The 72089-nt window shown below is 23.3% G+C and overlaps 2 protein-coding genes across 3 annotated transcripts; both read left to right on the forward strand.

Annotated features, from left to right (window-relative positions):
- The first annotated feature begins 5942 nt into the window (after positions 1 to 5942).
- LOC145838045 (uncharacterized) lies at positions 5943 to 12309 on the forward strand. Its single transcript, XM_082945573.1, has 4 exons — positions 5943 to 6023; positions 10033 to 10151; positions 10992 to 11096; positions 11881 to 12309. Exons 1-4 carry the CDS (start codon positions 5943 to 5945, stop codon positions 12197 to 12199), a joined length of 624 nt encoding a protein of 207 aa, XP_082801699.1. The 3' UTR covers positions 12200 to 12309.
- A 10346-nt stretch (positions 12310 to 22655) lies between these two features.
- On the forward strand, positions 22656 to 47495 carry LOC145837894 (protein spinster homolog 3-like). Of its 2 annotated transcripts, XR_014370020.1 has the most exons (14): positions 22656 to 22731; positions 28216 to 28369; positions 29644 to 29762; positions 39213 to 39418; positions 40554 to 40705; positions 40862 to 40928; positions 41118 to 41284; positions 41523 to 41672; positions 42454 to 42578; positions 42973 to 43109; positions 43378 to 43476; positions 43767 to 43938; positions 45869 to 46413; positions 46807 to 47495. XR_014370020.1 is itself a non-coding variant. In XM_082945379.1 (13 exons), exons 1-13 carry the CDS (start codon positions 22665 to 22667, stop codon positions 46911 to 46913), a joined length of 1722 nt encoding a protein of 573 aa, XP_082801505.1. In that variant the 5' UTR covers positions 22656 to 22664; the 3' UTR covers positions 46914 to 47495. The 2 variants fall into 2 exon arrangements, 1 of the variants encoding a protein (XP_082801505.1); XM_082945379.1 differs by lacking the exon at positions 45869 to 46413.
- Positions 47496 to 72089: the final 24594 nt, after the last annotated feature.

Here is a 72089-nt window from a genome sequence, read left to right on the forward strand (position 1 = left end):
ATTGATAGATTAAAAAGCCACATACTACTTTAGAAGGTAAAGTAGATGAAAAATACATTATAGACAAAAACTAGTTATAGAGTTATCAATATAAATCAAGAAGTTAACCAAAATATATCACAGAAACAACAATACACCAAACTTAAAACAACCATACAATTTGCTTAATATTTATGTAGCATAATATAAAAACATTTTAATTCACAAACTTATTCATAGCACAATGTTTAACTCAGTTATTAATTAATTTGTTGATTTTCAGTTACAATCACATAATTTTTCATGTAGAATAATCCAGTGTAGCTATTAAAAGAAAAATTTAAATTTACCCTTTTACAGTTTTATATAACAATATATCTGTTTAACCATTATTCTGGATAAGACTAGATTTATATTTGTCAAATTATCAACATTATTAAAACCAAAATAAGTTTGTTTTAATGATTCACTAATCTTTTTCATATAAAGTCCACTTAGAATTGACAGCATACAGTTCAGTTACCAGTTGCATAGAAATAAAACAATGTTAGCAACACTCATAACAACCATTTTTAAATTTTGCTTAACAACGTTTTTGATTGGCTTATTCAAACTTAAAAGTGTTTACATAATTATTTTTATTATAAAAAAGTTTTTGAAGTAAGGTTTTTTTTAACTATTAATTAAAAATTTACATTTGCAAATTTATTGTATCAAAATTTATAATTATAACTTTCAAAGTAAAAGAAATAATCTAAAATGATCAATTTTGAAAGTACAATTTTTTTTTAGTATGATGAATTGGATCTTTGTTTGGTTTTAAATTAATCTATTTTCATTAAGTAATTATAAAAATAAAGTACTAAAAACAACCACAAAGTAAATAGTTACTTTTTAGTTAAATATTTTTTATATGACAAATAAAGTACTAAAAACAAGCATACAAAGTTAAAAATTACTCTTTAGTGAAAAAGTTTTTATATGACCTCTTCGATCAAAGATTTAAAATACATTCTCTTAAAAAGGTTGCCACAACTTACATACATGTTTAAAAAAATACTTCTAACCGAAACAACTTTACCATCATAAATTAGTACAACATACATAATACCAAAACTTATTTTGTTAAAACAGTTTATTATTTTTTTTTTATATTCTTAATAACATTTAGTTGTTGATAAATACGCTTTACTTAAATAGCTATAATGTACGTTGTATATAAAAACTTGTATAGAAAGTTGCGTTATTTCTAATTGTTTACTTAAAAACTTAAGTTGTACCCTGTAATATATTTCAAGGTTATCTAAAACAACAAACTAAAATCGAAAACAAGCGTTTTAATTCTGACAAATTTGAAATATATTTGGATTTTTAGAGATACTTAAAGCTTACTAATTTATAGCTTATAAGTTTAGTATCTAAAAGCTAAAGTGTTTAGAATTAAAAGATTTTTGACCGCAATAGAAGAAAATATCATACTAGATAAGTTTTTGTGCTAAGCTTTTAGTTGTTGATAGTAATTTTAGCTTGAATAAAACTTCACTGTATATAAAACATATTTACTCTAAACTTAAACAAAAATGTTCGTTTTAAGTATTACATTCACTACTCATTGAGCTAAGTTGATTTTAAATACATTTTTTATAATTTTTCTATAGCACAAGCTTAAAGCAATAAATATGTTTTTTAAGTTGAGGAGGGTATTTCAAATAAGTCTTAATTTAAAAAAATTAAAAAACTTAGAGTTCAACTTCTTAGAGTTCATGTTGATTTTAATTTACATAAACAATTTTTAGAAGTAACACTGCTAAATATTTAGACTTTTTAAAAACCTTTTATTATTTTTAAGTTTATTTATAGTTTTACTGTAGGTAAAGTGCAAGAAATAATTTCAAACAAACTTTTTCGAACAGATTTGAGAAAATTTGAAGAATATACATTTAAACAAATAACAACAAGCATAAGATATTTCTATGTAAAATAAAATATTTGTCTTAGTAACAACGGTATATAGAGCAACATTTACTATATAGTTAAATAGTGTAAAAAAAACGATTTTAAATATAAGTAAAGAATGTATAAAATATGAAACTGTACTATAAACGTTTTTTTAGTATTGTTACAATAGTGTTCTAATTTGTTTTATCTATGGATATTTTATAAGTGTTCTAGTATAAGTTAGAAGGAAAACTTTTATAAACTTTTAATGTAGAAATTTTTAATAGTTTATAAATTTAGCAAACTTTTAAGAATGTTTGATACAAAATAAAGCTTTTGCGCACAATTTTTTTTATACCCACAAAAAATAGTGTGCAATAAATTTGAATACCACTAGACGTATAACATTTTAAGAAGTACAATAATTGACTTTTAGATTTAGTTAATTTTAATATCTTTTAAATAATTTAATAAAAGTTAGCTCGATTAAAAGGTTTGAATAAAAGTAATTAAAAAAAACTGTTAAAAATGTAGTTTGTATTTTTTCCATTAAGACTTAATTAGATATTACTTAAGCTTATCAACTTTTGGCAAGTTTTAGATAGATTTATACAAAATATGTTTTTATATAAATTTGATTAACGAAAAATTATATAAAAGTGTGTTTATATAATAAAGCAATACTAAAGTCGTAGAAAAATATTTTGTCAAAACTATAATAGTCAAGTCAATATAACCACAAATATATACCACAATCCGATTACAAAAAAAATCGGAAATTGAAAAGCAGTTAAATTTATTATTTTAAAGACGATTAAATTGATGTTTAATTAAAATTTACTGAAAAACATTGAGCCAGCAAAAAATTTCTTTTGTTGAAACTTGCTTTATAATTTTTGTGTTATTTTAAAGTTTTATTGCACAAAATAAAGCTAATTTTACAATATTTCAAACAACCAAAGTACAATTTACTTTTGTCACTTACAAAATTACTCCTTCAAGTCAAAACAGCCGTTGTTGCTTGTAGAGATAATTTAAAATGACCTTTTTATTTATTAATGATCTTTGCGGCATTTAGGTTCAACTTTTTTCTAATAAAAAAGAATTTTTGGTTTGTGGTTTTCAAAAACAAAAAAGAAAAAAATTAAAACTTTTGTGAGTTTTTTTTTCTGAAAGTATTTACAGATATACATCAAAGTCAAGTTAAAAGCAAAACAGATAAAATTGATTTATTTAAATTAGTTTTTAAACAAACTTTGAGTAGATTTTGTTTTTAAGTTAGTTTTCTCTATGGAAAAAGAAGTGAAGTTAATTTGGTAAAATCTTTATTTAGACTATACTTGACTAATTTAAGTAAAACAAAGTTATTTTTGAAAAAAGGTATATTTTATTGAATAGAACTGTTTAAAAATTAGTTTTCTTTTACCTTCTTTTCAATTCTTTACCAGTGATTCATGTAGAAAACATCATTTTAGTATATTACTATGTTGAAAAACTGCTTTAAATTAATTTTTTTTTTAACATCAGAAAATTAGTTAAATAAACTTCTTAACTAAATATGTTTTAAAACGCAATAAAATACAAAAATTTTGGATTGATGAAGAGTGTTTTTATAACTTATCGAGCTGTTTTTAAGCAATTAAAAAATCAATGCATAACAAAAATCAAATAGTACATTAAAAAATAAACAATTAAAAAACTTGTTAATAAAAAAAAACTACAGAATAAAATGATTGAAAGCACGCAATTTTTTTCTTGTATTTTCATTTAGAATTATGTAACTGGTAAGCTTTTAAACCAGAGGTGAGCAAACTATGACCTGCCAAGCAGAAATGTCTGGTCTGCGAAGTATACTTTGGCTTGAAAACAGCTCATTAAAAACTATTGAATTTCAGCTTTTTTTAATAAACTATTACTAGTTTGATCTTAATTAAGTTGTAAGTGAATATTAGTGTTGATTAATATTCTTTTCATTCAAAATTCGCAATTAAAAATAATTTTGTAGTACTTTTTTAATTAGTACAGTCTTTCAAAGTTTCTTTGGTTACCCACAACAATTTTCTACAAATTCGGCTCGCGATAGACTTTTCATACTAAATCTTGCCCGCTACCTATAAAAAATTGTCGTCTATGTTTTAAGAACTAAAAAAATGAAAAAAAACGAATTTCACAAAAGAACTTTGGAGTTATTTGTGAAAACATTGTATTTAAAATTTCTATGATAAACACGTATACTTTATAAACAACGTTTAATTTTTATACGCTTTAAAAAAAAAATTGCATAACATTGGGTGTTAAATTTTTTAGATTCAGTCAAAAATAATAAGTTGTTTAAATAAATTTCAAACTTCAAAAGATTTGACACATATTAAAGCTGATAAACATCTTTCCATTCTGCTGAATTATTCAACAGCTTATTTAAACATAATTTACTTTTCTCTCACAGCCTTTACAATATAAACAAAATAATTCCAAACAAAAACGTTGAAGTTTTGCTATTTGAAGCCATCTTTACATTATTTTGATCGAAAAGTAAAATTTAATACAAAAGCTTTTTTGTTAGTACTAAATAGGTGTTAAAACATATAAGATATTAAATACAAACATATACGATAAATACTATTATACTATACAAACATACTTACAAGTTAAAAAATAAAATGTTTGTGTTTAAACTTAGCTAAAATAAGGATTTAATCGATTTGAGCTTGAAGAAGTGTATTACTGCGATTATAAATACTGTTAGTTGTATAATTATTTTTTTTTTGTTATACAAGTAAGTTTTGTTTTTTTGGCAAATATTTTAGTTTTATAAACATAAATAGTACAGGTAAATTACAAAAGACCACATGTATATACTAAACAAGATATTATTTAAATAAAAGCTTATATAAAAGAAAGTAGTTAAGTAATTATTAAAGAAATTCTAAACATAAAATACAGGGACGTTGCAATAAAAAGTTTTAGCTACTAGTTTAGTTTTATTAAAGATTTTCTTAGCTTTTTGTTATAAAGAAGTAGTGCATTTATTGATGTTATAGGTTTAGATAAGTTTTAACTAGTAAAAGCTATTCAAATGATTTTAGCAATTTGTATTTTACTTAAAAAGAAACATTTTAAAGAATATAAGACAAAGTAACTGTTTTTTAATATAAATTTGAAAAACTACTCATATCAAATTAGATACAACTTACAGTAAACAGTAGTATCTTATGTGTTTTGCAAACAAAATAAACCTTGTAATTTGTTTTATGTTTCGACAGTTTTAATTTTAACACATAAAAAAATTTACTTACGAAATTTAAGAAGAAAAACTTAACGTCGTGTGAAAAATAAAAGTGGAAACAATTTTCACGGTTAGATTAAAACGTTGATTAAATTTATATTAACCAAAAGCCTTTTACCTACTTATAAAAGTGACCAGTATTTGACATTTTAGTTTTATTGAGATCTAAATTTATAACAGTTTTAGAAATAAAATATTTATAAGCTTTTTTTATAATGAAGTTCATTTTTTCTGTTTTTTATTCAAAAGTTTGTTTTTAAATTTGTTTTTTTCCTGTACAACTACATCTTAACTTTTACTAGTTTTTATAAAATTCTAGTGAAGTATTATAAATAATAAAACATTTTAAAGAAGAAATTGAATTGTTTTTTAATAAAAATTTTCAGTTTTACAGCAGAGAAGATTTTCTATTTTGGTTTAAGCTAATGGATATGTTTAAATTGAGACTCCTTTATTACTATTAAATATTTATTTTAACTGCTCTTAATAGTTTAAAACTGTTTTTTAATAGTTTTTAATATTACGCGATAGTTTTAAAATTAAAAAAAGATAAGACAAAAGTCAACAAAAAAGTTTATTTTTTATTTTTTTTACAAATATTCACAGAAGTTGTTTAAGTTTTCATTGAAATAAAACCAAACAAACTACCAGACAACCAAAACTGTCAATTATGACGTCATATAAGTTATTGGCGTCATTGTTGATCATGTATAGTTTGTTTCATCTCTCTACTGCCCTAATGTGTTGGGAATGCAACCACCAGAGCAGTTTTGAAGACTGCAACCAATACGGCAATGCTAAGAAATGCGCTAAAAACCAGGTACGTTGCTAGGGAATTTTTTTAAATATTATTCAAAGAAGCTTTACCAAATTTATACAGTTACATCTATACTAGGGGTGGGCAACGTACGGCCCGCGGGCCGGATCGGCCCCGGAGTCAAAATGACCGGCCCCCAAACCTTTTTTAAATTTAAATGGAATCCGGCCCGCGGACAAAATTTACTCAGCCCGCGAGTGGATGATCCGGTCCGCTAGGCATTTTTGAAATTTATATGAAATCCTACAAGCCAATGTAAATATTACAAAACTTGTACAAAACCGTTTTTAAATTATTTTCACACAAAAAAACTGTAAGACTTTAACCTGAAAACGTTTTTAAAAACAGCATTTAATTTTTTAGTAATAAAAACTGTCTTTTGTTATAGTACCTTGTTCTGTTTAAAGTCAGCTGAATTAATTCTTTCTCAATTTATCCAAAAAAACTGTGTGCTGAACTAACTTTGATGATCTTACCTACCATAATCATTTTCATAAAAAATGACATGTAAAAAATTTATTTCTTTTCCAGAATTGTAGTGAGTTGTTCTTATTAATGTTAATAAAAGTAGTTTTAATAACATTGACACTTACTTTAAGTAAAACTGCTCAACTTTACATTTTAGTAGAATATTCCAAGTTGAGACTACAGTTTGCACTCTTTTCTGCTATTGATGTTTTAATTAGGGAATTTTTATTTAATTAAATGGTTAAGACCAACTGATGACAGTTTTTCAAAACAATATCTCATTAACTTTAAATATGATTTGTTTAGGAAATTTATTTGTGCATGTTTGTGATAACAGTTTACAATGTAACAAAATTTTGAATGAATCTTTAGAAGTTTTTTTTCTAATTAAAAGATAGTAGTTTAATATTGTAATGTTAGTTAATTTCTGAATAATATTATTTATGTAGCCTCGAGCCAAGGATTACCAAAATTATATAATTATGAATAGTTAAAAAAAATTAATGTTTTAGTTTGAAATCTTAGGCTCGAGTAACTTTTAGTAAGTAGTTATTTTGTTTTTATAAAACTAACTAGTATCAATTCGGTCCAGACTTGTAATAAATATAGAATTATGAATACTTAATAAAAATTAACTTAGAATTTTATACTTGAGAACCTTAGTATCGATTTAAACTATACCAGTTAAACATTTACTAGTTAAACTTTTATTATAAAGCAGAACATTAGAAGAAAGTATTTTCTAATAAATTATTTTGTTTTTAAACTAAAAAAAAATTCAATGCGTCTAAAATGAAAAACATTTAATCATATGATGCTGTAGTATTAGCCAATAGTTTAAGTGTACAATAAATTAACTTATGTTATTTTGTAAAAAGCAATTACCACCTTAATAGGCAATTGCAACTTATTTTAATTTCTAAAAAACGTCATAGTTTTTGGATTTCTGTTTATATCCAAACTTATTTAGTATTTTACTAACGTAGCTTGAAGTTAACGGAAAGTTTAGCTTATACCTGTTTTAAAAAAAAAAGTTTTAATTAAATTTTTTTGTTCGTTTTTTATCTTTCAAATTTGATTTAAGAAATACTTTAAAGTTCGCAATAATTATTATAAAAGTTTATATTTTGATGCTAAATCAGGTTGTAAAGGCAGAAAATATACAGTGTAGCACAGATTATACTGAATAGCAGGGGCGTCGCGTGGGGTGTTGCACTGCCGCAACTGCACCACCTTGAAATTTTGTAAGAAAAAAATAAGTATCTATAACGTTTTCGTTATTTTTTTGAACGAAATCTCTTTTAAAACTTCAGTTTTGAAAACGACCATTTTGCCCACTTCACTGCCGCAAACTCTTAGCTGACTGCCGCAAATGAACTCAAAAAAGCAAAATTTCTTCAAGAATTACCGCAAAATCAATATCTTGCGGTAAGTAAGCTAAGTTGAAAATTCCCTAAAACAGGACTGCTTAAGTATCATCTACAAGCTATTGTAAACATAAAATAAAAATAAAGCTAAGCTACTGCAAAGGATTAAACTTGAGTTTATGTACCCACATGTTTTTTTAAATTTGACAGATCACTTCTATTAAAAGATTTGTCATAAATTGCATATTTTGAAAAAAAGATAAAAACCCTAAATCACCAAAGTCTTAAAAATTTGATTTTTTATTTTAATCTGCATACATAAACTTAACTATAACTGATTATTGTTATCATAAAGTTAATAAAATAAATAATAAAGTTTAAGTTCTGAAAAAAAGAATCAAGAAGTTTATTATAAACTTCTAGTTCACTCTTACAGAGAAATATTTTAGGTTTATATTAAATAAAAAATAGTATTATTTAAACAATCACATATTTAAATAAAGTAAATAGCCTTAACTTAGAAACTTTGATTACTTAGAGTAGTTTAACATTTTAGAAAAATTTAGTCTACCTCTACTTTATATGACTTTTGGTTTAATTTTTTCATAAACAAAGCAAAAAATTTAGATAAAATTGTTGAAACATGGTTGCCTTGCCTCATAATCAGGATAACTTAGAAATGTTAAAAACTCAAGATGACCCAAGATAAATTAAAACAGACCAAATTAGAAAAATATTCAGGCTGACTAAAGCAGTTTTAGTTTTTACTCTGAAAATAACAAGCTTATTTAAAATTATAAATAAGTTTTTTACTCCTATGGCCACATGAAAACTAACTAACCAAATTTTTACTTCTATAATGGTTACATATTTATAAGTTATCTTTAAAATTCATGAAAAGTTCAACAGCCTCACAACTAAACTTAAAAAAGTTGAGCTCCTGACAAAAATACTGTCATCAAAATGAAAAACAAAATAAAATTATGTAAAGAAAAGATACCCTTAAAAAACTATTGAATTTTAAAACTCCAACAAAAAACATTAAAATTAGAAAAAAAGTTTATAAAAATTTTAATGCTTGTAAAAAAAATGTGCAAATTAGTGAGGGGTAAGGGGGGAGGGTGTATAGGCACTTTTTTACATGTTGTTCTTATTTTAACTTTTTCAGAAAGCTAATAGTTACTCTTTAATAAACTTGAAATTTCCAATTAAACTTTTAGTTACAACCAGTCAAAGCCAGAGAGTACAATGATTTATTATACAAGGAGCAAACCAAAACAGCAAAAAATACAATTTTACTGAAAACCTATATTCTCCATCATTTTTAAAACATTTTTAATTAAACTTTTTCATCCTAATTTTTATAAAATTTTATACTTTTGTTGAAGAGAAGTTTTAAATTTTTAAGTATCAATATATATTTTTATATATACAAAAAAAAAAACTTTTGTTATAACTTTTTTTTTTGGTGTTTTAAATATCTAATTTAGCAATCTTTTTTTGTTTTATAAAAGAAACATCTAAAGATTTTGAGGCTAACTTATAAAAAAAAGATATGATTTTAGTGATTTGATTTATTTGTTGTTTGAGTTTATATTATAAAAATAAGGATTCATTTGTACCTCTGACTGTGAATTACCATATCTCAAAAATTTTAATGAATTTTTAATATTGATAAAAAATGACTTGTAGTTAAATTAAAACAGTATAAAGTAATTTCAGTAAAATAATTCTAAAGTAGATGTTAAGGGCATAAAGGGGAGGAGGGGGGGGGGGGTTAAAACATTTTTTTAAACACTGTTTTAGTTTGTGCCTCCCATTATGTACCTTTTGTTGTCTTTGACTTTGACCGGCTATATCTTAAAACATGTACTGAATTTTTAAAATCTGTAAAAAGCATCTTGTAGCTTAGTAAAAACTACATAAAATAAGATCAAATTGTGAAAAAAGTGTTTTATCCCCCCTATGCCCTTAAAAGCAAAGCTTATCTTCAGGTGTAGCAAAAGTTCAGTTGTTTTCAAACTTGACAGTAAAAGTATATTTTTATTAAAATAATTGATTTTTTTTTAAATTCTGCACCACCTAAAAAAAATACCACGCGACGCCACTGCTGAATAGTATCAAAATATTTGTTATAATTTTATACAAAATTTAAATAAAAATAAAATTAAAAACAGGTATGTATGGCGGAAGAGAGAATGGAAAATGGGTTGACAATAATTTCACAGCAATGCAAACAGGATCAGGCTTGCAGGAAACAACAAAAAGATGCGGAACCTAACTGCAGACTCAATAAGTAAACTACTGTTAAATTTGTATTTATTTTATCATTCTAGTTATTTATATCGAACTTAATAATAGACTATTTAAATTTGATTCTTATATTATTTTTACTGTTCAAATGATTTAAGTGATAATCCTTCAAACTTTAGTTATTGTAAGCTTTAATTTTAAACTATTAACAGTAAATGTTTTCATTATAGTATTATAAATATCATAAATAAATAATTAACATTTTAGCTGCTTACCCAAGTAAATATTTTTATTATTGTTAGAATAACTAAATAATTTAAATAATCAACAGTCTAGCAGCGTACCCAAGTAAATGTTTTTATTGTTGTTAGAATAACTAAATAATTTAAATAATTAACAGTCTAGCAGCTTACCCAAGTAAATGTTTTTATTGTTGTTAGAATAACTAAATAATTTAAATAATCAACAGTCTAGGAGCTTACCCAAGTAAATGTTTTTATTGTTGTTGGAATAACTAAATAATTTAAATAATCAACAGTCTAGCTGCTTACCCAAGTAAATGTTTTTATTGTTGTTAGAATAACTAAATAATTTAAATAATCAACAGCTTAGCAGCTTACCCAAGTAAATGTTTTTATTGTTGTTAGAATAACTAAACAATTTAAATAATCAACAGTCTAGCTGCTTACCCAAGTAAATGTTTTTATTGTTGTTGGAATAACTAAATAATTTAAATAACCAACAGCTTAGCATCCTACCCAAGTAAATGTTTTTATTGTTGTTTGAATGACTAAATAATTTAAATAATCAACAGTCTAGCAGCTTACCCAAGTAAATGTTTTTATTGTTGTTGGAATAACTAAATAATTTAAATAATCAACAGTCTAGCGGCTTACCCAAGCAAATGTTTTTATTGTTGCTGGAGCGAAGGATTTTGTAACGCATTCTCAACAACTACACGTCCTAACAGGAAAACTACCACTCAGAGGTTTATTAGTTTTGAAATATTAATTTAAAAAGATAATATTTAAAGCTTTGCTGATAAAAATACACAAACCATAAAATAACTCTAAAATTACAAAATTTATTTTTAAAAGTCTATGTTTTTAACAAAAAAATATTGAATAGGAAAAAAAAGTTATAATATTGTTAAATAATAAAATTCTACGAGACTTGCAAACCTTTATGTACAACATTAAAAAAAGAAACAAACAAAAGTATATAATTAAATTTTTACTCTAAAATAGTAAAATCTTTAATCTTTATATAACGAAAGATTTTGATTTATAGTTTGAAAACTGATAAAGTTAAGGTAAGATTATTTTTAAAGTATTAAGAAAAAGCAAACTATAAGAGCTATGCATAAGTTACAAACTATGGGTAGTTGTCAAAAACGCACGGAGGGTAAATTTTACAAAAAGACACTTTTTCACCTCGTCAGATTAGCACGATTTTTTTTTTTTCGTTTATTTGATTATTTTGATTTTTATCTTTTTACTGTTGCCCCTAACCCTTGCCCTTGTTCGGTGAGCGGTTCCTTCTGCAAGCTTGGTGAGCGATTGTAGCGTACACGTAGTGTTGACGATTGTAGCGGTGACTTAAATAAGTCAACTGTGCGAAATTGACCCTCCGCGCAAAAATGACTTTATGCGAAAGTAATTTATTGAAAAAGTGACTCTTCGAGCAAAAGTTTCTTCGTGCAAAACTGACCCGTCTCGATAAAGTATATAATAAATCATTAAATTTTTCAAATTTAATTTGTCATTTTACAGATACACAAGAAAATACACGGGTCTGATTGGGAGAACAACAAAAAAGACGAAAGCCATGACGTCAACATCTCAAAGAACAACTTCAAAGACGACCACTTCACCAACTACGTCACAAATGACAACTACATCACCTACTACGTCACAACAAGCAACAAACCCTGACAACACTGTAACCATGGAAACAACTAGTTACTACGAGGAAATCACCATGGCGCCGGATTACGATGACGTAACCACCGATTATGACCTCACAACTGATTATGATAAACACGATGAAGTAAATATCGGCTTGCTAGTAATTGGTGAAATACTTGTTTAATTTTTGTTGTGATCTTTCATGTATTGTAATTTTTTATAGAGTTTCGTGATTTATGATTGGTATTTTATATTTTTAGCTTATTTAAGAACATAATGTGAAAATAAGCTTAAAGCAGAAAACCGTTTATTGATAAAAATAATACTTTTTCTCCAATACTGTGTAATTTGCGTTGATTGGAACTTTTTTTCTGTAAAATATTTGTAATTAAAAACATACGTAATTTGAAAAGATAACGATAAAAAATTTTAAACTTTAAAAAAACTAGTTTGTACTTGCTTTTCGTTTATTTTGTTCGAATTAAAAACATTCTTAATAATGTTATTTGTTTACTTGTGTGTATCAACTTTGTTATGTTATCTACAGCTAAAAAGTATAAGTATTGTTTAATCTATTAAAAAAAAAGAACTGTGATAAATTGTTTGACTTAAGTAAACTGCTATATTGTTTAATTTAATCGGCTAATGTTAAATATTCTAGCTTATAAAGATTTTATAAACAGTGTGTCAGTTTTGAATAAAGTGTATTAAACAAACTTTTTTTTTAATGTCTATTTTTAAAACAAATTAGTTGTTACAAACTTAATTTACAGAATTTTTGTCTTAATTTTCAGAATTTAATTGTAACTGAGAATCCCATTATTCTTATTTATTAACTACGTGAATCATTGTCTTATGAGGAAAAAAAAGAATTAATGAGCTTATAAGCTTTGCTTTCAATAAATTCGAATTTTTTAAGCATATTAAAGTTTACTTCTTTGAAGTTTATAATTCTACAAAACTCTGTACAGAGAGCATTGCTTAGATCAAATATTTATGATTTCTAAGACAAATTTTGGACAGAAGTTTTATTTTTGAAGCAAAAGTAGGGTTTAATGAATAACTTATGTAGTCTGAAGAATAAAATAAACTACATGAAGATTAGTGTAAGAGTATAAAAATAACTGTTTTTTTCTTAATTCGAAAACACTAGTACATAGTTTTGTTAAAGTTTATCTTGTATCAAAACAATTAATTGTAGTTTATTCAAATAAAGCTGTTTGAAATTTTTGAAGCTTATTTAAACATAACTGTTATTATACTTATTTCTAAAAAAACTCATACTATCTTTAGAGTATTTAAAATATAAGAGTAAAATAAAATACCTAATTAATCAGCAAAAAAAAAAACTTATTGTGAGATCAGACTAAATTTCGTTTCTAAGCTTTTAATCTTTAACGTCAACAAAAAAATAAAACAAAAAAAAAACTTATCGTTTGATCAAACTAAATTTGGTTATTTACCTTAAAAACTTATAGTTTCTCACAACAACATTTTTAGACGAAATAAAATAATAGAATCTTTTATATGTTTCTATTAATTTTTATGTCAGTTTTGCTCGAACTATAACAAGAATTGAATTTATTTCAAACTAAAAACTTCAAAACGTTTTATTTGAATTAACTTTCAATTAATTGTTTTGATATAAGACAAATTTTAGCAAGACTTAGTAATGTTATTTGTCGAATTAAAATCTATATATAAAAAAGACAAAATTTTAATTTTAGATACAGTTGTTTTTCCTTTTTGTTTCAATACAAAAAAAAATTATTAAGATTTAAAACCTTGAAATATATAAGCTTACTTATAATAATACAAGACTTTATTATAATAAATATCCATGAAAGCTTTTGAAATTAATACTTTTTTATTCGCCTTTCGAAGCTTTGGTTTAACTTAAACTTTAATTTTAGTTTTATATTACCTCTATTATTCAATCCACTTTTATATAGATTTCCTTTATTACCTTTTTTTATGTCTTCTGAATCAATCAAAGTCTTTTTTAAATTCTAATTAAGGATGAAATGAAATATTTTAGAGCTTTTGTTTATTCAAAACAACAAAACTACTACAAGTATAAATTAGAAACATAAAATCTAGATACTTCCAAATCAATTTAAGTACTTTATACTTCATACTAAAGTAAACTTACTTAAAAATTTGAGTCTATAAATTTTGACTTGTGTTTTAATCTAATCTTTTGCAAATATATCAAATTTTTTTCATAAATTTTTTGGTTTTATAAATAGACGACTAATTCGTTTTAAACATGCATTTACTTTACTTACGGGTTTTTAAAACTTTATTTACATAATTAAGCTTAGTTTTCTTTCAAATCGATTGATAGGTAAAATTTACAAAATAAACAAGTTTTATATTTGTTTTAAATTTATTAACGATTAAATTGCCGGGAAACTACGGCCGACGTGCAATATTCAAAATTTTATTTCATTAGTCTCTCAATAGATTATTTTTATTTTTAAAGTAGTCTGTAACCACAAATAACTTTGTCTCAAAATACTACAACAAAAAAAAGCTAAATTAGATCGTTTATTAAAGCTGCCGAACCCTGATGTGTAATGTGCTTCGTTCTTAAAAAAATTTGGCAAACTCTATTACAGAAAATATGTGTATGTACCTTATTTTCTTTATAATTAGTTTCAAAAAAGCTACAATGATTAAAACTTGTTTATAAATTTTAGTTACAATTTATTTCGTAAGTCGTACTTTTTAAGAACTTACCTTATATAAAGTTTAAAATTAAAAGAACGGATGATGTTTCCTAAATTTAAGGAAAAGACGTTAAAAAGTATGCGTGTGCACGACTCGATAAGCAAAAGTTTCTTCGTTCACCAGGTCCTAGGACCAAATGTTTTGAGCTTTTTTCTATTTTGTCGTTCAATGTCATATCATTATATTGCTTTTTTTTTTCACACTTCAAACATAATATCTACAAGCATAGATATTTAAACAAATACCAATAAAATAAAATTCAAACTAAAATAAATAAATAAAAGGTAAAGAAAACAATAGTAAAACACCTAAACACGAAAAAACTTGTTATTGGTAAAAAATTTAATGTTGTTTTTAAACTATTTAACAAAACCATTTATAGACTTTTGATGTGAACAATCGTTTGACTTACAAAAGAAATTCTAAATGTTTTTACCAAAACAAGTAATTAGAAACAAAACTATTTAAATATGCTTAATCAGTACAAATATAAACTATTCTTAGATATAAGTATAAATTTTATAAATTAAACATATTTTATAGTTTGTTACTTACTACTCATGCTTTGTAATGATTAGTTGCTTTAAATTTAAAACACAAATAAAATGCTTAAAGTTGTGCTTATGTTTTTTATGAGTATTTTTTTTTTAATTTTGTATTATTTGAATTAAATTTGATTTATAATCATAAACCCTTGAATAAATAAAAAGATATAATCAACAGGTATTGTGAATTAGTATTTGGAAAATACTAATCTGTGTAAGTATATTTTTATTTTGAAACCTCGTTTGCAAACTGTTTCCAATAAAACATTTTTATTTTGAAAAAGTAAACAATTGTTAAAGTAAACAATCGAGAGGGAATTATTTTCTTGACTGAGATTATTTTGTTTAATTAACCGTTGTACAAAAGATACTTATACTGTGAGTCCATAAGTATTTTTCCAGAAAGTGTTTTATAATAGGTAAAAGATTTAAGTTTTATTTTATAAACAGTTTTCAATGCTTTAGCGTATAAAACTTTCTAATTATTTTATAATTAAAGTTACAAAATAACATTTTTTTTACATTTTTGGACTCTCAACAACTACTACTTTGTTTTTCAAGTACTAAAGTACCAAACTGTACCACAAAATACTTTTTATCAAAATACGACAGCACAGTTTTTATCAGCGATTTTAAAGTATGATATGCTAGCAGCTTCTAAAGCTAAAAAAACTTTATTGCAAAAAATTTTCGTAAGTTCTTGTAACAGGATATCAAACTGATTTTGATAACAGATTGAATTTAATGAAAAGCTTTGAGTTAAAGTTTCTGTTTATCCAAGCGTTTAAGAGAAAGCTCCGTGTTATACTGATGCAAGTTTTTATCCCAATATTATAGCCACATATAAACTCTCAACAGTTGGAGTAGGAGGTATTCTAACCACAGCTTGATGCAGTAAACATGTTTTTCCAGAATAGAAATTTATAGTATTTTCTTGTGTTATACTAAGTACTTTTTTAGTAGTGTTACTTTTTATAACTATTTTTTGTTTTCATTTCAGTTAGTTAAATGTTGTTTTATTTTATACATTTTTAAAGTATATTCCTGTTAGATTATTTCCTGTGTAAAAGTTTTGACCAAATCTAAAGTATTTTCAAAATCATGATGTTCTTTATATATTTGTTAGTGTTTGCAATTGTTCTTTAATATAAAATATCTTCATTCATTGTCATACCTAGTTTTATATAGAGTAGCCCTAAGTACTATTTAATATCAGCATTTAGTGTAAGTTAAGTATAAATTTAATTATGACTTTGGTGTGGCTGTACACTACATTAGAACCCTATATACTCACTTTTAATATAAATTACAAAAGTTAGTTTTGAAATAAGCTACTATGATTAAAACTTATAATCAATATTTGTGTAACATTTACTTTGTAATTATGTAGTACTTTTAAAAAACTTACTGTATATAAAGTTTAAAAGTAAAATTATAGTTTATATTTTCTTACTTTTAAATATTTTTTTACTATCTGTTTCCAAACTACAACAATATATTTTTAAACAAACGCATATTAAAAATATTAAAGCTAAACAAGAATCAAAATACTAATGAAAAACAAAAATTAAACTAATAAAGATGAAATTAATTTTTATTAGTAAAAAATCTTAATACTATCTTCTGAATCTTTGAAAAAACATAGAATAATCGTTGGATTTACAAAACTACTTTTAAATTGTTTTTACCAACAAAAGTAACTAATAACAAAACTATAAAAGTATGCTTAACTTGTACAAATATAAACTATTCTTACGTATAAGTACAATTTCTATTAACTAAAAATAATAATAAGTTTGTTAACTTCTAAATCAGGGTTTCCCAAACCTTTTTTCAAATGACCCCCTTCAACAAGTTTACTCAAAAAACGCTTAAGACCTTTTTTTTGCTATTCATCAACAACTACATAATAACACAAAGTGTAAGTTCCACATAATGACGTCATGGCATCCCTGGTGGCTTTACTGGTCACGGTCCACTAAGTACCTGTCATGCCCCCTAAGAGATGGTTAGTTGCTTTATATTTAAAATACAAATAAAGTACTAAAAGCTGTGCGTTTGTTTTACTTTTATGAGTAGTTTTTTTTTTATACTTTATTATTTGAATTAAAGTTGATATAAAATTTAAAACTCTTAAATAAATAAAAAGATGTAATTAACAAATATTATGAATAATTCTGTGTGAAAATTAAATCAATTTTATTCTGAAAAAATTAAGATAATTGTTAAACTAAATAATCAAGAGGGAATTACTTTCTTGACTGAGATTAACTTGTTTTAAAAGCTAACTTCACACTTGTCTTTTAATAATCGTTGTAAAAAAGATATCTATACTAATTGTCCATAAGTACTTTTCTAAAAAGTATTTTACAATATAAAAGTAACAGTAGTAATCATCATAAACAAATACTAATTACATACAATGTCAATTACACAAAATTAGCCAAAATACTTATTACTAAAGCTGATTAAATACAAACATATAAACACCAAAAAGAGCTTTAAATATTTAAAGCAAAACTTTAGTCAAGTTTTGTTTGCCGTTTTCTATCTAAACTACATACAGATAACATTTTGACCAAGTCAAACACGTTTCAACAAGTTTTAATAATTTTCTTAAATGTCTCTAAATTAAAATCTTCAGCACAACTTTTACTATTGACTAATTATTCCACCATACCAAATTTTTTTATTGCATTCATAATTTCATTAGACTTCTTTTCTTTTTCTTTTTAGCTAATTTCAGAAACTTACATATAAAAGCATAATAGCTCTAATAATAAATTTTTTGTAAACAATTAAAAGAGTTTATTAAAACGTTATTTTATCAACAGTTTTCAAAATTTTAGTGTATTAAACTTTTTATTTACTTTTTAAGTAAAATTATAAAACAACGCTTTTAAATCTTTACTACAGAAATTAATTTAACCGAAACAACATGCATTTTATAAAATTTCTAAGTTCAATACCGGCTCCTTCGCGGCCAAAAGAACACAGCAAAGAAACCGTTCCATGGGAACTACCGCTATGGGGACAACTGGGCCGAAATGGAGACCTGAGAAAGAACGTGACTCGCTTCTTCAAAGTTTTCGAACGTTTAAAAAACTCAGAAAAACCTGTAGATCCCAATGAGTGCCCTGAAGCGCCAGGCGGTCCGAAATTTTCACTAAATCCTAGTCGTTGTCTTACCAAGATGTATTTACGATTCTTCAAATATCCCTGGAACAAGATAAAGCATATCGGCAGGTGGAATTCATCCAAAGTGTTAGCAGTTTCACTATGTTTAAAGAAGAAACATAACCACTTTTCAGATAAGATTAGTAAAAAGAAATCTAAAGATGTAGATGCGTTTCTCGATTTAACTGGAGATTGCTGGTCATATGATTTAGAAAAACCATTCAATTTCTAAAAAGAGAACTAACAAATATAAAAGAGTGCAGCATATTATTAACATTTAGTTCGTGAACTTCTGTGCGACGTAATAAACTTAGAAACTTAAATCATTTATTAATAGGTAGTAATGTAGTATATTTACAAAGCTATTCAGTAAATTTGATTTGTAGAACTAATGAGTATTCTAGAAGTCATTAATTGTATAATTTTTTACTAACATCACCAAAAATTTAGCAAATTATTTTGTAGGTCTATTAATTCTTCTAGTCAGCTTATAGATGTTTTTTCTAATGATTTTAATTAAAACACACATGATTTTCTAGAAGTACTATAATAAAATAAATTTATGTTAAAGCTTATGAAAAATTTATATAAAAGTAATAGATACTAGAAAAATTTTTCAAGTAGTTGTTTAGTGATTGTTCATAAAATTAAGTATTTCCTTACTGAAACAAAACTGATATAAATAATAATTTCAGCACGGTTTAACAAATTCCTACAAAATGAGCTATCAAGTGTTTAATGTTAGGTATTTTCAATTGTAGTCATAGTTTTGTACGGTTTTTATTCTTAATTGAATTCTTTTTGAAGTTCTTGAGGCTCATTATGCTTATTGACCGACAAAACAAGCGCTCAAAAAATTAAAGGTGTACAAAAAAAAACGTCTCGATTATTGAGTCCATACACCATGTACATTTAATATCTTGTCCAGGACAACAATATACGGTTTAGCTAAAAACAAATCCAACTGTTCTAATAAGCACAATTTTACAAAACATGATAATTAAACTTGGAATGATACTTCTGATGAGATTCCTCTTCAAAACTTATAGAAAAACTTCTTTTGACACTTAAAGCGGATTATTTTGATTAAAAAACGATACTTAAAAAGGAATTAGTACTAATCAATATTTTTGAATACATATCAAAATTAAGTTTAGTTTAAAAAATTTTAAACGCTTTTATACAATTATTCATAATAATACAAAAACTTAGTCAGAAATTGAGCTCTATAACTAACTGACAACTTTAATGAACTTATGCTTTTTTTTACTTATATTTTCTAGTTGTTTATAAGAAACTTAAAGCAAATATTTATTTTCTAAGAAACAAAAAAGCAAATCAAGGTTGAATAGAAGCACTATCAGTCTTTTTAGTTATCTTTACAGTGACTGTTTTTTCACTTTAGGTATTTTTGATAGTTAAATTGTGTTCTAAGTTTACAATCAAAATGCTAAGCTTATTTTTGTTTTAGAATCGAACAGTATTATTATCTTCTAAAAGCCGCTGGTACATAAAACAAACAATTTCGTATATTAAATATAAGATATTTATAGTAATTTTATTTTACTCTTTATGTGTTTAACAAAGGTCTTTGTTACAAAATAAACAAAGGAACAATTTTAATGTATAAGTTTTGTTCTTTACTTAACTAAAAGTTAATTATTGAATATCTTTATTAATAATTTTTTTATGTGGTTTTACAAACAAAGAAGTTCAAATTAAAAAAAAAAGTCAAAAAGAGGTGCATTGTTATGATTTTAAAGTGTGAAATGTGCTGTGAATATGTCAATAAAAAGTAAAAACTACTTAACTACGACCTTTGTAAGTATATTTTAATCTATTTTTTTTAAGTTTTATAAAATAATAATCTTAATTCGCTTTAACATATTTTATATACAAAAGACTTATAAACTTATATATACTAGTATAGTCAAACTAAGTATATAACTCCGAAGTTGAACATTGCAAAATCCAAACCCAGTGGTCGTCATATATACAAAGAAAGTTTATAACGTAAGTATGTTTCAAGTCTTAAATGGTATTTATTTTTAGTATGATTAAAAAAAAAGTTTTTAGTATTTTTATTAAAATTATGTTACTTAAAGTTTTTGTAGTCAGTTTTTAAAAAGTAATTTATGTTAACTATTACAAAATGACTTTTTAAGTCTGTATTTTGAACAGTTTTAAACACTATTCACTTTAATAAAAATTTTGTCTTTAGTAAAAATATTTTTCTTTTATATAAAAAGATTAAGGTATTTTTATATGATATTAGAATTGCAGCTTTAGAGCTTTCCACACTTTGTACGAAACAAAAAGAATTTACTCAAAAAAATCCTTGCTTTTTTGGTAACTTTCAAGAAAGAGCATAAAAGTAGTTTGACAAATTGAATGAACTTTTGTAACCTCTCCATGTTACTATATGCCACATTGCTTTCAGCTGATTATAATTTCCTTTTTTTTCAATATTTTTTTCTATTTTATTTCAATTTTCATATTCTCCTTAAACTTTTGTTTTGATATAGTAGGTAGTGAAGTGAGAACAAATTTAAAAAATGCACAGTTTTGTTTATTAAACTATATCCAAAAGCAAGTGTTTTTGAAATGATGTTCATTACCATAAAAAAAAAAATTAACTTATATTATAATTTTTAATAAAAAATTGAAATGTTTGTGTTTTAAGAGTTGATAAAGTTCATTGAAGTTTATATAGTAAGTGCTTTAGTAAAATTTATAAGAAAAATGTTTACAAATTTTGTCAATTAGTCATCTTACTAGCTTGTCATGTTAATTCATAAAAAGTTTATTCATAAAATGTGTTATGTGTTGCTAATATTTTGCTACAAAGTTTTTTTTTAGCAGTTTGTTAGTCATCTTTCTCAAACTAAAACTTTTAAATTATAATTAAGTAAAGATATAGTTACAACAAGGTAATGTTTTACAAAAAAGAAAAAAAGTTTAAGTTATAAATTATCAGCAGTTCAAATAAAATATTATAAAAATCTGAAACTAAAAGAAATTATTGAAGGTTGGATTTTAGGCATTTTACTTTTTATTTTCCATTATGCAATTATAAATTTACATAAAAAGAAAAACTAATGTTAACTTTCATATAAATTTTAAAAGACAAATACAAAGAATTCAGTTAAGTCCTACAAATTCTGAAATACTTCACAACACTTTTAACTTTTAATATTATAAATTATATATTTTATTGTTGTTTATGTCTGCTTTTAAATTATCCCCATTAGATAAAAATATTAAAAATTGTGTTGTCTTTAAAACTTTAAAGTTTATTTAATTAGTTGGTAATGTTTTGCCACATATTTATAAAAAATCAGAAAAATAGTTTATTTTCTAAAAAATGGTCAGAAAAGAAACATTTCTTGAACAAATGGCAAACATTTTCAAAATACTAGGTATTTCATTACTTAAAATGTAACTTATAGTTGTTTTTTGTATAAATGTTATGTAAAAAATAAATTATATTTAATTATTTTTAGATAACATTTTAGTATAATTCCTTTTTTTAATTATAAAAGTTGAAAGTTGCAGATTAAAACCCAGTGGTTGACACATATTGTTTTTATTCCAAAGATTTGTGCAAATTATAGTTTATACTTTTGTTTTGTGCATAAAACAATAATACAAAACAAAAATGTTTTATTTATTGTTCATTGTATTTGTTTGTCTTATTCTTTAGTGAAATTTGTTGTTAAGTTATTAAGCTTTGTGTTCTATACTAATAGCATTAAATTTGGTTGTTTAAAAACTAATCCAAGTTAATCATAATACTTATCTATTTTGAATTTAATTAATATAGAAACATTTTTAAATAGTTTACAACATTGAGAATTTCACTTTAGTTTACAACAGCTCATTTTGGCATAATAGTTTACATTATTAAAAAATATTTTTCTTATTTTTGTTTTAAGAATAAAGTGCATTTAAAATAACATTGAGAATTTTACTTAGATACATATTTTAGAAATTTATGTACAATTTAATGTGAAATCTTAATTCTACTGTTATTACAAATCAAATTTTTTTAATTTTCAATTTTTTAAAACTTTTTTATGGAAAGAATCCTAATAAATAATTAAAAATAACTTGAAAAAAAAAACACACTACCACTCTAATTATTTGGTTATAATTTATACTATTTGTAATTTTTTTCACAGCATATTTAGTAAAATGGATTCACTTCTCAGGAATAGTTCTTCAGATGATACAGACCCTGGCTTGGCTGAAAGTTCTAGAGGTTTAAATTGATTATCATTTATCACTTCAATGGTGTTATTTAAGTAATTTTTATTAACATTTTATGTTTAAAAACAACTCTCATTGTTTGTTTAAAATTGATAAGATATTATTAAAGTCTCTAAAAATATGCATCTATTTTGATTGTTTAAGATTTTAAAAATGTGTTTTTAAAATATTTTTTTATGGTAGAATATTTGCATAGTGTAAAAACTTAGAGAAAGCTTAAATAAAACAATTGCTTTGTCAATATTTAAAGTTTTTAAAAGTATTTATCTTAAACTATTTTATATGGTAATCAACATTTTGATGGTTTGTAAAAATTAGAAAAACTTGTTATAAGTCTAAAAAAAGTATTAATTAGTATAACTTCATTCAAAGCTTAGTATTGCTTTTAAATAATGATAGCAGTAAAATCAATTTAGTAAAATATTTACATATAATATATTAATTAACTACTTTATATTTGTTGTACTTATAGAAACATTTAATGTAATTGTAATGTAAAGTACTTGTAACTTTATCCTGTTGGTTGACTTTTCAAATTTGATTGCATTTCAACATAGACTATTTGTGGTTTTTTCTTTTGTATTTGATTCAAAACAGAATATTAAAAGGCATATAAATACAAACTGTATTCTGAGGTTAGGCTTAAGTGTGTTAATGTCTTTTTATAAGTGTAACAAATGTCTTGTAATCTACCTTGCTTTATCGCACATTAAGTCAAGTTTTATTCAACCACAAATTATGTATCAACTGTCATTTTAATGTTTTCAATCAAAGCAAAACTTTGGTCTTTTGAATTGTAGTATTTTTACAAAAAGTAAACTTTGTCAAATTTAAGGCAACTTTGTCAAATTTTATACTTGTAAAGCTAGGTGACAATTTAGGTTGTTTTAAGTTTAGTTGAAATGTTTACAAGTTTTAAAAAGCTTAAAAAAGGTTTAAACAACTATTTATTTTCGTTTGGTTCTTTTTGATAATATTAAAGTTGTATATTGTCATAATATTATTATCTAAAAAACTATCTTTTATATAATTTTTTTCTGTTGAAGCAAGGTGACTGATAAATATTCAGTTTGATTGTTTTTATTTGTCATCATAAAGAGTACACTTGCAAACAGCAATTTAACTTGGTGTGAAATTTATCACCAAGCATAAAATTACCTGACGCGCCACTAATAAAGCTGGCAGTTCACAAAGTCAATAAAGCTGATCTCCTTATCTACTTATCTGCCTGCCTTGCGTACTTTTTTATTACCTGACGTTCACAGGTTAATTTTATCTTCATTGCAATCAGCACCATGTATGTAAACGTGTTATTTTTCAGTAAATTTCAGCAATAAAAATAAAATTTTAAGTGTTAACATTTTGACCCATAAAATTCCTAAGATAGACATGTCAATTTTACTAGCTTTAACACTTTAAAAAACTTATAAATATTTATTGCAATTTTTATTGGATTTTTGTGTTTTTATCACCTTTCAAGCATCTTATCCTTAAAATGTACAATTAAAACATTTTAAAAAACATAACACAACTTGAAAAGTCTTATGACTAATAAAAATTATTAGCCATGACATTTAAAATTTTAAACTACGAAGGCTAACATTTAAGCAACTTATTTTTTATTAAGTCTTTTATTTGTTTGCTTTTAGCACCTCATAAAATCCTTATCTTCAAACATTTCCCAAAATTTTCCACACAAAAGTAAACTTTTGTCGTCGTAAAATCCAACCAATAGGATTCAAGAAGCTTTTTCGAAATTAATGGCGCACAAATGTTGTTTGCTTACGTTACTGGAAACTTTCCCTTGACATTTAAAAATCATTAATTATTCACAATTACCTGGCTATTTTCAGATTTCACATGCTAATGCCTTCAATTTGTTAACTTTATGGGAATTGTGCTTCTTAATATATACTTTTTGTTTAGTGTAAACATGAAATTAGTCATAAAAAGTCTCCATACCATTTAAAAGAAAATTTTTCACACAAAAATAACTCAATTTTTTTAAAATTGCTTGATACCAAAATAATATAAAGTTTTTAGAGTTTCATTCTTAATATACTTCTTTATTTTGTGTAACATAAAGTTTACTCATGTTAGTTGAAACTATAATTGAAAATAAGAGTTTTCTTGTCAAAAAAAAATATTTAATAACTTTTTTTTTATAACAAACATAAAGTTATAGGTTTTTTTTTGAATATATTTTTGTATTTTGTGTAAACTCTAAATTAGTCATGCAAATTCTATTTAATATAAATTCATTATCACATAAAAATATTATTACTTTTCTTTCAAAAGAGTTGCTTAACTTTCTCAAAGGCCAAAGATTTACGGATATTTACAAAAGTAACCTTGAAAAGCAGAGAAATTCATTTATGTAACCTTAAAAATTCTTTTTGAATATTTTCCTTACAAATTCAAAATACAAGCTGTTATTTAAACAAGTTTCTCAAATGTTACTTCATGTACTCACCAGGAAATGACTTAATTTAAAAGATAATTAAGCTTTCTGTTAGTAAGTGTTTTGCAAATAAATGTAAACAACTACTTGATAAAACTTTATTGTTGTTATTTTCGTGTTGATTAGTAAAACATGCATAAAAGTGTGTTTTATGTTATGAATAATTACAAACAATGTTTTGGTGTATGTTGTTTTGTTTTTTATTAAATAAACAAAATTGATTTAGTTTTATGTGTTTTAAAAACATTTTATTAAGATGTGATTGAACAATATTTTTAAGGCTTGTACAAAGTTTTACAACAAAAATAAAAACAATAATATTTTAATTTCCGTGAACAGTAAGCATAACTTGTACTAAATAATAAAATGTCTTTTGATACTTTATTGTTGAGAAGTCAACAATTTCTTTCAATGTTTATTTTATTTTTTTCAATGTTTATTTTATTCAACCATAAGCTCCAAGCGAAATATTTTCCATCAATTAGACAACTGTTTATGCTCTCAAAGTAGCCGAAAGTTTTCCACACAAAATGGCCTGATAAACGCCCACTTGACCAACAGTAAACTTTCGCTCGCTTACATACTTTATTAACCTCTCACGCCACTATCGAACAAACGCTTCTGATTGGCTTATCAAGCCACGCGCTCAAAACACAAAGCCGGTTTTTGAAAGTTTGAAATACACGCACTAGTTTCCGCTTTGACAATTTTTCAATTTTCGAGCTTTTTTTTCTTTTGTGCTACCTTTTTGACTTGTTAGATTAACCAGATTTCATGCAGTTTAGCCCACGGCTTCTGATTAAATCTAGTTTTAAAAAGTTTGTTTTATGAAATTGTCAAATTTAAAAACGTCTTGTCAAAACATTTATGTTTTTTCTCTCACTAGCCTTTGTTGCTGCTTATTGCCTTTTGTTACTCATGTTTTTGTAAAAACTTTACTAAAGTTGTTTGCCTTTTGTACATTCAAATTTTACAGATAATCTTTTTATGAGTTTTACAATAACAACGTTTTGAGTTATAAAAATAAACTTACGGATTAAACAGTTAAAAGTTTTTATTTACATTTCCATGTCAATTTATATTAACTGTTATAGAGTATATATTATGAAGTTAAACTTATCTAAAGTTTAAGTAGTTTTTTCTTTACAAATATTTTTTAGCTATTTCGATTATGTCTAATTTAAAAGCATAAAAAACTACTTTAAACCAGTATTTTTATCCATAACACCTTAAAAAAGTTTAACATGAGTTTAGTTAATCAAACTAATAAACAAAGCTATTTAGAATTGTAACCGAAGGATTTTTTACAAAACTTGACAAGTGTTTTAAAAGTTTTACATTTAGTTATTCCCATCAAGTCTTAAAATTTTTATGATTTTTATAGTGTTTTGTTATCACATTTGAATGGGTTTAATATACAAAGTAGTGGCAAATATTAAAAATATAGAAGGTCATTAATGTGAAATTCTTTCTATGTGGTGTCATTACGTAAAGAAATAATTTGCAGCATTGAGCATAGGAGGGATTTGAATGCAATCAGTTCAAGTTTGCTGTAAAGTCCCTGTATAATTATTTTATAAATATAAACTATATACTGTCAAAATTTTAATTTAACCAATTAAAGGGCTCTAATATTGTTTGCAGTTATTGTATTGTAAATCCACTTTAACTTGTGTAATATATTTATAGTTATAAACTTGAAGTGTGAAAATTTTACTAATCACATAAGTACATATGGTTTTTTTTTAAAATTGATAAGTTGATTGAATTAGCATGGTTTTACTAAAATTCAAGTACAAATTATTAAAACTATCATTTATGTCATTGTTTGATTTTAACATTTATAATAAGATTAAATTTGCTAGGTGTTGATATACGTTTGACATAAAAGTTGTTTTTTAAATTAAAATAATATATTTTTAAGACTTAGATAGTTTTATAAAAATTAACTATTAAAAAATTTAATTAAAGTACTATGAGGTTAATAATTGAAATAAAGTTCTGACAGTCTAAATAAAATATTAAAAAAAATTATTAATTTGTATGACTTTAATATCAATTTATAAAAGATTTTATAAATATATGTGAATGTTTTATTTTGTTTAAAAAAAAGTTTTACAAGTATAATATTGTTATCTTAGAAATTTAAATAAAACTCTGACAACTTAATTTAGTTATTTTAAGAACTATTAGATAGTTTTTACCTTACAAACGAGTTTTACAAGTAAAACATTATCATCTTATAAATTAAAAGTAAATATTTGATCTGCACTTAAAACTGTCATTTTGTGTCTACAAGACCCGACTATATTTGCACAGCAAATTACAAGAATTATATATATTTTAAATTTACATCAAATTTTTAGAATTGCGTTCAAGTGACAATAAAACGTAAAGCAAACTTGCAATTCAAGTTTTGTCTATTAATAGTAAAAACCAATTAAAAGGTGGTCAAAATCTTAATCGGATAAAAGTGTAAACTTTTCTGAGAATAATAAATATATTAAATATAAATTAGTGTTATATCTCAAGGCCATGTTGTTATTGTGTATATTTAAGTATGTTTTAAGTTCAGACAAGTTGTCTTATGATAATTTTTTTGTTTGTAAACCCAGTTTTTTTGCTTTATTTATGTTTTATTATTAACTTAAGAAATGTGACACTTAAATATTTTGTTTATTGACTTTTCTGTTACTTCTCTAATTTTATTTCTCCATATTTTATTAAGTAAAAGTTCAACGCTGCCAAAAGACGTATTTAAAGAAAAGTTTAATGCTTAATAACTCTTAATTATTTTATTTTGTTTAACACATGAGTGCATATTAACACTGTTTTATTTTTTATTAACTGTCTTAATTTTTACTTAAACCCACAAAACTTCTAATAGTTCAAAAAAACTTTTATTAAAAATTTATTTTTGAAAAAGTTATAACTATCTAACATAGAAGTTAAACTATTTTACCAAACAATTTATTTTTATTTATTATTTATTTTGTTTTCATTATTTTTCATCAGAACTTCTCCCAAAAGCCACTGGCAACCGCCTTTCTCCCCAGAAGCAACCAAATTCAGGTTCAGGGTTGAAAAACGAGGAGGTTTGGAAGAAGCAGGATGAAAAAGCAGGTTTCGTCACCGATGACACCAACTCTTCCACCACTTACAACAGAAGGTTTGCGAGAAAATTTGGAACATTAATTAAACTTTATTATAAAGTTTTGTACATGTTAAATAAAAATACAGAGTAAATTGAATAACAAGAAAAATTAGGCTTATTAGTTAGAAAGTTGTTGAATGATCATCTACCTTTACAATTGGGGGTTGAAAAGTAAAATTAAGCTCACAATGGTATTGAAAAACTGTTTAGATATAATGATACTGATAATAAGAAAGTTAAGAGGTTTAAATAGACAAAATGAACTAAAATAGGTAGTTTTTGATTTAAATTTTGCTGCTTAATAACCAGATCATCTGTTTGCAACATTTGCAATATATGCAGTTACTAATACATTTTAAACCAATTTCAAGTATTAATAAAAAAACTTGTAATGACAAATTAAATTTCATTAAATCCATTGCAAATCTACTTACGTGCATTAATTTGTTTATTTTAGATCTAAACAGGTATATTAGCAACCATAATTTGCATAATCTCATAAAACAACATTAAATCATATCTTACTACGATGTTTGATTTCAGTAAATTGTATACTACTACATTTTTACTTGGTATAGATTAGAATTATTAAATTAATTTTGTCTGAAACCAGCTTTGATGTGTTGTTAGTATTGTAAATATTAGTTTGTAATCCTGTTTAAAATACACTTATCAAAAATGTGGGTTTTGTTATACTTTTGGTTTCGTAAAATCTTCAAAGAAAATTAAAATCACAGTTTACATTATTTATCTTTATTAAAGATCAAAGAAGCTAAACTTAACCTCAGTTAACTCTATTAAAACCACTTAAAAGATTTATTAAACATTTAAAGTGGTAAAATATTTTTTTAAGATATTTAATCTTTTACCAAAACTCAACTTAAGCAAGACAAATTAAATAAATTATAAAAGTTTTAAAATAAACTAATATTATGATTAAATTTAAAAGTCACTGATTTGGTCTTTAAACAAAAATAGATGTCCTTGATTGCATATTTCGAACTTGGTAGAATTTGGAATTTATTTTATAAACTAATAAGTATTTACTTTGAAATATATGTGACACTAAATCAAATGTAATAAGATAATTTGGTAATTTTATTAAATCTATATCCAATTAAATTTAAACAGTTAATAATTTGGTATTGTGAATAATGTTTAATAAAAGAATAACTAAAAGTAGTAGCATGAATTAAGCTATTCCATCTTCCATTCAGCTTATAAAATATTTTTTTTGCAAAAGTTGATAAAATAGCAATAGTATACTGTTTCAACAAATCTTTTAACAGGGACAGTGACGTCATAATAAAAGAAATAGGACATATTTCGGAAGGGAGAAAGTACGCGGCAGTCGTCATATTGTTTCTCATCAATCTGCTCAACTACATGGATCGTTACACCATCGCAGGTCAGTTGATAATTTATATTGTATTTCACAGGAACTTTTTGTTATGATATTTCACAGGAACTTTTTGTTATGATGCATAAACAGTATATCATATGAGTCACTGCTGTTTGAAAATAAATGATATTGTTATGTTAAAAAAAAAATTAAGCTGATTTTTTAAAATTAAGGGATAGATTATTCGAAGTAAAATTTGAATTGCTGCCATAGTTTGCAGAATTTATCAGAATTTTTTCACCGAGAAGTTTTGATCTCCGAGGGTCACATAAAGATTGAAAGTAAATAAAAACAAAATGGTTTAAACATTTTCATTAATTGATATAACATTATTAAAATAACTTCTGAAGGCAACCAGTTATAAAAAATATACTTAAATTTTTGTTTGTGCTGTTGACTTGTACTTACTAGAAAAAGTTTTGTAGTTTGTTATGGGCGTAACATTTACAATTGTTTTCTGAATATACTTTTAGGTGTACGTTAGCTTTTATTACTTAAGCAAGATATATTAAGTGCAATCTTGTTTGTTTGGGTAAATTAAAGGTATAGAGAACTGTTTTTTACTAAAATGGTTCATGCAAAATCGTACTGAGGAGTTTTTGTTGGACATGACATTTATTAGCTTTACATTTAATATATATATGTTTGTAATATATATAACTTCAATAAAAAAATGAATAAGCTATGATACAGTTGCTAAATTAGTTGTTTGTTAAAAAAACTGTTACTGCCCACATACTATACGTATTAAAGCAGTTAGTAAGTTTTTAAAAACAAATACAAGTGCTAATTGCTAAATTCACTAATTTGTTTTGCACCTAATAGCGAAAAACATAATGTTTTTCAAATTATGATTAATTATATATTTACAAAAATATATTTTAATGACTTCTGTCACTACAGTGAAAATATGCCATATAATAATACCAGATCATTTTACAACATAATAAGTGGGGAAATGACATTTTAATTGTATAGGATCTACAATCAATTAAAAAAATATTATGTTTTGTCATTTCCAATACATTAAACAGTTTGCTTTTTAATACGATTTTAATCGCTCTGGTCTGAAAATAATCATAAATTGACAACTCATTTTACAGTTAGAAGTTTAGTATAACTTTTTTTTTGGTTTATTCTAAATAAAAGAATACAAGTTTACCACAAAATGATTATAATAGAATTATATTTTGTCCACTAATCTTTAAAACGAATAAAACCCAATAATCCTTAAATAATGGTTTAGATTATTTCTTACGTTTAAAACGACCAATAATTTTCTTAGAATTTTATTTTTTTATAATTTTATCTCAATGATTAGTTTTAAATCTCCCAACAATAATAACTGTAGGTCTGTAAGTTTTAAAACAACTTTTTACTTTGTATATCTACTGAAATAATGTTCTAACTAGGATTTTATTTGAAATGTAACTTTAACTATCGAATTAAAAAAGTTGTATTAGAAGTTTATGTATATTTTATAACTAGCAATAATTTTTATTATTGACAAAAGTCTCTCAATAAAATGCATATTTAAAGTTTTTTTTCTTGTAAGAAATAAACCTGTATTTAAAAAGTTATTACTTTATTTTTCACCTACTGACATTATGTATAATCGAATGGTTTCCACACATGAAAAGTATTTAAATCGTCGGCATTAAAAGGATTAGGATTATTTGCGTCAATAATTAACAACCATATAAAAGGATTATGATGTATTCTAATCACATACACTCTGAAAAAACACATTGCATTTTCAAGTGCAAAATATTTAAATAAGTTTTTTGCTGCTTTTATTTAAATTTGTAAAATAACTACATAAAGTATAATATAATCTTATCAAGTTACGTTAATTTAAACTAAAATAAAGTTTTGTCTTAACAGAAGTATATGTAATAGTTTTACTCTAGTTATTATTTTAAATGAATCTCAAAAAACTGCTTTTATTTAAAAGTATTGAGATAAAATAAATGCACATAATGTAATTATAGTACTAATCCTAAACTAATAAATAATAAGCTTTATTATCAGTGTACATCTGATATAAAGAAATATAAAGTAGTAACTTAAATTAATTGGTTATTTCATTTAGTTTTTTTTAGATGTTTTATAATTTACATAACCTAACTCTATTTTATATTCCAAATATGTTATTATCTAAGTTTAACCTGATTATTTTATCAATTAAAACTTAGTTTGACATTATAGTTTATCAATAATTTCATTAGAAATAAATGTAAATGTATTAGGTAATTTGTGTATTAAGATTATGTACATATTTAATCTACCACTTTTTTATATATTAAACCTCAAAAGTACTTTGATATCATTGTAATCTGTATTTTATTTTATTAAATTTTTATTTATCTTTTACTACATCTTAAATTTCCTACTTATTTATAGCATAAAGCTTTGTACAACAAAAATATATTAAAACACAGCTAAATGTGTTCGTTTTTATGAATTTTTTACTAATAAGTATTTTAAAAACTTAGAAAATAATTAAGTATTTACTACTTAAATAAATACTTTAAGAAAAAGCAGTTAAATATATTAAATCACATTTTACAAAATACTTAATAAGTTTTTCCAAATATTTTAGTTGTTATATTGACAAATAGCAAAATAAATCGGAAACTAAGTTTGTACATGAAAATAGTCGCGAATTACATTTATAAGTAGGAGAAATGAAAAGAGAGTATATGAAAGCATGCTAAAATCATGATATACTTCTTAACACGTATCATACGGCTGTATTTCAAAACATTTATGACCTCTTCAAATAACCTGTTTAAATGACCTAGACAGAAAGTATTCTATTACATGAAAACTTTATTTAAGTAAACAATATTAAATTTTTTTAAAACTAGTTAGTTTTTTTATTCTTTTTTGAAAAACAAAATTTTATAATTTTTATTTAGTATAAAACGCATAAGACTTTGTTTTATAAAGTATGTTTTTTTTTTACTAATTTTAAATTTAAAAAACTAAAATAAATTTTGCACTTTTTTAAAAACTATTTAAAAAAACATGTTTACAGTAATTAAGTTTTTTAAATTTTGTTTTTCAACCTGTTTATTGACCTTTATAAATAAAAAAACAAAACTTTTTTCACTAAATTTATGTTTCAATAACAAAATATGCCATGATTTTTCAAACTACAAGTTTACAATATAAGGCTTTGTAAAAGCACAATTTCAAAGAGACCTATTTTATAAAAGCTTATACATACTTAACTTGACTGATTTATATTGAAACTGTTTATACTTCAAAGCTACTGTGCAATTTATTTTATCTTTATAATCATTTGAAAGCAAGTTTAAAAGTCTCTTTTTCAAAACAGTTTTATGTAAACATGAAAGCTTATACGAAGCAATTTGCTAAATTACTTCATATCGCAGAAATTATCTCATATTTTGTACTTTTGTTTACTAAACATTGGCGTATTTTGTATAGATTTGTTGAAAATTATTTATATATACGTGACAAAATAATACAGGTATTATTTGTTAACAATTTCATGCATTTGAAATAAAATTGTTTCGTAACTTATGACATAATGCAAAAATACCGGAATTTTAAACGTTATAAATTGATGTTTTATCGTAATAAATCAAAAAAGAACTTTATTTTGACTTCAAAATGATTTTACAGTTACATAATGATAATAAAAAATTATAATTAATGGTTAATAGTTTTATTCAATAGGTTACTATTAAAGTTTTTTTTAAATGTGCTTATGAGCTACAACATAAAAAAGGTTAAATATCAATAAATTTTCTTTATTCATAGAAAAAACTTATGTATCTGTTTTATTTTTATGTTTAATACTTATATTTTATATGGTTTGTTTCGTAATAGGTACACGATTTAAACGTTAAAACATTAAGACAAATTGATAAAAACCGTAAAAAGTTTTACCACTACATCTCCTGTTACTTAACTTAAAATAAAGTTTTAAATGTTTTCTTTAAGTATTTAAGATGTATTGGTGTTAATTGTAAATTTAGTGTAAGTAAAATAAAATTTTTAAGGCCCCTAACATTTACAACCATAAACATGACTTTAAACATTTCCTATATAAGTTATTTATTTCACATAAAATTTTTTAATTAACTATCAATTTTTGTATGCAGTTGTACACAACTGTTATATAATTCAGTAATAGTTCATAAAAACTATTTAAGGAATTAAATACAAAGTTACACATAATTATATTTTATGCAAGGTATTTTAATTGTGTTCATGCCTAAAATTCTAAGTTACTGTAAAAACAAGAATGTTCAAAATTTTCTCCTAAAATCTATAAATTTATGGCTTTTTAGCCACGATTTTTTTTCTTCAGAATTGAAATGTAACAATATAAAGAGCTATAGTAAATATTAAAACTACTTTAAAAATATTAGTTTAATTGACCACTTAAGTGTTTTGGTTTAATTCTTAAAATTTTAGATTTGTCCATTTTTTTTAAATTGTGAAACTGTTGATTTTATTAAGTTATTAATGAAACTATAATTTTAAAACTTTTTAAAGCTAAAATTTTAATGATAAGTACTTAAAAAATTGTATGATTTGTGTAAATCAACTATTAATAAGTTTTGCCAGTTTAATTTTGGCCATACCGTTTCTTAAACATATACGTTGTGAAAGTTAAAGTAATAAAGCGTATAAAAGTTTAATTTAATTAATTTTGTTTATTTTTAAACTACATACAGTGGTTTTATTTTCTTATGATGAAATAAATTTGAATATAAGATTTTTTACTTAAACCATAGTAATTTATTATCGTTAAAATTGAGTAATCCTATTAATTTGTCGTGCGATATTTGCAAAATAAATCAATAATTTTATTTTTATTAGTTATATCTCCTCAAAATAGTAATAACGTTATAAATATAAGCAAACGTTGAAGTAAATTAGTTTTGAATGATGAACTTTAATAAAATGGCATTTAAAATAATATTAATAATAAAATAAACTTGGTATAATCAGTTTTTTAACGAGAACCAAGAAATTATTGTTTTTATAGCAAATTTAGGCCATAAGCCAAAACATATATGTGGTTAAGTAATCTATTCAGAATTTTATATTAAGTTTAAATTTATTTATAATTGATTACTTTGTTTTATTAGACTGTGATTACAGAATAAAAAATTCATGAATGTAAATGTTTTACAAGTAAATTAAATCATACGACTTCATTAAAACATAAGGAAATAAATGTATTTCTATTTCAAATGTTTTGCTTTACTTTATAGCTGTATCAAAATAATTTGTTAATTTTGTACTTAGCTTACTGGTTATAAGGATATCCTTGTAGAAAAAAAGCTCTAAAACAAAAATTTTTGTATCTTTTTTCTAACTTAATAAATATCACAAATAAATTTCTAAAAGATTATTGTATTTTAATTCCTTAAATTAAATAGTCTTGTAGTTTTATTAAGTAAATCAAGACTATTTGTTTTAAACTAGTTTTATGAAAAACAAACTAAAACTTTACATAAACCTAATTACCTACATAAATTTAAAGTATTTACAAAATCAGGCCATTGCTTAAATTATGTCATAAATTACAAAACAATTTTATTTCAAATGCATGAAATTTTTAACAAATAATACCTGTATTATTATTTTGTCACGGATATATAAATAATTTTCAACAAATTTGTACAAAATACACCAATGCTTCGTAAACAAAAGTACAAAATATGAGATAATTTCTGTGATATGAAGTAATTTAGCAAATTGCTTGTTATAAGCTTTCATGTTTACATAAAACTGTTTTGAAAAGGAAACTTTTAAACTTGCTTTCAAATGATTATAAAGATAAAATAAATTGCACAGTAGCTTTGAAGTTTAAATGCTTTGTTTTATCCTTAGCTGTATAAACAAAACCTTTCAAGTATTGACAACTTCAAAAAATATAATTTTCTTCTATTTTTGGCATTTAAGTATTGATAGTGCATAAAAAATATTGGATTAAAATTATTAAGCGTTATAAATTTTATTTTTTTTTTACTTTGAACATAGTTTAAAAAGTTTTATTTTTAAAAATTGTAAATTTGCTATTAAACTGTTTATAACTTACCGAAAAAAGGTTTCTCATTGTTTTTAGGTCGAACTAATTAATCATATTTTCAATGATTTAAATTATTTGGTTCGGGTTTTTAATTTATAAAAAAAGATATATACTGTAAAAATCACTTTAATTAAGATCACTTATACTTAATATTTATTGAGTTAAAAAGGATTTTATATTTTTTTTGTGCTATAAAATAGTCTAAGAATATATTTAATGTTTTTTACATAAAAACTGAAAAAGTAATTTTAAACTACTTATTTTTTGTTTTTGCCCTAATAACCTTTATAAATGTTATATGTGCAAGTTTATTAAATTATGATTTAAACATTTTATCATTACGATCTTACTTACATAATATCTGTTATAGAATACTTTAGATAATATTGTTTCTTAGAAAATAATCATAACTTGTGTTTACGGTTTAATTAAAAAATCAATTTTTCAATCTTTAAGGTTTATCAAATTATTTAATCTCGACAAACTTTTGTTTATTATACAAACATAACCCTAAAAATTTAAACAAGTTTTTCAGTACACCTACAGTGTTTATTTTTGTTCATACCTTATATATTATTTTTAGGAACTTATTAATTATCTGCTAGTATATTTACAAAAAGTTTAATTATTTTCATGTTAGATTTCTTGTAAAAATAAAGTTTCAAATTGTTAACAGTAAATTTATGTGACAGTACTTTTAGATTTATTCTTAATCATGAGAACCAAAGTTTAAATAAAGTTCAAATGTAAAGATAAACAATTTATTTTTGATATATTGAGCGTCATACAATTTAATTTTGATAAATTAAACTCGTTAATACTCCCATATACTATAAAGTATATTTTGTGTTGTATTTAGTTTTCCAAGGAAGTTGATTTTACTGATCACCTTTAAACTGTTTGTAAATAAATAAATCAAATATTTGATTTTGTAACTTTTTATTTCTCCTTCTGTTTGAAGTCTTAAGAAATCGTTTTAATACGAACTAACTACGCAAATATAAATGTAGTTGCTATTTACTTGAACTGTTTCTCCATTTGTTTACAAATTCAATAAAATTTATATAAAAATACAAATCTATACAGTTTTTATGGGTTTGTTATTGAAGCTAAACTTTTTATTCATATTTACTATTATAAACACTGAAAAGTATTAAGTTTTATTTGCAAAATAAACTTACTAAAACTTACTAAATAACTTACTAAAATATTAAGTTCACGATAGTAGGTTTATAAAATATAGACATATAATATTTTTATTTAAAACATATAATATTTTATTTATATTAAATATATATATTTTTATATTGCATATCGTTTCACAAGCAAATTCAGACCTTTTAAAAATATAGATTTAGTATTTTTGTGTTTATAAATTTGTAATATTTTTTGAAAGTTATTAATTTAAATTTCGCAATACAAATCTCTTACGCGGTCTGAAAGCTCGGGTTTTTTGGTTTTCAAATTCAGAAAAGCGTTTTGTTTCGAAAGATACTTCGAAAATATGAAATTTTAAATTTGCGGCATTTTAGCGTCAATTGCAGAATTTTGTTTTATGTAAAAAATAATTGTATGAATTTTGAAATTCATGAGTTAAATGTGGTTTGATTTTAATTTTTTTGCATAATATTAAACAGATGTAATTTATTTGTAGTTGTTTTTACTTGGCTTATTATCATTGCAATCTTAATTTCATTTGAAAGTTTGAGTAAAATGGCAAATTATTTTGAAAGTATTTTACATTTTCATAGAAGTTGTATAAAGTTGTTATAAACAGTTTTATTTAAACTTTAAAATATTATAAATATTAGTTCTAAACATTATATTTTATATTAAATGTTGTTTTTTGACTTTAACTTAAAAAAAAAAACAATTATAACAGTTGAAATTATTTAAACAGAAGTTTTACATCTACAAAGTTTATGTTATTAACTGAGAACGATAGTATTTAAAAACCTTGCTGCTAAATAATGTTATTAGAAAACCACGAATTAGTTATGCATAGCTAACACCTTACCTAATACTCAGATTAGTATGATTTAAATTCCTTTCTAATGCAAAAACAAAATGCTTTGAACATAAGTTGTGAAATTAACTTGAAAAAAGTGTTTTTAATTCAACTTTATTCAATATTTTTCAACAAAATAGTCAGCTAGGGTTATTATTTAAAATAGAAATAATTTTAAAATAAGACGGTTATTAAGCTGTCAATGTGTTTTTAATGTTTTAGCTTAAAAACTCCATGTATATATTGAAAACAAAAGTGATTAATTAAATATAAATTTAAAATGAACAAATGCTCAATTGGTAAAAAACAGGAAATACAATGATTTAGTATGTCTATATACATCAATTTTTACATTAAGTGTTTTTATTACTCAATAAAACGTACTAAAGTGTTTTATACACAACAATATTTATACATTAAGTGTTTTTTAATTTACTACAATGTTTTATATACAACAGTTTGTACGAATTTATAATCTATATTGGCATAACTCGCGGTCATATATAAAGCATTGTTAAGTATATTAATCTCAAGTTAATATAAATTGTATGATTTATAAGCTTCGTTATGTAAACTAGTGTTTAGATAAAAAATTCAATTAACTAAATAACTTCATATATATATTTTTATTTTTTTGAACATAATGTTTATGTTTAGAAGTTGTTTATATAATCTTTAATTTTTTTTTAACCAAAAAAAATCTTAATGTTTTGAAGTCAAAAAATAAAATGTTTCACAAAATATATTACAATTAGAAAAACCCTGTAGCATAAATTTATATCAAATAAAATACACAGACGAAATATGATATATCACCAAATAAAAACCATCATTTTATAACCAACCACGTATGATTGTTTACACATGATAATTAATCAGTTGATCAACTTGTTATATCAGCAACGTGGTACTAAGAACCCAGATGACATGTGAAAAGTTATTAAAGTAAACATTTGATTAGTTATCTTCTAATGCGGTTCTCTGTAGCGACTTTTGGTGGAGAATAATAATAAGATTGTAATATGATAAAATTTGGCAGTTTTAAAACTAAAGGTAGTTTAGTTAAAAGCAGTTTTATTAAAAAAGTGTCCTGATACAAATACAAACATACTTCGACGCATAAAATTAATTTAACAAATTTATTATTTATATTTAGGAGTCCTGATTCAAAAACATACATACTTCGATGTAGATAATTAGTTTAATAAATTTATTATTTATTTTCAGGTGTCCTGATACAAATACAAACATACTTCGATGTAGACAATTAGTTTAATAAGTTTATTGTTTAATTTTAGGTGTCCTGATTCAAAAACATACATACTTCGATGTAGATAATTAGTTTAATAAATTTATTATTTATTTTTAGGAGTCCTGATTCAAATACAGACATACTTCGATGTAGACAATGGCCAAGCGGGGTTACTTCAAACAATATTTTTAATTTCTTACATGATTACTGCGCCATTATTCGGCTACTTAGGTGATAGGTACAACAGAAAAATCATCTTGTTTTTCGGTATTTTGTTCTGGATCGGATCCACGTTGGCTGCTAGCTTCATTAATGATGGCAGTGTTAGTTGTTTTATAACTGTTTATTTAAACATATCTATAATGTCTCTACACTTTAAGCTTGGGGTTGCACGATTAGTTTTTATACTAAGAAAAACTGTAAGACAAACTTGTATAGACTCAACGAACAAACTTAACAATAAATTATTAGTAATTTTAACTCGTGTTTTAGCTAAAGACTGTTTGTGTTACTCTTTAAGCATAAAGCTATGTATGTACCCCTAAAGTATGTAAAGTGTCTAAAATTTTATGAACGTATTTTTAAATTGGCACCAATTGGCTTAAAACTCTAAGTAAGACGTAACTAATGGTAAGGTAAACCTTGTTTAAATTTCATAAAATAAATAATATTAAAAATAGTCAAACAGATGTTTTGGTTGTTCATGTTATTCAGAGCGCTTGTTGGAATTTAATAAAATAAATAATATTAAAAATATTAAAACAGATGTTTTGGTTGTTCATGTTATTCAGAGCTCTTGTTGGAATTTAATAAAATAAATAATATTAAAAATATTCAAACAGATGTTTTGGTTGTTCATGTTATTCAGAGCTCTTGTTGGAATTTAATAAAATAAATAATATTAAAAATATTCAAACAGATGTTTCGGTTGTTCATGTTATTCAGAGCGCTTGTTGGAATTTAATAAAATAAATAATATTAAAAATATTCAAACAGATGTTTCGGTTGTTCATGTTATTCAGAGCACTTGTTGGAATTTAATAAAATAAATAATATTAAAAATATTCAAACAGATGTTTTGGTTGTTCATGTTATTCAGAGCACTTGTTGGAATTTAATAAAATAAATAATATTAAAAATATTCAAACATATGTTTTGGTTGTTCATGTTATTCAGAGCGCTTGTTGGAATTTAATAAAATAAATAATATTAAAAATATTGAAACAGATGTTTTGGTTGTTCATGTTGTTCAGAGCGCTTGTAGGAATTTAATAAAATAAATAATATTAAAAATATTCAAACTGATGTTTTGGTTGTTCATGTTATTCAGAGCGCTTGTTGGAATTTAATAAAATAATTAATATTAAAAATATTCAAACAGATGTTTTGGTTGTTCATGTTATTCAGAGCGCTTGTTGGAATTTAATAAAATAATTAATATTAAAAATATTGAAACAGATGTTTTGGTTGTTCATGTTATTCAGAGCGCTTGTTGGAATTGGCGAAGCTTCTTACTCTACAATCGCTCCAACCATTATTTCTGATTTATTTGCTGGAAACAAAAGAACTTTTATGCTCGGCCTATTCTTTTTTGCCATACCAGTTGGAAGGTATAAGTTTCCTTTAAATATAAAAAAAACATAATTTCTATTGCATCTTATCAAAAAGTTTCTTTTAAAGATCTACTAAGACTAATTAAGTTCTTTATTCATATGTTAGACGAAATGGAGTAATTAATAAATAATTGTAATTTATTATTTTAACAGTGGATTGGGTTATGTCGCTGGAAGCGGTATGGAGAAAATATTTGGTAGCTGGCACTGGGCTCTTAGGGTTTGTTTTTTAATATATATATGTATATTATACTGTTATCTTCGTATATTTTTACTGCTAACGAAGCATCTTTTAAAAATTCATTCTTGAAAACATTGTGATCATTTGAAGATCTTTGAAACTATGATGTTTTAAATACTTATTATATATTACGTCACAGTTGTTTTATTATACACTATTACGTCACAGTTAACGCCAGCAGTGGGGTTCATAGTGGTCGTTGTGATGATGTTTGTGATTCCTGATGTGCCCAGGGGAGCGGCAGATAGCGACACCAATGTTGTTGTCAACCAATCAGAAACCAGATCTTCAGGTTTCAAGGGTTACATGGAAGATCTCGCTTATATTGCTAAAAAGTTTGTGGTTTTTATTAGTTTATGTATAAAATTTTAGCATTATTAGTATGTAATCAAAAGTGTTTCATTCAAAAATCAGTAACAGTTTTTAGAGCTTTAAAAAACTATAATTACTCTAAAAAAAATATTGAAATTTATAATTTTATATATTTTGTCAATCCTACTTACTAAGTTTAGCCATTAAATTTGGTTTAAATAAATCAGATATACTTATTATTATCTAAATTATTATCAACAGCAAATCATTCTGGCTAGTAACTTGGGGTCTGACGTTCATGGCCTTCGCTGCAGGTTCCTTGTCTTTCTGGGGTCCAAAATACGTTGCTTACGCCCTAATTGTCGCCGATAAACTCAACCCCTGTACCGGTAGTGCTTGTGAGTACAGCAGGTAAGATTTAAATAAATGTTTTTTACTATTATACTAATTAATATTGCTTGTTAATATAGCAGATTTGTTGTAATTAAATGTTTTTTATTATACTAATTAATAGTGGTTGTGAATATAGCAGATTTGTTGTAATTAAATGTTTTTTATTATACTAATTAATAGTGGTTGTGAATATAGCAGATTTGTTGTAATTAAATGTTTTTTATTATACTAATTAATAGTGGTTGTGAATATAGCAGATTTGTTGTAATTAAATGTTTTTTATTATACTAATTAATAGTGGTTGTGAATATAGCAGATTTGTTGTAATTAAATGTTTTTTATTATACTAATTAATAGTGGTTGTGAATATAGCAGATTTGTTGTAATTAAATGTTTTTTATTATACTAATTAATAGTGGTTGTGAATATAGCAGATTTGTTGTAATTAAATGTTTTTTATTATACTAATTAATAGTGGTTGTGAATATAGCAGATTTGTTGTAATTAAATGTTTTTTATTATACTAATTAGTAGTGGCTGTGAATATAGCAGATTTGTTGTAATTAAATGTTTTTTATTATACTAATCAGTAGTGGTTGTGAATATAGCAGTTTTGTTAAGTTATTATTTCTATTTCAAATTAGTCTTGGTTGAAGTACAAAATTGTCTATTTAAATGAAATAAATCACTTTAAAAGGTCACTACTTTATTAGAATTTGTTATATGTAGTGTTTTTAAAACATACTTTTCTTGGTATATTTTACAAGTTTAAAAGTAAATATATTATTATTATTAACAGCATTGGTTTCACATTCGGAATAATTATGTGCATCGGTGGTTTCGGAGGTGTCGTTGTTGGATTACTAGCTGCTAAAAAATATTCACAAAAAAGAAATGATTCAGACGCACTCATTTGTGCTGTAGGTTCGTATATTTATTATGTTTAATTATTTATTAAATATATATTATATATATTTATTATTTATCATTAAAAATGTTAACAAAACAAAATTATTTGTATGATTTATATCCATAGTAGGTAAACTATTTATACTTAAAATAAATGATTGTTTACTGTCCTATAAGTAAAATTTTATCTAAGTCATGATGAGTTAAAAGGGATAAGAGATAAATTGTATCCTTTTATTAGGTTTAAAGTAGCTAAACAAATCTGTAAGATTTAATTTTACTTTTTTATTGTTTTTTTTTTAGTTTTCACAAAAAAGTATGCTAGTTTTTTACCATAATTTTAGTTTTGTTATAGAAGCTGTACAAGTTATAAACATGTATCAAGCTACATATTAAAAATATCAAACAGGACTTCTTCTGAGCGGACCATGTTTACTGGCCTATCTCGAATTGTCTTCTAGTTACACAACTTTGAGTTGGTTAATGATTTTCTTCGGTAATCTTACAATGTGTTTTACATGGACCCCTTCTGCTGATATGACTTTGGTTAGTTGTTAATCATATTTATTCATTAGTTGGTAATCTACCAATACTTTTGCTGTTATGACTTTATTTAGTTAGTTTTAATTATTAGACTATTTAAAGTTTTACTATTGTGTAATTCTTACCAGTCATCTTATTATATAGTGTATTGCATAAGTATATACTTAACAGTTATAAAAATTAATAATTTCATTACATGTTTCACCCTAATAAAAATTCTACATTTTATTTGAATAATTAAAAAACCTATTGAAAAGTTGATAATTTTCAGTACATTATCCACCCCAATAGAAGGTCAACAGCTTACGCAGTTCAAATTTTAATTATGCATTTATTTGGAGATGCCGGAAGCCCTTATCTTATTGGAGTCGTTAGTTTTTGTTGCAAGAAATATCCATTAATATTTCGTAGTATAAACATCGCAGTGTTTTACATAACTAGTATAACTTGAAAACAATTGTAACACAATAAAAACACTGTTAATAGATTAAATTTTTATATATTAGAATATATAAGTAAAGCTGTAAAAGTACTGATGTATTTTAAGTTATAAATTTTATATAAGTACTTTTTCAACAAATGTTTTAGAATAACTTAAGGTAAAATTTACCAATCGTTATAAGTTATATGTATTTTTTTTAACTAGTTTTTTCTCCACAGATATCAGATTACTTGCAGCACGGGAAAGCAGATACGTATGTGACGAAATTTCTTGCATTAAAATATGCATTTTATATGACTCCATTTGCAGTCGTCATCGGCGGATCAATGTTTTTGTTCTCATCACTGTTTGTTGGCAAGGACAGAAAAAAAGTGCAAGATGCTCTTAAAGGTTTGTATTTGTTTTAGTATTAAAATATTAACTGAATGATACAAGCTTAGAGTATTTAAAATTAAAGTTTATTAATGAATTTTAAAGTGTTTTTACAGCTTTATATAAAAATTATAAAATAAGAAAAACATTTTTTCTAATAGTCTTTAAACTAATTAAATTAACACTAAAAGCAATAAACACAATATGTAATTAAATTAAAAATAACACCAAAAAAGCATGTTGATAATCTTTGGTGGCATGTTTTCATAAATTTATTTTCAATAAAACTTTTGTTTTCATAAATTTATTTTTTAATTAACAGCTGTTTAAGTGTTATCATTTAATATATAGATTTTAAGTAAAACTTATAAATTTGTGTTGCCTGTGTATTTTGTAAATACTATTTGTTTGAAATATTTTGTAAATATTATTTGTTTTTTTTTATATTTTGTATTATTTGTTTTAAATTCAGTTCTTTGTGCATTTATGTTTCTTTTCAGCATGAAAAATTCTTTTCTTTGCCATCAATTAACTATAAATAATAATAAAATTTATAAAACAATATTGAACATAACAAAAAATAAACTAAAAAAGGCTTGAAAATAATTTCAAACAGCTTTATTAGAGCTAAAAGCTTAAAAAAGCAATTAACAAGCTTAATTTATAATGCAAAAGTTATTTTTAAACAAAAATAGCTTTGTAATTGAAAAATGCCATTATTAAAAGTTTATCAGCAAAAAAATATCATAATGTCAAAATTATAAACTGATCTGATATTTGATATACTAATGATATCATTAAGACAAAAAATCTATGCAAAAGTTGAAATATATTAAGTTTCAAATTTTTCTAATTTTGCAAGAACTAATTTTTAAGGTAAATTATAAAAAATTATAAAAAAAAGTTTAAGTTAAACAAATGATTATTTAGTTACATAGGACTAAATAGAAAATAAGTTTTACAAGTTTCAATATTAAAGGTCAAACTAGTTTTATCAGATAACTTGAGGCTATCAGTTAATCCTTTTTGAAAAATTTAAATTACTTCATTTTACGTGTTAAGTATTAAATAGCTGCAAATTTTATACCAACAGTGTAAAAGTATTAACTTATTTCCTGTACTAAAATACTTAACTTTTTACACCTAGTATTTACAGATTTATAGCTAAAAGTTGATAACAATAGTTGAAAGTTCAATATATTTTTGTGGTTTTTATTTTATTATTCGTAATAGCTTCAACCAAACGTACTTAAGTGCAGTTTGTCAACAAAGTTAAACAAAAATATAAATACTTATGTACTTTGTTAACACTTAAAAAAAGCTTACCCAGAAAAAAAAAGTTATTGAATAAATTTTAAATTGTCTGAAAGTAAACAGTTTAATAAAAAATATAAGACAAAATACGTCATAAGTTATTTTTTCTAATACAGAACATTTAAATAATTAAATAGACCTTTACAAAGATTATTTCAATTTCAAACTAGCTAAATCATTAACTGAACAGTAAAATTTAGGTTAGTTTATAAACACTTTAAGAGCATAATTTAGGTGTGGTTATAAGCCATTTAAATTGTGGTACAAGTAGTAGTAACTTTTACAGGGACTGACTAATCTTAAAATACTTAAATTCGTATAGGGAGCTACTATACTACTGATTTAATTATTGAAAAAACAATTAGAGGCTTCTTCTTTACAAAAGGAGAAAAAATATACTTTTGATTATTTTAAAAGTTTGTGTGGCAAAATAGGACTCATTAAAAAACAAAAAGATTAGAGAGCTACTATGGCAGCTGCAATTAAAAAAAAAATCCAGCCTAGATTGAGATCTTTAGTTACAATTACAATAAATAAGCAATCAGAAATAAATAAAAAGAGAAACAAATGCACAAAGTACTGAGTTGGGACATTTAAAAAATTTTATTTGATTAAGATTAATAAATTAATCTAGGAATCTCAAAATTGAAAGATGTCGACGGAAAAGAAATGAAAACTTACAAAGTTTGCGAGAAAGAAACATTATGCTAATTGTGACGTCATAATTAACTGTTGAACACTGCCATTTGACAAAATATAAAATTTTGCTGCTCTATGTTAATGTTGTGTATTTTAGTAGCAGCTCTTGATCGTGTTTATTGCATAAAATTAAATGTTGTCTGTAAAACAAAAACATATAAAGTTTAGAAAAATTAGGTTATTGCAATGCACAAATTTATAATAAAATTTCAAAAAATACAAAAAAGCACAAGTTGTGTTAGAAAATAATTCATTAAAAATTAATTTAGATGTAAGTTATAGTTTTTTTATTCAAAAACACAAAATAAATACGTTACACATAACTTATTTGCGCTACTAAATAATATTCTAATGCACCGGTGAATATATAATATGCAATTTATGTTCATTTTTATTGTTCCCTTGTTCAAGTTTTTCCTTTATTTTTCTTTATTTATGACGTCACATAGCAAATAAAAGACCGAAAACTTTCTTTTCGAGGTAAACTTGGTTTAGTTATTGTTTTTTATGATAATATTTATACATCTAACTATCGTTGAATAAACAACCTGATAAAGTAGTTATAAGTAATTTAAACCAAGAAACTCTTTTATATTTATAACTCCATTCCATATGTATATGTGTCATGAAATATTATTATTTTTTTAACTTACTAAACTTTGTAAATATTTTTCTTTCTTTTTTTGTGCATTGGCTGCATGATGAATTAACTGTTAAATCTAACTTGAAATGCTAAATGTGATTGTTTGTATAATTTGTACTTTCATTTTTAATTTTATTTGTTGTCAATACTTTTCAACCTATAAGTCCTTTGTTGACTTTACACAAAATTTCAATAACTACAAAAAATTAAAACATTTTACAACTCTCCAGGGACGCCCAGTGGTAGTTCAACTTCTTCTTCAGACATCGAGCTGGCTTCTACGTCTCAATTATTACGTCATAACAATAAAGAATACATGCAAGTTACTACTAAGTAGATTGAATGATGTTTGTTGTAAGTAAAACTGAGAATGATTATTAAGAAGGGGAATTTTGAAACATTTTTGGTTTGTTTTTGAAAAAAGTATGTTTTGTTGTTACTGAGCCAGTAAGTTTTCTGAAGACATATTTGAAATTAAAGTAATCTATTTAGTCTTCATGAAGTTTTATTGGTGTGTTTTTTACGTTATTAAGTTTTTATGTAAATATGTTTATTATGTTAGCTTTTGTAAATATGTTTTGTTGTATCCTTGCTCTTTTGATAGAATTTATTTAAAAGATAGTTATGCATTTAAAAAAGAAACTGTAAATTTAAATTGTTATAAGTTTAATTAAAACGATACAATTGAATGTTTAATTAATGTAAATAATAAGATAAAATACTTTTGTTCTGTATCATTTAAAAAATATATGAAAGTTTATTTTTTTAGAATAATGTTTAACACATTGATAAATAAAAATGTGTATATAAATCTAACCCATTTTTTGATATTTTGTTGTATTTAAAAGGTTCTGTTCAAATTTATTTGATGAATTTATTTGTTTAGTTTCAATTCTTAGAAGACTCTGTAGCAAAATCGCTGCTCTAAAATTTTGTGTTAATTACTTTTATTAATTATATTGTTTCAAATATTAGTAAAATATATCTCTTTTGACCGTTTAAAATTGATACGTATTTTTAAAATATTTACCAAAAAATATACAAGAATTTCTTTTATTAAATCACTGTGTACCTAAAATAAGAATAAAATATTCAAATATTTATATTTGCTATTCGAGTTAGATAATTTTTCCTCTACAGCTTTTAAAAAAATGGTCTATGCTTATATTTATTAAAAAATTAAACTTTTATAGTTTTTTATCCAATATATGCTTAAATTTTTTTTAAAATTTATTTAAAATATTTATTTTACCAAAACGTGAATTAGTTGGTGCCCAATTTTATTATAAAAAAAAATGTTATTTTTATTTGCATTTACAAAATCATAACTTCTTACTGATTATTTTTTTTATGTAAATTTTGTTTTCTACTTTTCATTGTTTTTATTCTTAGTTAATAAAATTAAAAACAAATTTTGTTTTCTTTATATATATATTATTTTGTTTAATGTTAATGTTTTAAATAAATAGTTAGGTTTCATGAAAAGTAAGTATGTTGAAGTTATTTTTTATTACTAAATTTGCTAAATAATATTTCATATTCTATATAATTAGTTTTATGTAAACAACTTAATGTTGAAACTTTTTTAATAGTTTATTTGTTACTTCATACATTTCTTTTAAGTATCTTTAAAATTATATAATTAAAGTTAAAGCACAATTAAAGTCGTTGATAAACTAAAATTTTTAAGTTTAAAAAACAAAAAACTACTTAAACAAAAAGCAATTATAAATATTTAAGTAAAATAATTATATAGTCTATAAATATCAATATTTTTACAATAAAATTGTTCATTACTGTCATATTAATTTATATGTAGATTTTACATTTTCTGATAAAAACTAAACATTTTGAATTAAAAATTCAATTTAAACTAAAACATAATTGTTAGGGTAGCAAATGAACTTTCTGCAAAGAAACTAAATGATTGTTATTCTAAAATTTGAATAGTAAAAATGTATGCCTTTTTTAAAATTAGATTCAGACAGCTTTTTATAATCTGACAAATAAGAATAGATTAAAAACCATTGTAAAAATTATTTCAATTCTTTATACTTGGAAAGATCTTTCGTTTATTTAAAAAACAATTTTCACTAGTGTATTTACTATAGAATGTGAATCAAGTAACAGTAATTATTTTGTACAACTTTATAAATTATATATTTATGGCAAAACATCAATACTTATTTTCTATTTGAATGAGTTGGAAATGATTTTTTGATAAAAGATCTTTGCCAAGTGTTTTGTTTAAAGAATCGATATAGTATTAAAATTGTTAAACCAGTTTTTATTTATTTCAAAAGTGGTTATAAAATAATTAATTTTTCACAAAACCTAACTTGCTTTACAGCACAAATAAATATTTACATTTTTTGCAATAAAGTTTTTGCGTTAGGAAAAGAAAAAACTAATAAAATTTAGCAAGATAACCAAAGCTTTAATTATTTTGAACTTATAATGATTGAAATCGGTATAACAATAATCCTGGACTTCACTTAGAAAACAAGCTTTTATTAAATTATAAAAGTGAAATAGTTTTTTTATTATTGATGAAAGACTCTTAATGATGATAAACATAAATAGTTAGTCAGTGTTCTGAAAAAATAAAAACTTTAAGAACTATTAGATATGTTTGAAAAAAACAAAAGTAGTAAAAAAAAACTTATATACATAAGTTCAAATTTATTTCGAATGTTAAGGATAAGACTTGAAAAGTGAAACAAAGACACTAAACAACAGACTGATTTAAACAATTAGAGTTAAGAAATTTAGTTGCGATGGTTTTTTAAATTTTGGGTTTCAAATTTTTGGGTTCTGCACTAGCTGTTTGAGCTAAGAAAATCTAGTTCAAAAAGCTTCAACAGTTGTTATAGAAAAAGTTTAAACTACAACAAAATCTTTATATTAAGTTGTATTTTGAGACAAAAAATTTTCACTTGAAATACAAATTCATTAAATAAACAAAAATAATACACTTTAAATATAAACAACATTACAAGCTAAAACGTAAACTGCAACACATACAATAGTTAAAATTTACAAATATTTTCAACTAAACAAATTAAAAGTAAGCGTCAAGTAAATTATGTAATTTGTAAGCTGTTTTCTATATTTCAACAATATTTTATTTTAAGTTCTAGCTAGGTTTTATTTTTTTTTTACTTACTTACGTGTTATCAACAAACCACTATGCATTAAATTTTGCTATTTAAATTTAAGTGGGTAATGCATAACTTTTTTACTATTTGTATAGTAAAAAAACTTTAAGTGTTAAACAATATTATTACATTGACTAACCATAGTTTCTAAATAAAATAAACAAAATGTTTTTTTTTAATACTTCTAGTACTGTTCGTATATGTTTTAGTCAATAGTTCCACTAGACAAATATGTATTCTATAATTTTCACTGTTTTTCATAACTACAAAGACTTTCAAAACTAAAACATTAAAATAAAGTAAATTTTATGTAATTACACAAGTTTAAGTATTATCTTTTTTGTTTCTTAGGTTTTATTTGTTATACAAATGTGTGTTTTGCTGCTATAAAATTACAAAAACTAATTAATAAAGGACTTGTAGAGTTTGTTAGTACAAGTTTAATTTAAGTACAATTAGATTAGTTGTATTGGTATAAATATTAAATTTGAAATTTAATAAACAAGCTTTGATGTAATTGGTTTAGGAAAAAGAACACTTAATAAAGTATTTACAAAGTTGATACATTGAAATACCTAAGAAAAACAAATGCTATTATCTTAAACTAAACATCGACATAAAAGTTTCTTAATCAACGACAATAAATAAAAGTTTACTTAATAGGTAGTACAAGATTATACTTTAAGTTGTGCATATTGAATAGCAGTTGTATGACTGAATAAACTAAAGTGAAGAAAAATATTAAACTGCACTATAAATTAAAGTATCAAAACCTTTTTCTGAGTATGAGTTTAGATATTTTTTGCCTACTTTTATAACATAGTTTAAAAGATATTCTGTGAATTTTATAAACGGTATTCAGATAGTGGCCTTGTTCACTGCTTTAACTTTTTAGTAAACTATCTTTTAGAAAACTGCATAAAACTGCTCATTTAAACTTTGTTAAATTAAAATGAGTAGTTGATTTTTAAGTCCGTTTTCAATAAACATGGTCGTAAGTATTTCTTTCTGTCCATTTTGAAAATAAATAATGTTTTATTTGTTAAGAACTTTTTAGTGTTATAGATTTTTAATTTAATTTGTCATTTTTCTAATTTCTTTTTATATCTGTTTTTCGTATAAAAACTTAAAGGGAACTGTTTATAAGAAAACTGAGAATTTGAAAAAGAAAAAGAATTTAAACTTTAAGTTTACAACCCTTATACTTCAAGTATTTTATTTAACTTCAAGAGGTCACAACTTTTTGTCGCCGAAACACGGTTGTAAATGAAATATTTAATTTGCACATATTTATTTAAATAAGATATTAACATTTCAGTAAATTGAAAAATTTTTTTTAGTTAAGACAAATAACTATAGAACCCTTATATTTCAAAAATATACAAAGAATTTAACACTTTCCTAAGATTAAAATAATTTTACAAATGTAGTTTTACAAACGTACAATTAGCTTTATTTTTTTTATAACATAACCATTTTAGTTCAAGTACTTGGTTGCTATTTAGATATTAGAAAACAAACTTACTTATGTTGTTAAATTATTTTGTTTGAATATACTTAACAGATACTAAAGTATTCAATTATAAGTATTATAATTTGAATGACAACATTAAATTTTAGTACTTAATAGTTGTAACTTATGATAGATCTATCTAATTTTTCACATGTGTTAGGAGTTAAATTTATTTTATCAAAGTATCCAAAACGTTCCTAATTTCAAAATTTGTTTTGAAAAAACTAGATTTTTTTTCAGTAGATTAAAAATCATTTAAGTGTAAAACTTACTAAATTACATTCTAGTTCTTTTGAACTTTTCTTTTTTTATAAAGTCAATTAAACTTATTGGCAAAAAAATTATAAAATTTGTATAACAGTTTGTCACTAAAGTTTCCACAAAATAATTTAAGTGGTGTATGACTTGATGACCTGTAGACCTAGGAATTTTGGCCAATTTTCTTTTGTGTTTTTTTTGGTGTTCTATAAAAGTATATATAATGAAACTTTTTCAATCACAAAAAGCAAAACTCTGTACCAAGAGTAAAAGTCTTTAATTTCTTAAATTAACTCATTTTTGCAGAACACAATTTTGAAAACTATTAGTTAAAAAGTTTAATTATATTCTTTTAAAGAAAAAACTTAAAAATTTCACTTTTTAAAATATATATAAGGGTTTTCCAAAACTCTTTGCAAATGGCCCCTTTGAAGAAATTAAAAAAGGCGTGGCCCCCTGAGTATCTGTCATGGCCCCAAGTAACTTGGCCTACTTTGGGAAACCCTGACATATATATACTTAAAAATGCAGGTGATTAAAGATTCCATTGAAATTAGTCATAACATTTTTTAACTTTTAAAATAAAACTTTTAAAATTAAAAATTCAAACCAAATATAAAGTCAACAACTAAAATTTAACTCAAACTAAATTTAATATCCAAACTAAATCGCAAAACTAAAATTAAAACTTTTAATTGAAATAAAACTCAAAACCTCTTAACTAAAAGTAGAACTCCAGATTGGTATTTTTAAGCAAAACTGAGTAGCTAAATTGTATATAAATAATTTTTTTTTGTGAATTATCATTAAAAAGTAAAAACTAAATTTAATATCCAAACTAAATCGCAAAACTAAAATTAAAACTTTTAATTGAAATAAAACTCAAAACCTGTTAACTAAAAGTAGAACTCCAGATTGGTATTTTTAAGCAAAACTGAGTAGTGAAAATGTACATAAATACTTATATTGTGAATTTTCATTAAAAAGTAAAATATATTCCTAATGTTTGAGTTTAAAAACTTTTAGTTGTGATAAGTACTTATTTTCTACATTAAAGCTTAAATCTAAAACAATTCCTACTTTATTTTTATAAATTTTTATTAAAAGTTTTTGTATGTAGTTAATTTAAAATCTGAACTTGTTTGTTTTGAATTTATAAAGCTCTTGAAAACTAATATTTTATGTTTTAATACATTTATAATTCAAAGTTTTTAAAACAAGTTTTTTTTTATATTCTATTTTACGTTGAAATAAAAGATTTTTAATTTAACATATTTGTCCTAAGTTAATAAAAAAAAATTTTGTAAAAGTGTCGCAAAATTTGTACCTCTAATCATAAAACTATTTGTTTTAGTTTTAGTATACTAGTGACGTATTATATGAAACAACACAAACACTCACTTACTCGCTGTATGTATATATTTGATTAGTTTTAGTAACTAGTACTTCATATTTTTTTCGTAAAATAATGTAAATTTTAAAGCCGCTTTAATAAGCGGTTAACAAAAACTTTGAAATTTCTAAATTGTTCAACTATGTGTTAAATATTTTTTTTATTAAGCTGATTATTTTGAAGAAATATGTTGTGCAAAATTCACTAACTTTCTGATGAAAAAAACAGTGCTAACAAAAAGTAAAAATATATTTCTTGCCTACAAATATGCTATAAGTAAACACGTTTTTATAAGTAGCAGAAGTTTAGGAATTTTGAACAAATATTTTATTACTAAAAAATAAATTCTGCAATAAAAAAACTAAAATACTGGAATATTTATTTTTTAAGTTTTAGTTGAAAACTATATAACTAGCTTTTGAATTGTTGTATATTACTTCTGGTGAATAGACTTTTATCATCTTACATAATATATTTTTGAGTCTATTATGGATGTTTATGTTCAAAAATAAAAGTATTTACAGACTAAAGTTAATTTAAACTGCAAAAAGTATATAGTTTAAAAATTATTATAGTAAAGTTATTTTAATAAATATAAAAGCTTAGTAATTACTTGTTTAAAACTAAAATTAAACATTATTTTGAACTTCCAACAGTTTAAGATTTTTTTTAAAAATAATGTTTCAACCTAAAAAATATCATCAGCTCATGATAAAATTCTGTTCAACTACAGTATTATTTTATGTCTATTTAATTTTTTTTTACAACTGTATAATTAACTAATAATTTCTTATTTTGAGTGAAACATTGTTTTGAAAATGAAATCTTAAATTTTTTGAAATTATAACGTTTTCCTTAGCAACAAATAAAGATCTTTAAGTTTTAAAACAAAACTAAAAACTTGGTTAGTAATATTTACCTAAAACTAAAAATTTTATTTAGTTATCAGTTTCGTCATTTGTATTTAAAAAAACCTAAAGACTTTTTTGGTTATTTTATAAGGTTATTTTGATTTGTATGTTTGTTGTAAAAAAAATTTTGAAATTAATGTTAAATATACATGTTTTGAAAAAAAAATTGTTTAATAGTTATAAACATAACTAAATTTACAATTAGTAGTAGTTTAACATAGTAGATTTTGTTTTAGTTTTACAAGTTTCATGGAAACATAAAAAGGTCCATGCATGCTAAACTTATTTTTTAATTTTTGTTGTTAAATACAATTTTTTTGAAAAAAAACTATACGACTAGTTTTATTTTCTTGTTTTCAATTTTTTCGAAGAACTTATCTTTATATAGTAGCTAAAACTATATAAAATAATTTTGAATACTGTTTTTTAATAATAAGTTTACAGACTTAAATCCAATACAAATAGTTTTTATATTTTACTTACTGAATTTTTTACTTGAATTTACTTTAAAAATTCATGTCGAAATTTAAATATTAGATTTAAATTAATTTGTAAAACATTTAACACTGCTGACATATACAAAGTATTAAAAACGTTAGACTGCTCAGCATGAATATACTAATTAAACACTTTTAATTGCAAGTACGTTGAACCCATAAGTGAAGTTTAATTTTCAAAGTATTAAATATACAACTACAAAACAAACTTATCAAAAGTAGTACTGTAAACCAGTGACGTCGAGTGGTATTTTTTTTAGGTGGTGCAGAATTAAAAAAAAATCCCTAACTTTAAAACTCTTTTTTTATCTTAAATAAAGACTTTTTTCTAGAACAATTACATTAAATTGCTAATGTAACTTGGGAAATTTTGTTTAAAAATAAAACATTTATTTCTTCAAAAAAGAAATTATTTAAGTAAACAAGTTAAAAAAAAAGTAAATACTTTTAAAATTAAAGTAAATACAGGAATATTAAAAAAAAATTAATTAATTTAAAAGACTCAAAAAATTTTAGCTTACTTATGAGTATTGATTTTTAAGAAGGCTTTAAAGTTAAAACTAACAGTACAAAAAATTTAGACAAAACAAATTGTTATTATAATGAAAATACAGCAACTTTAATAGTTTTTTTTATTTTGCCTCAACTTTATTTAAAAAATATTTGATTAAACATCATACTAAGAATGGTTATTTCATTAATATTTAACTTAACAAAAAAATAAATGTCTTATCAGACTTGGCAAGGAAATTAAAAAGTCTACAAACAAAAAAAAATTTCTTCACTACAAAAAAAGAAACACTTTCTTCACAATTTGATCTTATTTTATGTAGTTTTTACAAAGCTACAAGATGCTTTTTACAGATTTTAAAAATTCAATATATTTTTTTAGATATAGCTGGTCAAAGTCAAAGGCAATAAAAGGTTCCTTATGGGAGGCACAAACTAAATCAGCGCTTAAAAAAAGTGTTTTACCCCCCCCCCCTTCTTTTATGCCCTTAACATCTACTTTAGAATTATTTGTTAGAAATTATTTTATAAAGTTTTAATTTTACTACAACTCATCTTTTATAAATATAAAAAATTCATATTAACTTTTGAGATATGGTAACTCACAGTCAGAGGTACAAAACAATCCTTATTAATATAATATAAACTCAAAAAATCACTAAAACCATATTTTTTTTTTATAAGTTGGCCTAAAAATCTTTAGATGTTTCTTTTATAAAAAAAAACAAACTGCTGAAATAGATATTTGAAACATTAAGAAAAAAAAATAACAAAAGTTTTTTTTTTTGTATATATAAAAATATATATTGATACTTAAAAATTTAAATTTCTTTTTAACAAAAGTAAACAAATTTTATAAAACTTAGGATGAAAAAGTTTGATAAAAATTGCTTTAAGAATGATGGAGAATATAGGTTTTTAGTAAAATTGTATTCTTTTGCTGTTTTGATTTGCTCCTTGTATAATAAATCATTGTACTCTCTGGCTTTGACCGGTTGTAACTAAAAGTTTAATTTGAAAATTCAAGTTTATTAAAGAGTAACTATTAGCTTTTTGAATAAGTTAAAATAACAACAACATGTAAAAAAGTGCCTATAAACCTTCCCCCCCCCCTTACCCCTCACTATTTTGCACTTTTTTTTTTACAAACATTAAGATATTTATTAACTTTTTTTCTAATTTTAATGTCTTTTTTTGGAGGTTTAAAATTCAAAAGTTTTTAAGGGTATCTTTTCGTTATTTAATTTTAATATGTTTTTCATTTTGATGACAGTATTTTTCTCAGGAGCTCAACTTTTAAAGTTTAGTTGGTGAGGCTTTTGAATTTTTAAAGAATTTTAAAGATAATTTTTAAATAACCCTTATAGCAGTAAAAAAATGGTAAGTTAGTTTTCATGTGGCCATAGGGGTAAAACACTTATTTTTTAATTTTAAATAAGCTTGTTATTTTCAGAGTAAAAAACTAAAACTGCTTTAGTCAGCCTTAATATTTTTATAATTTGGTCTGTTTTAATTTATCTTGGGTCATCTTGAGTTTTTAACATTTCTAAGTTATCCTGATCATGAGGCAAGGCAACCATGTTTCAACAATTTTATCTAAAACTTTTGCTTTGTTTATGAAAAAATTAAACCAAAAGTCATATAAAGTAGACTAAATTTTCCTAAAATGTTAAACTACTCTAAGTTTCTAAGTTAAGGCTATTTACTTTATTTAAATATGTGACTGTTTCAATAATACTAATTTTCATTTAATATAAATCTAAATTATTTTTCTGTAAGAGTGAACTAGAAGTTTATATTAAACTTTTTTTTTTTCTGAACTTAAATATAATTTAATTTAATATTTTATTAATTTTATGATAACAATAATCAGTTATAGTTAAGTTTATGTATGCAGATTAAAACAAAAAATCGAATTTCTTAGACTTTAGTGATTTAAGGTTCTTATCTTTTTTTTCTTTAAATATTTCATTCATGACAAGTTTTGTTCTTTTATTGTCCAGTTTTAATAGAAGTGATCTGTTAAATTTTAAAAATCATGTGGGTACATAAACTCAAGTTTAATCCTTTGCAGTAGCTTAGCTTTGTTTTTATTTTATGTTTACAATAGCTTGTAGATGATACTTAAGCATGTCCTGTTTTAGGGAACTTTAAATTTAGTTTACTTACCGCAAGATATTGATTTTGCGGTAATTCTTGAAGAAATTTTGCTTTTTTGAGTTCATTTGCGGCAGTCAGCTAAGAGTTTGCGGCAGTGAAGTGGGCAAAATGGTCGTTTTCAAAATTGAAGTTTTTAAAGAGATTTCGTTCTAAAAAATAACGAAAACGCTACAGATACTTTTTTTTTTCTTACAAAATTTCAAGGTGGTGCAGTTGCGGCAGTGCAACACCCCACGCGACGCCCCTGCTGTAAACCATATTTTTATTGCAAAAATAGACTACACTTTTATATCATATTATCATATAAAAAGTACAGGCCTTCAATTTAAAGTTATTTACTGTTTAAGTAAAGTTATTTAAATTTACAAACATTAATAAAATAGGTTTATATTACTGACTTCAAAATGTTTTATTTTAAATTGTATAGAAAAAAAGTTAAAACTTTTCAAAAAAGTGAGATATTTTTCGAATAATTATTTTAGAAAATCTAAAGACTTGTAAACAACTTTATAGATAAAAAAAAGTGAAAAACAAAGTTCAAATATATTATGCTGAAACTTGAAACTATTTATAAAAGTAATAAAACTTGTAGCTTATTTATTAGAAGTTAAATAAATAAACGTTTTTTAGAAAATTCATACACTTACTAAAACTAAAATTTTAAGCTTCTGTGGAAAGTTTAAATTTAAAAGAAATAAAAAGAATATTAAGTTGTTGAAAATTGAGATGAATTAAAACAACTTTAAAAATTTTTATTTGTAAATCTATAACAACTTAAGGACACTTCCTATAAAAGAAAAAAAAGAAAATAATCATTTCACAGTTTTTTGAATATATTAATTTTTAAGAATTTTTAGACTTGAATTAAAAAATATAGTTGTGTTTTACGAAAAACAAACTTAAAACAGTTTAAATGGGTTTAATCTATCTATTCTAAATATGATAAAAAGAATTTCTAAAATTTATACTTAGTTTACGAAAGTAGCACATAAGGTTTAAAGTAAGAAATAAATGTTTCTAAATTTTCAGTACTTACACTAGAAAATATCGATAAGCTCTTTAAATGTATAAAAACAATAACAAGCGTAGAATTTTTTTGTTTTAGTTAACTTACAGACTTTTCCAGAAATATTTTTTATTTTCTAGTTTATAGATTTTATTTGGACAAATGCTTTATTAAAACAAAAAATTCTCAGTTCATATATCGTATTGTATAAAACCAATTAAAAACTTGAAGAAGTTGTACATAAGTTAGCTTGCACAATTTTATATAAACGTTTTTGTTTTTTTGTTTAAAGAAATAATGTTGTATCATACTTTACATATTATAAACACACGAAAGTTTATGTCTGAAAATAAAGTTTGAACAATTACGCTATATTAAAACAAATTAAAAAACTTGAAAAATAGTTTTGCTGCAGGTTAATTATGAAATTAATCATTATTATCTATTTTTAGCTTCTGAAAGTCTATTAATACCTGCATCAAAAAAAAAAAAAAAAAAAATTATATGAACTTTGATACAAAATAATTTTGATACTTTAAGTCTTAAACTTTTTTAAAATTTCTGTGTTAAAGTCAAACATATTTGCTGATGTATTAAAATATATTATTTAAAATAAATATCTAAATAACATTCGTTAAGTATTTTAGTTAGCTTAAACATTGAATTGAAACTAATTATTTATTAAAATATACTTTTTTTAAGTTTTTCGAAATTAAAAGCTTTTTTTTTGTTTTTTATACTAAAAATAGTAGTAAATTATCCACTACTAGTACACATATTTAAGAACTTTCCAAAATTAAAAATCTTAAACATTTTTAAAAATAATTTTTGATTTTAGACTTAACACAAAATTTTTTTTAATTAACTTACTGAAAATTTATGTCGGAAAGTAAAATTTAAACATTTACGACTTGAAAAACTTTGTAAAGTAAATGGCGCAACAAACTTTGAAAATACCATAAAATTGCGCTGACGTCATACAAAGCAACACAAACTGTCGGATTTCAGGAGAGAATATATAAATTATAAATTTATATTGAAACAAGTTGCAAATAGTCTCTATCAAACTTGTCATTTTGAAGCTGTGAATTCACAGCCAACTGTTATTTTATTCAATTTTAATATTTAGATTAATTTTTTTTGTGGTTAAAAAAGTGTTATAATCTAATAACCAATTACTTAATATATTTTTTAAATACGTTAGCTATAGATAAAAAAAAAGAGTTTTAGTTAGAAAACTAATAAAGTCGTAATTGGAACTAAACTAAATTTATGTATATATGTATTTTTCAAAACAAATTATAAATTAATAAAGCTAAGATACTTAAAAAAAACTTAATGTAGAAATAAAGAATTATAATGACAGGTTAAAACTAAACTTTAAGTAATGAAACTATTAAATTTATACTAAGGTTTACAACTAGCAGGAATTGAGAAAAATGTATCTTGTCTTTATCAAAGTAATGTACTTAAAATGTGTTATACAAGTTTAATAACAAATAAAAATCAATAAAACAATAAAAAAGTTAAATAAATGTTAATAACTGTTTTACTGTAAAATTACAAGCTTAAAGCCAAGTGAAACTTTTTAACTCGTGAATGATTAAAAGTTATATTTATTGAAAAACGATTTTTCGTTGGCAAACAAAACCTACGTTTAAAATATCTTATTACTTTATATTCACCATTTCGAAATCGTAAAATAAAGAATTATTATTAGTCTTAAATTAACGATCTTTAAAATTTTTTCTGGGCTGACAGCTACTTTGAACACTAAAATAATAGGCGATCAAAATATTAATTTATGAAAAAAATCAAGCACTTGTGATTTAGCTTAAATGCGACAGTTAAAGAATAGCTTAAATGTGTTGAAATAAATATTTTGTTGAATAGCAGTATGTCGCAAAACTGTTCTTACTTAAATGTTTGTCACGAGTTATTAACATGTTATTAAAGTAAGTAAATATGTTAAGTTTAAAATTATTTGTACTAATAAAAAACGAATACTTCTCTTATACAATTAGTCATGTTTAGTAACATTAAAAATATTATTTCTAATTAACCTACGCATTTTAGAATATACTTTATATTTTGTAGTTGAAAAACTAAATTCAATGTCAAGTTGAAGTTTAATTTTATTACAAACTTTGTTTGTTATAAAAATTTTGTTGGTGATTAAAATTAGAAGGACAACTGTTAAATTGGATTTTATAAAAAATAATTTCCGGGCAAAAAAGCAACCTCTTTACGTCATAAAAAGCAACACAGACGTTCGAATTTCTGGAGAGTATAAATATATTACAAGTTTCGTCGAAACAAACTTTACTTAAAATATCTGTCAATTTACTAAATTTAAAGCTGTGAATATACAGCTTACTTTAATCTCGCTTTAACTCAAAAGTTAGACTGCTTAGAATACATTTTCAGTTTGTAAATAAGAATAAGTCAAAATAATTTTGTATGAATTTTTCAGTAAACTAGTTACATAAAAAAACAAATTTTAAGAACCTTTATTTAAAGAACCTAACTAACATGACACAAAAGAAACGCAAACGTTAGTTTGTTGGTGAAGAATAAACTACAATTTCTGATTATTATCTTCAAATACCTTTACTCAGTGCTTCTAATTTTTAAAGCTGTTATAATACAGCTAAGTTGATACTCCACTTAAACTAATTGCTTAGTTAACTTTATAATTTTTTTAGTGTCTTAACATTGCTAAAATATATATATTTTTTTTAATTACTGACTTGTTATAGTATAGTATAATTAATTTATAACAAATAAATAAACTTTAATTTTATTTGTATAATAAAACAAATGTTTATGCACTGCTTTGGATTATTACCTGGTTTTGGTGAGCGTTAGCTGACCTTGTTAAATAAATTCAAAACAGTAAATAACATTTAGATATTGGCAATAATGTTAATCTGAACTCATTGATCCGTAAAAACATAAACATTGAGTATTCAAATTTTAGTGAAAAATGCATAATTAGGTGAACTTAATATTGGTATTAATTAATGAAAATGAAAAAGTTAAAAAAAACTAAATGCAATAAGAACGAAAACACAACAAATTCTTAACAAAATTCTTATAAAAACTAACAGATGATTAAAATGCTATTAATATTTAAATTATTAGGTTTTAGGTTCATTCCAATAAAATAATAAAAATTTGTTCCTGTGTCTGCAAGAACTTATCACTTCTGATCTTTTATTAATACAATTCTTATCTGCTTGAAGGATCTTTAATGCTTCTTTCAAGCATAATATGCACGTTTCTACTCTAGGTCTTAATTTATATTCTTTTTCTAGTATTGTCCAAGTTAATTCAAAATTTTTATTTTCGTTCTTCAACTTGTGGATGTATTTTGATAGTTCAGTTGCCTGTTTGTATTGCATTTAATTTCTATCTTCTGGATTGCTATTTATTGTTTTTTGTGGGTTGCCACTCTTTTTTTTTAATCTGTTTGGCGCTTAGACCAATATATGATTTAGTTGCATTGTCAGTTTTTACTGTGGTTTGGTATATGACATTTTTTGTTGTACAGTTACCGCCTTTCAAAGGACATTTCTCTTTGTTACTACAGTTACATGATTCATCTTCATTATTCTTGTTGAAATTTGTGAGCTTCTTGTTATGATTCTTTATGATTGTCTCAATGTTTGGCAAACAGCTGTAACTTAATTTGATGTGTTCTTGTTCAAGTATTTTTTGAATTGTAATTTTATTTGTAGTAAAATTTGAAAGTAATAGTTCCTGGCTAAATCTAAACTTTTAGTTTAACGTAACAAATATTGTTTTTTAGTTTTATAAGTTTCATGGACATTAAAATAAATATTTGAGTGCTAAATTTCTATTAAAACACCTTTGATTTTAAAAACAATTGTTTAAAAAAAAACGACTAGTTTTATTTATTTTATTTTTTCAGTTTTGTATAGAGAAGCTCAAATTATTACAAAATATTTCTATATTTATAAAAATTTCAATTTTTTAACACCAAAAAAAAAGGTAATACTTTTAAAAAGGTTAGTGGTAGTCATAATTAACAAATAAGGATTTTGAATTTCAGTGCATAGATTTTTCAGTATTTATAAAAATAATACCTACAAGTTCTTTTATATTACTAAAAGCATAGAACAGCTTGACAATTTTTTGTAAATTACACTGTTTTAAGTATATTTTAATTATTTAGATTAAAGATTTAATTGTGATAAAAATATTTTTTGTTATAAAATTACTGAAAACTCATGTCAAAAATTAAAATTATACTAAAATCAATATGGAAAATAACTTGGTCATTTAAGTTACTACTGACGTCACAAAAATTATCACAAAAGTTTGATTATTCAATGTGTAAATATAGAATAAAACAATTAAACGTATAACAAACTAAAATTTAACATTAAACACGTTAATATACTACACTTTTTTACATATATAAAATAATAATCAATGTTTTACCACAAAAGTTTTAATATATTTTCACTGCAACTCTTCAGAAACTTAATGCAGAAATTTGAAATAGAATAATAGCTTTTTAAGTAAAACAAATAACTTTAGAAAACTACTTAAGTAATTAGATTGTCGTAAAATTCCAATTAACAAAATCAATTAATGTAAAATAGTAACTAACGCAAAAAACAAACATTTAAAGTTACAAAACGAAACAAAATATTTAACACACACAAAGACACTTACTTTCAAGTAAATAAAATAACCAATAAAACTTTTAAACTAATTAATCAAAGACACTATTAAACAAATAAGGAAACTTTATAGTCAAACTCTTTCTGCTTACACAGTTTTTGTTTATTTAAAAATATTGAGATTGCTTCTAGTCTGACTAAAGCAATGGAACTTGTACAATTGTTAATATCCTTAAATCTTGATAAATCATACTTCTTTGCACAATTAAAGTTGTTTATTATTTTATTTCTGCTATCGAAAATATTTTTGTTGCATATATAACAGCTTACGTCTTGTTATTAGGCTTTTTTTTATAAAATTTAATACAAATTTCTGTATATATTCATTTACTCTCGTTTTTTAATGCCTAGATGTTTGTCCAATATAGCTTTTTTCGCAAACGCAGTTAAATTTGTAAATAGTACAACTTTTATCAAGATGGAATAAAACCCCTACTCTATATATACCATTTAGCCTTGAATTAAGTTGTTAGTGAGAATGAAAATAAGTTGGTAATTTAATGTTTCAAATAAATTAAATACTAAAAGTATGATTAATTTTGTACGTAAATCACACATAAAACGTCTAATAAAGTTTTATATCAAATTTTAAACTATTCTTTTTCTAACACTTATGCTTAGTTTATGAAAAGTTAAAAGGTGTATAAAATTGAGTAAATATTATTTTTAAAGTTTGCAGTACTCTTATTAGAAAATATCGATCAGTTCTTAAATTGTATATAAAATAATTCAAAACTTGACGAATTTTTTTTTAATTAACTTACACATTATAACCGGCATACATTTTATTTCGCAGCTTACAGAGTAAATTTTGTTTAAAACTAAACTTGGTAAAATCCCATTAAAAGTTCAAGTCGGTAATTTTGTTTGAACGATTACCATAAAACTAAGTTTTATTTAGTATAACAAATTTAGTAATGACGAATGACTATGTTTAAGTTTTGGTCACTAATAACAAACAAAGTTTATGAAATAGAGTACATTGAACTTCAAAGTTTTTGTATTCTTAACAAAAACACTTATAAGTTTTTACTGCTACTAAAAGTATTTAACAATATGACATTTTTGTACTTAATTTGTTTTAATTATAAATTTTTGGTTTGTAGATCACATACTAAATTGCGATACATATAGATTTTATATTTTTGTTGCAAATTCAAGTTTGAACAGTTACAATTTGTAAAACAATTTGCGAGCAACAAAATTATTGCTTATGTCATACAAAGTAAAAAATATATCATAATTTCTATTTATTTTTAAAGTATTCGTTAGCGAGAGAATTCGATTTATAAAGTTGTATATTAACAGCTAATTTGATATTTCATTTAATCTGAATGGTTAGATTACTTTATATTTCTTAAGTTTGATAGATTGTTATTATCAAAAAAAATTTTTTAAATACTCACAGGAACTAGCATAGTATAATTTAATTTTGTTTTGAAATTATATATAACTAAACTAAATACCGTTTTAAATATGTAGTAAAACTCAAAAGTAATAGTTTTCTAGCTAAAATTAAACTTTTTATTAAACATAAAAACTAAGTTGTGTATATTTTTATAAGTTTGATGGAAGCAAAAAAAGTATAAAAATGCTGAAATTACTTTAAAATACTTTTCTTGTTACGTAAAAAGGTAGTCCCTTGTTAGTTAGTAAATTATAACTCATGGTAGTCGGTTATAAGATTTTTTAAAATTGATTACATTAAAAGTTTACAGAGTTTATAGCAAACCAAATCTATAATTTCAATATTACGAAAATCTTGAACAGCTTGATAACTTTTGTAACTTACACTGTTTTAAGTATTTTTTTATTTGTAATTACAGATTATATTGGGATATAAATGATTTTTAATAATAAATGACTGAAAAATTTTGTCACAAGTCTGAATAAAAAAAATTACTATCGTTAAACTATTTACGCATGTTTTGAAACTTACACTATTTTAAGTTTAGTTTTTTTGTTTAATAACTGGAGCAAAATACAAGTCGTATTTTATATTTATTTACTTAATTTTTGTCACAAACTTGAACTTAAATATTAGCGATTTGTTAAATAATATGCGCATTAAAATCAATACTGACGTCACAAAAAGCATCACAAACGTTTGATTGTTCAGTATGTATATATCAAAGCAGTTTTTACAAACAAAATGATTTTCATCAGAATTTTGATTACGCTGAATTTTAAAAGTCGTAATTCTACGACTACAAAGTACCTCAATAAAATAATTTAGTAAACCACATTTTGATACATGACTAGATTAGACTTTAATCGAAATTAGTTAAAAACATTTTTCAATGTACAATAAAAACAAGTTATTCTGAAATCTTGAAATATAAAACTGTTGTCTTAGATTAGACTTGTTTTATTAAGATGTTATAAGTATAATTAACAGTTACAAAAATTAATCTAGAATTAAATTACAAAAAAATAAAAATAATTAAAATCCTAAATCAAAAATCACAAACAATTTAAGTACAAGAAAAGCTCAGTGTACTAAAAAATGCGTTACACTACAAATGTAGTGTAACGCATGTTGTTGTAAAATTTTAAGTTTGATAATTTGAAGACTTGTTATAGTACTGTATTTTAAATAAACATTTTCACAGTAACAAAATAAAAGTTATTGAAAATATAAAGCCACAACATAATGTAGTTAGTTAAGAACTCAACTGATCAATTAGTTCAATAATACGAAGCCAGAACAGAGTTCTAATTAAATTTGTTTGGAAGCTAATAAAACTTAAAGATAGTGCAATTTATTTTATAACTGAACAAAAAAACTATACACAACTTATTTTTATATTAGTTTTTAGAGAAATAAAACTAAACATTGCGTATAATTTATAAAACTAAGTTTCTAAGCATTATAAAAGAGCAACAATAATTTATAATATTTTTTCTAAAATTGTTTATTATTAAATTAGATATATCTAATCGTTAGTAACGAATTATTATTACACAATTAGTAGAATTTTAAAAATGCTCAGTAAAACTAGTCTTATACATTAGACTAAGTTTGTATATCTTTTTAAATCATAAAAGAATGTTACACATTTGTCTTTTTCAAAATAACTTATTAATAAATGTGTAATATAAGCTTAAAAACTTTGTTGAATTCAAAATAAAGAACTTTTCTTTCAAAAATTACAACAATTTAGCTAAGTGAGACTTTTTAGTTATGAACACATTTATTTAACTTTATGCAGTTTATGCGACAAAATGCTTTTTACTTCAATCATATTTTAAACGCATTTTGCGCGCTTTTCTTTCACTGACGTTTTTAGGTAAACCACAAATGTTTAGTAACTTGATAAATACATATGTTGGTCGCATTTACATTTTGATATGTATGCTTAATGGCTTGCAACACAGAGCAAATTTTTAAAGTCGTTAATAAACGGCTAGCTTTTTAATTTTCTGAATAGTAATATGAAGTAATAAGATGTACCAAACTAAGGTTTTGTTTGCAGACTAAGCAACTTTTACATCGTCTTTTACCTCTTTTAATTAAAAATAAAAAGTAAATAAAAATTATTAAAAATTGAGACTATATTCTAAGATACAATTAAAAATATAAGACCAAGATTAAGTAGTTTTTATATACAAAACAATATCGGGTTGGTATTAGACTGGTATATTGATATTTAAAAAAAAGGCTTGTTAACATATAATTTTAATACAAGTTATATTTAGGTAAATGAATAAAAAAAAAACTTACAGTCATAACTAGAAAAAAATGTTTTATTGCGATATTTTAAGATAGTAAAACATAGAGTTTAGTGCAAGTATTACCGTCTTAAATACTTCTAAAAGTTTAAATTTTATTTACATTTTAGTGCATGTACTAGAGTTGTAATATAATTATTCTGTTTTAGATTAAACTCTTTCTAGTTTAGAAAAGCATATATAAAAGAACAAAAATAGACTGAATATTTCAATTATCATTTAACAATTAAATATTTTGTTGAAATTTAACACTTGAGCTAAACATTAAATGGTATTTAAAAGCATATTCTTGAAAGAATAAATTAATTTTTTCTCCCTCTTTATCTGTTTTTTAATACCAAAACATTTAGAAACTACTTTATAATAATTTTCATAAGCATAAGTTACAAATAAGAACAAATAAGTTAAAATAAAACATTCTACAAGACTTAAAAAAACATTACATTACTTCATTATAAACAGCTTACCCTAGAAAAAATACAACTTGTTAATTTGAAAAACCATTTAATCTGCGGATTAAATGCAAGTTAATTAAATTTCGTATAAGGCAGGGACGTAACTTGGCACCTTTCTGCAAATCTACAGAAACGAATACTTATGTGCGAAAAAATTTGTTTTTATTTCAGCTTTAAAAGACTCTGCTTTCTTAGCTTTTAGCATTCATTTATACTTAGTTATGCACTCCTGAAAGATAATTTTAACATATATATACTCTTTAGCATTTTTAGTGTCGTAAACATTAAACGAATTAAATAGATTCAAATTGTAACATTTAGCGCGTTAAAGCATAAATTTGTCAAAAAGCTGCATTGCAAAATTGATTCTAATAGAAGCTGTAGCTTCAAAAAATTAAAATGATACTATTTTGAGTTACAAAATTTTTCATAACCTGTTGTTTGTAAATTTTTTTGAGTTAAATTATGATTTTTTACTTTAATGAATGTTTTCTGGGTTTACACAAGTGGTATGACATAAATAGTCATAAGGGCTGTGGAGCAAAAAAAAATGCCTTATATACAGTTATCACTCGCAGTTCAGCATTCCATTATTGATGTATTAACATAACTGCATATTTTCAGATTATATTCAATAACATTAGAGGTAGTTTAAATTTCTGTGTTCCCGCTAGGACTTTATCACGCGTTATTTCAGATGTTTTGGTTTTTAAAGATTTGTAACTTTTTTGAGCTAGCTACGTCCCTGGTATAAGCTATTTTTTATAATTTTCGTCGCATTTTAAAGTTAAAAAAAGTTAATGTTAGTTTTGCTGACGTCATACCAAACACAACAAATGATTAAATATTTAGTACATATATATACTAAAACATTTTACTTATATAATCAACCAACTGTGTGCTATTCAAAGAACAATTTGAAGTCTTATACGTAACGACTAATAGACATTTCATACTATAAATTTTGAAGCAAAAAAAAATATTTTAAAAGTTTATTATACTCATTAATTTCTTGAATGTTTTTGAAAAGGACGTTTTGAAATGTCTTATGTCATATAATCATAATTTTAGTTTTTTATATGCTTTAAAAGCCAAAGTAAGAATTTAAAAATATATAAAATTATCAGGTATAAGTAATCAATCTTTTTTTATTTAATTTTCAAGAAGCATATGAAATAAATTATTTTTTTACTTAATTAAGTATTGCTAATAGATATTTAAAACAAAGCTCTGTACTATTTAGTACAAAACATTATGTATAATTTAGCTTTTATAGACTTTTAGCTTAAACAAATTTTAACAAATTTATTATAGTGTTCTGTTTATTTCGATCAAACAAAATCATAACCTTTCGAATTATTATTGTAATATATTTTTTAGTTTATTTTCTAATACAACGTAAAACAAACGTGTTAAAAATATAAACTAAATATTAAAGCCAAATAAACAAACCGTAACAAAGATTTATAATAAAACATAGAAATAATAAATGAAATATAATTTAATCTAATGTAAAAACACTTATTACAATAAAAGATCTTCATTGTTCATTTAAACTTATATTAAAGGGTCATAAAAAAGCTTAAAAAGTTTTTTTTTATTTTAAAATAAATAATAACTTCAAATGTATAAAAACTCTTGTAATTAAAGTATAAAATTATTGTACTATCATGTTCAAAATATAATCATGTCAGTTATATTGAGTGCTTTATTAATATGAACATAAAAATAATGACTTATAATGTGACTTAAGCTAAAACTAGTTTAAAGCTGATTAAAACGTAAAAATGATAACTTAAACCAAAGTCAGTTATAAGCTGACCTAAAACGCTATATTAGACAAGCGCTTTTAAATCAAAAAAGTTTTCGGTTTTTCTAGTAGTGTATATAAAACAAAGATTAAATAAAAATTTTGTTATGATTAGATATCTACTTTAACTAATAATGATTATGTTTTGTTCTGAAAATAATTTTAAAAGTTTTAATTAGTTGGTTAGTCTATAATTACAATAAAATAAACATATTTTTAGTTGTGCATTAACTTGAGTAAAAAACTCAAAACAAAACTTGTAAATATGCTTTATAGGTCTCTATAACATTTATGTGTTAATAATGCTAATGGTTTCTTAACTAATTATTATATTTTGTTGAAATTTATCACTTGAGCTAAATATAAAATGTTAATTAAAAGCATTTCGTTTAATTAAAGCAAACTAATAAATTTAAATAGTACATTCTACATGAATTTAAGAAATATTTAAATAAACATTTACCCTAGAAAAATTAAAACTTGTTAAGTTAAAAAACCATTTAATCTGCAAATTAAATGCAAGTAAATTATTTTTCGTATAGAGTTTTTTTTTCGTCGCATTTTAAGATTTAATAAAAGTTAATGTTGAGTTTTGCTGATGTCATACAAAACACAACAAACGATCGAATATTTGGTATATAAATATACTAAAAGATTTTATTTCTTTAATCAACCCACTTTTTATCAAGTACAGCGAAATTTGAAGTCGTTTTACATAACGGCTAATAAACATTTAAGTTAATAAGTTTTGAAGCAGAAACAAATTTATTATAAAAGTTTATTATATTAATTTTTTTTATTTAAACAAGGAAGCTGTAATCAGTTCAAATCCTTATAAATTAACATTTTGAAATGTCTATAGTCATTATATCATAATTTTAGTTTTTTATATGCTTTAAAAAGCCAAAGCAAGCATTTAAAAATTTATAAAATTGTCAGATATAAGTAATCAATAAGAAGTATGTGAAATAAATTATTTTTCTACTTAGTTAAGTATTGCTAATAGATATTTAAAACAAAGCTCTGTACTATTCAGTACAAAATATTATATTTAGTTAAGCTTTTATAGACTTTTAGCTTAAACAAAAGTTTAACAAACTTAATATAGCATTCTATATATTTTAAACAAATAAAATTGTTAACTTTCGAAACAATGTTGTAAAAGTTTTTTGAATTTATTTTCTAATACAACCTAAAACAAACGTTTTAAAAATAGTAAACTTTAAAAGCCAAATAAACAAACTGTAACAGAGATTCTAATACTGAAACTAATTTGGTTTTATTTTCCGGTTTTTACATAATTTTTTTAAATTAATTAGTTTTTATAAGAAAACTTTTATTAAGTTTTAACAATATTTTGAACTCACTTTCTCATACAATTTTAAAAATTATTATACAAATGCAATTTTGTGATTCAAAAACTGTTTAAAGCATTTAAAAAGTATCAAATATATTTAATCAATATTCAAATATATTTAATCAATATTCAAATTTAAAAGTTCTTGTAAGGCAAAGAGAAATAAACTTAAGTTTTTACTCAATCAAAAATAAATAGTAGAATTCAAAAAACTTTATACAAAATTATGACCTACAATTCTTATTTAATCTACATAAAACTTATTGGTTGTTATTTTTTTCGATAAATAAGTATGTTTGAATAAGCACAATTTAGTTTTTGTTCGTCTAAAAAAATAATACAGTTTTAGGTATTTTATCAATTTAATCATTCGGTAAGAGTAACAATTAGTCTCTATTGTGTAACAAAATGTTTTTTAAATTGCTCGCATTAAAATTGTTGCATAGTTTACAAAATATATTCATACAAATGCGTTTAAAAATAGCTTTATGTCTGCTTGTTTTTTGTCTAAAAAACGTTTGGGTTTTAAGCTGAATTTTTAAAATTTTTAATAGTACATATAGTTTTACAATGATTTTAAAGAAATAGTAATTATGAAAGATTTAAAGCTCAGAACTTCTACATTTTATTTTTCATATAATATATAAATTAATGAACTTAAACTATTAAGTGAATGTTAAAAACAAAGTGTCTTAAATACTAAATACCAAAAATAATTTTTAACAATGTATACCTTGTATGAATACTTTTTTTTGATAAATAAGATATCATAAATTTGGATACTCTTAAATTTTTTTACATGTTTTATAATACTAAATAACGTATTTGTGCCTCAACATGTTTTTTAAACTATATTTTATTAGCTAAATATATTGAAGGTTTTTTTCTTAATGAACATTATTTAGTTTTAAAATATATTATATAAAATAATATTATAAATAATGCAAAACAAACCAAAATGCACAGTATGATTATAAAACTTTAGTTTACAGTTTTCATAATAATAAACTATTATTTAAAGCTTGGAAAAGTAAAATGCGATGTTAAGTTACAACTAAAATCACTGCACAACAAAAAACTTGATTTTGTGTGATGCAGTTTTAATAAAAGTAAATGTTGAGTTTTATTGACGTAATTTGAAGATTTGATATATATAGACATACAAAAGCTAACTCATCTACACATTTATTAAATAAAACCAGCTAATATTTAAAGCCGTTTTAAGGAACGGCTTATAAACATTTCATACCTTCAGTTTTAATGCAAAAACAAACAGATTTTTTAAAGGTGATTAAAAAAAACTTTAGCTTTGAAAAGAATGGTTTTGTTCACTTTCAACTATCATATAAATTAAAACTTTAAATTGAAATATCTTTAATTTCATTTTGAATTTGTTGTTTTTTTGATATTTTGAAAGCTCGTCTAAATATTTAATACTTATAAAATTATGAGATAAATATAAATATTCTTTTGATTCAAAAGTATAATCAACCACATTGAAATCAAAGTTATGTTTTTACTCAATCAAGAATTATTTTTAATTTAGGCGGTATAATTCTAATTTAAACTACATTAAACTTTTGTTTTGTCAATTCATAAAATAATATCGTACGCCTTAAGTATAAAAAAGGATTGCTACAAAGTTATAATTGAACACTTCAGACGTATAAACGTCTCTTTCAAAAATTCACGATAAATTTCTATTGTATAGCATACTGTTAAGAATTGCGTGCTTTTTTATGCTAAACTAGCTTAGAATGTGCTTTGTAAGGTCTGTATTTTATTATAAAAACTTTAAATTTACGTTTTTGGTCTAATTTTCTAAAACTTCCTAACAACTATCTAGTATTACAATTAATGACTGTATATGTATTGAATTATCAAAATAAATAAAATTTAGAAGTACTATTTACACACTCTATTTTTAAACATATTGATGAACTTTGTTACTTTTTGAAAACAAAATGAGTTCTAAGTTTTGATTGTTGTTTAATAAAAAGTTGGGTTTTTTAAACGCTTTCGAAATTAATTGAATACAAAC

This window comes from Thalia democratica, chromosome 6 (genome assembly GCF_965202585.1).
Source record: "Thalia democratica chromosome 6, ktThaDemo2.hap1.1, whole genome shotgun sequence".
Taxonomy (NCBI): Eukaryota; Metazoa; Chordata; class Thaliacea; order Salpida; family Salpidae; genus Thalia; species Thalia democratica.

What these genes read in the sequence shown, in the direction of transcription:
- LOC145837894 (XM_082945379.1), top strand. Translation starts at nt 22,665, where the DNA reads ATGGATTCACTTCTCAGGAATAGTTCTTCAGATGATACAGACCCTGGC. An exon ending in CTTGGCTGAAAGTTCTAGAG is followed by an intron (nt 22,732 to 28,215) that starts GTTTAAATTGAT and finishes ATTTTTCATCAG; the next exon opens with AACTTCTCCCAAAAGCCACT. An exon ending in CTCGCTTATATTGCTAAAAA is followed by an intron (nt 41,285 to 41,522) that starts GTTTGTGGTTTT and finishes TATTATCAACAG; the next exon opens with CAAATCATTCTGGCTAGTAA.
- LOC145838045 (XM_082945573.1), top strand. Translation starts at nt 5,943, where the DNA reads ATGTGTTGGGAATGCAACCACCAGAGCAGTTTTGAAGACTGCAACCAA. An exon ending in AGAAATGCGCTAAAAACCAG is followed by an intron (nt 6,024 to 10,032) that starts GTACGTTGCTAG and finishes AATTAAAAACAG; the next exon opens with GTATGTATGGCGGAAGAGAG. An exon ending in AGGAAAACTACCACTCAGAG is followed by an intron (nt 11,097 to 11,880) that starts GTTTATTAGTTT and finishes GTCATTTTACAG; the next exon opens with ATACACAAGAAAATACACGG.